The following is a 72,089-nucleotide window of genomic DNA, read 5'->3' as shown; positions in this document are numbered from 1 at the left end:
CTTCCTGACATAACCCTCCCTATTTATCCGGGCTTGGACCGGCACAAAGAAATGCACTGGCTTGTGCATCCCCAGTGGCTGCGTTACAAAAGTGCTTGTAGTAGTACCAAATAAGTGCCTCTTGTGTTCTTCTGTGTATGGTGTTCCGTGTTCCGTTACTTATAGATAAAGTCCATTTGTCTGTCTTTATTTTGTGCAAACAAATCAATAACTCTGTGGTAGAAGTTAGTTATACTCCGGGTTAACTCCTTTCCTATGGAAATCATAGCCAAAGCATTCAATCTCTCTTGCCCCATTGTAGAACGAAGAAAAGTTTTAATCCTTTTCAATGTTGAGAAACACCTTTCTGCCTCAGTAGTTGGCATTGGTGTGGTGGCTATAATTAACAACACTTTGTAAATCTGTGAAAACACACTGGTTAAGGAGTTGTCCAACAAGAATTTTAACATCTGGACTGCACTGCCAGCTGCTTTAAAGTCTTCACGTTGATACACCACTCCAAGTACTGTTCTAAGTTGCCCCCTCAACAGGAATGGATAGCTGTCCATTGTTCCTGTGAACAGATTTTCTGGAAACTCTCTTATGTATGTTGAAAACTTTCCAGGCAGAAGTAACTGAGAAGCTTGAAGATGGCCAGTTTGTTGAAATCGTGATGTTGCCTGGAACTTTATGACATCACACACTTCCTTTGCAGCAATTGGCAAGGTCTCATGCAGTGGTCAGGAAGCTGATGGCCCTCATCTATGTTTTGACAGGATGTTCTCCGTCTGTAGATACTGTTCTGCAGTACCGTTGATACCCGATCTGACACTGTCAATTGCATCCAAAAATGTATGAATATCCTTTTCAACAGCAGTTGCATCTGTGGTACGACACTGAAGTTGCATGTACAGAATGTCAACATGGGGCATTATATGATGGAAAACAGTAAGCCAAAATTTAAATTCGTCATCTTCACCTGATCGCAGTAGCCCATTTGCTTCCAGTACAGTTGCTGCAGATGATGTAGGACTCTTGTACAAATAATTAAAGCACTCTGCCAGCGACTCCAACTTCTCATACACTGCATTTACAGTACGGATGTTAAAATTCCACCATGTTCCTGACACTCTTGGCATGCGTAGTGATACTATACTATCCAGAGCAGCTTGTCTTTGAACTGAACGACTGAAAAAGGCTGGAATTGCACCAAATGTTAAAAAAATGTCCTTGCTTCAGTATTTTGTTGTGTGGCTCTTTGCATTGCCAGATTAAGTTGGTGGGCATAGCAGTGTACATAGTAGGCATATTTAAACTCTTCTCTTATGATGGCCTGGACCCCATGCTGAACACCACTCATAACAGATGCACCATCATAACTCTGAGCAATCACTTTTTCATGCTGGTCTCCCACTACTTCTTTCAACTGTTGTTTTATCACACCAGCAATATTTCCTGCTGTCTGTCCAAGTGGTGTAAAGTATCTTCAAAAACGTTCCACCACCTGTCCATTGACAACGTAATGGAACACAATAGCAATTTGCCATATCCCAGTGACATCTGTGGTTTCATCTGCAATTACTGCTACAAATTTTGCAGTACGAATCTCCTTTTTTATTTCTTCTCTGCATACTGTTAGCATGCAGTCCAGGAGTTCATTTTGAACAGTTTTTGATGTTCCTTTAAAAACAGTTGAAGTTCTCAAGTGTTCAGCCAACTTCTGATCAAACTTTTAGCTGAAGTCTACCAGTCTCCGGAACATTCCTGCACTCAATGACTCTTCAGACTCATCATGGCCTCTTAAAGCAACTTCTTGTTCAGCACACAGCTTGATGCAGTGTATTATAAGTGATAGAACGTGAAGGTTTTCTTCCACTTTCTTGTTGTGTCTTTCTACTGATAACTGGTATCCACTACTTAACTGAGACCTGATATCCACAGTTCCCAACACTGCTAGACTCATTTGGTTGTCAAAATGTTTAGCAGACTGTTCATGCTTTCTGGACTTTTCTTCCAGTCTCTTCAGGTCATCCATACCTTTTGATGTCCAGGCATCCTCTCCACCAAACAACAAACATGGGAAGCAGTACAAGCTGTTTGTTTCCTCACAACCACAGATCCAGGTGTGTTTGTCATAAACTGACCTGTTGAAGCTGCGTGTGTATGTTCTTGACCTACTTGTACCTGCAGACTCTATCTCTAGATCAGGTGTGGGTCTTCCAGTCCTCTTGATTCTTAACTTCTCATTAAGAGTCAACTCTTTAAAATTAATAGATTTCAGATAGGCCACTGTAACACTCTGCTCGCTCTGTTCACTCATTCTGGTCATCATAGTTGTTGCAACTCTGAAATGAAGATATTGCAGAAATGATTTAAGTGCCACTGTTGTATACATGTTAAAAAGTACAGCTTCAGAAACAGCACTCATTTCATTGACAGTCTGCCACAGCCATGATCTACCAACTATCTGGCTTGGCCTTGCCAGGATTAAAGACTATATTAATGCATTGTGATGCACACACTGTCACAGCTTACATTGTCTTTGCAGAACTAACAGGGGCAGTTATTCCATTGCCCCCACTATACTATTGGCTTTGATCCTTCCAGCATTAAAATATATCTGCTGCACAGAGACCGTAGTCACAGCCTGTATGCATATTGCTTACTCCCTCAGACATATTAGAGTTTTGCAAAGCCAGAATTACAATACTAAATGGTTATTTAATTCCAACATTGGCGACATGAAAGTCCCCCATCCCAACAGGCTACCAAAAGTACCTGGCTCGAACATCTGAAATCAGAAAGCAAAACAGTAATGTAACTGCAAATGGCTGCATTAATTTAGTCCATTGCACAGAAACGGTAGTTACAGGCTTGCACAACAGCAGAGTTTACCCAAACAGTTATCTTGCAAAGCCATAACTGACAGTAAACAAGGGCAGTCACCTCAATGAATTCACAAACACCCCCCCTCCCATTACCTAATGAAGTAGCTGCTTTTTACTGGTCAGGATTAAAGTACAAATACTAACAGCTGCATTGCATGCTTTCATTTTGCTGACAGACTCACTATCACAGCTTGTGTGCATCAGCCAAGTACGCATTTCATTTTAAAATTAATTTTACTTACCAGAGTTTCTACAATAGAACATGGTTTAACAAAAAATCTTTGACCCCCCCCCACACCACACACATACAAATCACACTCAGATTTCAGAGCTTCAGATTCTGGTCGATCTTACTTCAGTGAAATGTACATTACTGTTGCAAATGTAGACAGAACTGCAGCTATTCACACAAGCATTGCCCCCAGCCCAACTCCCTACCCAGAGAAACTGCTTTCAACCTACAATGTTTAAGTGAAATAAATCTCCATGGTTGCATTTCTTTCACATCACAATAGCCAAGAACTTGCACATAATCTTACTTTATTTGGTGGTGTGTCTGTCTGTGTAAACTACAGGCTATTTCATTTCAGATACCTATTTCTGACAAAATGATCTAAAATGCCCCAACAGATGTCCTAACCTCGAGAAAGAAAGACTCCTAAAAATGGCCAAAAATACCATCATACTGTAACCATAGTCATGTACAAGCATTTTCACATGCAGTCATTTCCTTATTTCTATGCACAATATATTTTAATTTTATTTTCCAGAAAAGGAGGATGCATACAGAGTACCAGTCCCAGACCAATACACATATAACAGAAATGATATTCCAGACATTCCATTTCACATGTACTGATTCTGAAGTATTCAAGTACCACAGATACTGATTTAAACACAATGCATGTGTACACTGCCTGCTTATTTATTTTTAGATTATTCTAATGCAAGCATTCTACCCTAATTAAAAATTTTAATGTTATGTTTTTCATTTTCTTATAATTATAGCTACTCTCAGACAATACTGGTAAAAATATATATATATATAAATAAATAAAATATATAGAAGTGCAGTAGTCGTGCTAATAACCCACCCCCTAAAAAATACTGTTAATTACACTCAGATGTCTTGTTCTGGGAAAATGTTAAGAGTACAACAGAATAAAATATAACACTGCAAGTTTGTTAAGAGGGAAGCACATCAGCTAACTTAGATAAATGTGTCACTGGACTGCTTGCCGTTGCTAAGTTAAGCACCGAATATGATCACAAGTACATTAAAACAAACACATGTAACATTAATCCTCAGGGCAGGGTACACACCTGGACTGCCATAAACCCATAAAAGTCTGTCTTTTCTTCCTGCTGTAACTAGCAAGCTATTCAGCTTGTGGACACACTGGGCGGGATTCATGAAGGCTTGCACGGAGTTTAAGAGACGTGTAAGACTCCGTGCAAGCCTCGCGATCCAGGAACAGCCCTAAACTCCGTGTAAGAGAGCTAAAACGTCTCTTACACGGACTGGGCATGGATATGCTAAATACCCCATTTGCAGCCGAAAGGCATGCAAATGAGGTATATGAGCAATGCACAAAGGCCAAACCAGCCCGTGTAATGGACGTGTTAGCTGCAGAAATGTACTCAGTTGACAACTGAGTATGTTTCTGCAAATAACACAATGGAGCCATGTCAGCTCCAAATAAAGCGTGCATATGACTGAGGCAGCATGCCAATGGCCAAATATGTGGCCATTGGCAAGGTACCCTGATGCAAATATGAGAGTGCGCTTCATGAAACATAAAAACGAAGGTTGTAAACCACAAATGTGGGTTTCATGCAATACATGAAGTTACAATGCAGGGACCAGGAGACCTAAAACAAGATGGCCACCGTTTAGTGGTTGCTAAGGGGGGAAGCCAAGTGTAAGACATGTAACTAAGCATTAGTAGGCAATCCTATGTAAATGAGTGTGAGGATACTGAATCACAGTGTCACATAGCAAATGAGCACATTCCGAGTAGTGTAAGACTTACAAAAGGGGGAGGAACAGAGTAAGAGATAGATGATATCACAGGGGGGAATGTCCGAAAGAAATGCAGTGTATTGGAGGACAGTGTTATGTGACAGATGTCAGACACACATCATGGAAAGGGGTGTGCCACAAGCTAAGCATGGGAAAGCCAAGAAATGGAAGGTGTACACTATTGCTAGACCCAAAGTTTCTTGCTGTGCGTGCATGCGCGCGTGTGCGCACCAGGAGGTGCGAGTAGGGCGGTGTGCGCGCGTGTAAGTGGTGGTGCGTGCGTGTAAGTCAAGTTTAAGACAGTTTGCGCTGGTGTGCGCGCGTTTTAACCCGAATAAGCAGAATTCACTCCGTGGAAGCATGTGTGCATGTATAAGCCACTGTGAGCGTGTTTTCACTGGTATGCGCGTTGCTCCACCCAGAGGAAACAGAGAGGAAAAAGGAAACAACAGAAGTAGTAGGAAGTTCATAGGGAATACTGCTGGAGCTTGCAGGTGAAAACAATTAGAAGCAGGCAATTACACAGGCAGAATCCTAGCCCAGCCCAGCACTTTAAAACTCTGCAAACAGCACTGCAGTATGTTTCTCTCAAGAGACACTGCAACACAGGAGTAAGCTATTGAAGTGAAAACTGAAAAAGCTTCACTCAGACCAAAAATGCTAGGGGCTGCCATAGCTGTCATAAGAAGACATAGGCGACTTGCTGAGGGTGGTGACAATGCAAATGCTGCCAGACAACCCACAGTGAGGAGACGGAGAAGAGTGTATAGGCCCAGGGTCACCTACCAGGGGTTACATGAGCTGGAGATAGTGGAGCGCTATAGAGTGGACAGAGACCTCCTGCAGCAAATTGTTGAGCTGTGCAGGCCACGCCTCACACACAGAACCAACAGAGGGGAACCCATCCCAGTCGAAACAAAGGTATGTGTTGGCCTAAGAATACTAGCAACAGGTACCTTCCAGAGACCAACTGGTGATATGATGGGGATCTCACAGGCATCAGCATCCAGGGTACTGCACCAGTTCCTGGATGCCATGTCAGCACATGTCAGAGATCACGTATATTTCCCCAACTCCCGTGAGGCATTGGCCAGTAATATGCGTCTCTTCCAGCAAATAGCGGAATACCCTGAGGTAGTGGGTGCAATTGACTGCACGCATATACGCATCAAGGCACCGGCTGGTGAGCAGGGTAGGGCCTACATTAACCGCAAGGGCTTCCCCTCCATCAACTGCCAGGTCATGTGTGATGCCCAGGGCATAATTACCAATGTGTGTGCTGGCTGCCCTGGAAGCTACCATGATTCCCATATCTGGCATCTGACACAGCTGTACCAGTCATTTGCCAATGGGGACATCTCACACGGTCACTTAGTGGGGGATGCTGGATACACACTGGAGCCATGGCTGATGACACCCATCAGAAATGCACACACAGCTGAACAAGAACGCCATAATGAGGCACACGCACAAACAAGAAATGTAATAGAGCATGTGTTTGGGTTGCTCAAGTCATGTTTCTGGTGTCTGGACACATCTGGTGGAGCCTTGCAGTACACACCAACTACATGTACCCAAATTGTCATGGTGTGTGCTATGCTACATAACATGATCCTGTGAAAACAGCTGCAGCAGGACCAGCAGAGGGGTGGCCCAAGCAGCCCCCCACCATTGCCAAGGCCACCACAGGCTGAGCATGACTTGGAGGAGGAACAACTTGAGCCTGCCCCAGTAGGCAGAAGGAGGCGTGCCCAGTATGCCCTGGCCTTGGCGAAGAGGCAACGCATAGCACATACACTGGCACAGTAGGAACCCTGGGAATGATACCCCTATCCATCACACTAATATAGTAACAGGGATGCCTAACATGACACAACCTGTAGTCAAACATGTACAGGGAGTGTAGTATGTGCATCCGACATAGGCAGCCTTGCAGCACCACCTGAGGCAAGATTGCCATGTGTTAAGCCACGTAACACTGTCTAGTATATGCAAACATGACATCCCTGCCAACAGCCCACCTGCACCCAGCACGATGCCACACTATGAAGACATGACCAAGTACAATAATTGGCAGAAGTAGTTTTGCAAGTCACAGGAAAACAAATGTCTGACAGCCTGGGATGACATGCTGGCCAAGACAGAATGCACCACCTGCCAGGGATGGCACACACACAGCACACCTGGCTGTGTGGATACTGGCAAAGGCTGTTGTCACCCCCACAGTGCCTTGAATAGGCAAGGCTGGAAACACAAACATTCATGCAGACCAACAAAGAAGCATGCAGACCAATCACACCCCAGCATGGAGAATGGTAATATCTGACCTGCAACAGAAACCTAGGTCAAGGCTCAGAAGATCACCTTAATACTACCATTTCTCTGTGAAAGTACTGAACTAGTACACTATACGGCAACAAAGTTTGGCCAGTCAAAAAGGATGTTGACAATCGTATGCAAACTATCCCATGGCAAACCTGCAGGCACAGCATAATGCCTGTTAGGTTCACACACAAAGTAGTTGGCCAGCAAGAACACAACCTGATGTCCAACACTGAACTGTACATGTGAAGTGTAGATGAGGTCCATACACAAACACAAATGTGGTGGACCACAGATCCCAACATATAGGTTCATAGGTTCATACTAGGCTATCTGCCCTGGTGGGATTATAAGCCTAGGCTGATTCTGTATGGCTCACGCCACCCCTTGATTTCAGTATACTGTGCCCTTTGTAAGGTCTACTTTACTGTGCCTCTGTCTAATAGTGACATGGGAGTAATCCCTGGGACAAACCTACGATCCCCCATCCATAGTTTACAGTTTCATAGTTAAGTACTAGGCTATCTGCCCTGGGGCATATGTAAGCCTAGCCATAGTGATCTGGCTTTTGCCACCCCGTGTAGTGGTACAGAATAGATTTACAATACTGTGCCTCTGTCTAGTAGTGACACAGTGAAGATCCCCTTACATAAATGAATTAGTTTACTGTGCCCCTGTCTAGTAGTGACACAGAGGTGACCCCCAGGGTAAACCTACGATCTCCCATTCACTCATCAAGGTTTTCCTTGAAGAGTGTCAGTGAGGGGCTCTGCCTAACATGAACTGGGATTCTGTTCCAGAGCATGGGAAGCCTCTGGGTTATGAATCTATCCCTCCAGCATGTTCTATTCATACCTGTGCGTAGGTTTAAGTGTTTGGCTCTTGTGGTTCTGAAGGATGTGGATCTTTTCAGGTGGAGCATGTACATCACATCCTGATTGGACATGGCTTTGTACGTCAGGCACAGATCACCTCTGAGCAGGCGGTATGCTACTGAATAGAGCTGGAGTTTCTTTAGTCTGGCAGAATAAGACATATGTTGGAGACCCTTGATCCTCTTGGTGAGGTACTTTTGTGGTCTCTCCAGCTGCTGCAGGTGCCGGGTGAGGTACATACCAAATGGGGCATTGTACTCAATCATGGGTCTGATAAGGGAGGAGTATAGGGGTACAATGACCTCCTCTGATCTGGATGTGAATCCCGTCATGATAAGGTGTTCAAGGTAGACTGTCTTTCTAACCACTTTGGCAATGTGGGTGTCAAATGAGAGGTCACTGTTGACATGAGTCCCCAGGTCTCTGATTACTATTTCCGTACTCAGTGGATTACTGTCTATGTGATAAGTTGTGGGTACCTTGTTTTTCCCAAAGGGGATGACTATACATTTATTGGCATTTAGTTTAAGGCCATGACTCTCGCACCAGTTGTCCGTTTCTGTGAGCCCAGTCTGTAGGAAGTGTGTGTCAGCTGGTATATCGACTATGGCGCCCAGTTTGCAGTCATCTGGGAACTTCGTCTGCCACAACCCTCCCATGTTTGCTTCAGCATCTGAGAAATAAATGCCAAACAAGAGGGGTCCCAGGACAGAGCCCTGTGGGACACCACTTGTGACTGGCTGTGAGTCTGACATGGCACCAGCGATTATGACGTTATGGGTTCTGTCCTTTAGCCAGTTTGCAACCCATCTAGTGACATATGGGTTTACATTTAAGCTGCTGAGCTTAGCTATGATGCCTGAGTGGGGTATTGTGTCCAAGGCCTTAGCTAAGTCCAGGTAGGCTGTATGGACTGCTTTGCCCTCATCAATGGCTCTAGTGACTGTTTCGGATAAATCAACCAGGTTCAAAAGGCAGGATCTGCCCTTTACAAAGCCAAACTGGGTGGGATCAAGTGTCTGTAGGTCCCTAATGTCTCCGTTGATGAGTTCCATAATGATTCTTCCCATAGCTTTGCAGACCAGGCTGGTTAAGCTTATGGGGCGGTATTTCCCAGGGTCTGTAGAGCTACCTCCTTTGTGGAGTGGGACCACTGTTGCTGTACGCCAGTGTTCAGGTACATATCCTGTAGTAAGGCTAAGGTGAAATAGCATTGGTATGTGCGGGTTAAGCTCCTCTTGGGGTTCACGTAGCACGCAACCCGGGATAGCGTCAGCTCCCATTGATGCTGTGTCTACAGCTGTGCTGAGGGCTGCTCTCACATGGACATCTGAGATGACAGGGAGATTACAATCAGCTGTGATAAGTATTTCAACCTGTGGGGGTGAGGGAGGTGAGAAATCTGCACTGAACCTGTCAGCCAGAATGTTGCCAATATCTGTGTGTGCAGTGTATTTTCTGTCGTTGTGAACTAACACTGAGCATATCTGAGGTTTCCCAGCCAGGTTTCTAACATAGCTGAAGAAGGCCTTGTGGTTATCGTTAGTGTCCTTAGCGAGTTTTCTCTCAAAGATGCCCTTGGATGTTGTTACGAGGGAATGTAGCTTTCTGCTAGTGTTGATCAGAGATGCCTTCCCTTTGTGGGATTCTGCTCTGACGTGCAGTAGCTTCCCTCATGTGTTATACAATCTGTTCATGGCTGAGGTCCACCAGACAGGACGCTTGCCCTTGGTGGAGAGGGTGTTGGTTTCTTTGGGATTGCATGATCCATGCATTCCTGGAGATGTCCATATAACACAATTGTGAAGGATTCAGCATTGCGGGATGTGGTTTCGACTGGCACAGTGTGCTTAAAGGATACCATCTCAGTGTTAAGAGGAGTGAAGTCGGCTTTTGAGAAGTTTGTCACTATAGTCTTTTGTGTTGGGGGTGTAGGTGGGATATGTATATCCAGGGTGATTAGTTTGTGGTCAGATCCCACTAGTGAGGGGTATACTTCTGGTGTGGAGCATTTTGTCCCCATGTTTGTGATGATCAGGTCTAGTATATCATCTCCCCTAGTGGGAGATTTGACTAGCTGTTCCAGTGCATTTGAATTTATGAAGTCCAGGAACCTCTGTGCCAGGGTGTTATGGCTAGAATAATGCACCCAATCTATGTTAGGGTAGTTGAACTCTCACAGTATGATGGTATTTGGTGATACATTGATATCCTCCAGTGTCTTCAGGAAGTCTGAATGGGGTTCCTGAGATTGGGAGGGTGTTCTGTAACATGCTACCAGTTGTATAGCAGTTTTGCCTATGGTTAGTTGCACCTGTGTGGTCTCCGATGCTTCATGTGTTGCTACCAACCTGGAGGTGTGGGTGTCCTTGATGACTATGGACACTCCCCCTCCCTTTGTGGATCGGCCCGGGTTTTGGGGTGGAAAAGCATGTTACGAGGTATAGCCTGGTAGTGCTGGTGTGCTCTCATGAGCCTCGAACCAGGTGTCCGTTACTGCACAGACGTTGATGTTCACCATACTGAGGAGTGCTTCGAGAGCCTGCATCCTGAGAATTACACATCTGGCATTGAGCAGCATTACCCTTAGTTTTCGTACATTCCTGTTTTCTAAGGAGGTGGTTTTGTCTTATGAGCCTTGCCTAAAAAAGGCACTATGGGGGTGGCAACAGCCTTAGCCAATATCTGGAAGCCCAGTGGTGACAGTTGTAAGCCATCCCTTGTGAAGCAGCGTGGCTTGCCCAACATGTCATCCCAAGCAGACAGACATTGGATCGCCTTAGAATGACACCAGTACTTGAGACAATTATCAAAGCTGATCATCGTGTCAGTGTATGGTGGCATCATTCTTGGTGAGGGCAAGATGCTGCTCAGGGTCAGGGTCATACCAGCCTGGGTTACATAATCAGGGAGCTCCCCTATGTCTCATTTCATGTATTCCAGGGAGGTACGTCTCGGGGCATTCACGCCAGCATGGACAATGACGGAGTCATATTTGTACTTGCTTCGGAGTTACCTGAGTGCGTGTGTTATGTGGCAGATCCTAGCTCCCGACAGGCAGCTCACAGTCACCCTCTCCTTGTTCAGCCTGGTAAGTGGGACATCAGTGTGTCTGACTATAGAGTCACCTATTACTAGTGTATCAGGCACGGTGTTTGGCCTTAAGGGCTGTGAATCCGTGACACACTGATTTATTGAAGTATGTGTTGCATGTGTTATGTTTTGAGGTGGTGGATGTTTGGGTGTCGAGCACCCTGTTGAGATACGTCTTGAAGAGATTCAGTGAGGTGCTCTGCCTCACATGAACTGGACATCTATTCCAGAGCGAAGGGAGCCTCTGTGTTATGAACCTGTCTCACCAGCAAGTTCAATTTATATCTGTGCTGAGGTTCAAGTCCCTCAAGTGTGTGGCTATAAGGGATTTAGATTCACTGAGGTGGAGCATGCCCATTAAGTCTGGAGTTGACATAGCTTTGTATGTCAGGCATAGATCGCCTTGTAGTAGGCGGTATGCAACTGAGTAGAGCTGGAGTCTTTGTAACCGAGCAGCATATGGCATGTGTGTGAGACCCATGATCCTCTTGGTGAGATACATTTGTGGTCCTTATAATTGCTGCAGGTGTTGGGTAAGGTACATCCCAAAAGGGGCATTGTATTCTATGATGGGCCTGATGAGGGGTGAATGAAGGGGCACGATTACCTCTCTTGAACTAGATGTGAAACCCTTTCTGATGAGGTGGGCTATGTAGAAGGTCTGTCTAACCACCCTGGCAATGTGGTTGTCAAAGGAGAGATTGCTAACAACTTGGGTCCCCAGGTCCCTAATAACTTTCTCTGTACTCAATGGGTTTCAACCTATGTGGTAATCAGTGGGCACATTGAGTTTGCAGTCATCTGCAAAGTTGGTGAGCCATAATCCTCACACATTTGCCTGTACTGCAGAAAAGTATATAGCGAACAAGAGTGGTCCCATGACAGAACCCTGGGGGATGCCACTTGTGACCGTTTGTGAGTTTGACATGGCTCCAGCAACACTCACTCTGTGTGTTCTGTCTTTGAGCCAGTTTGAGACTCATCTTGTGACATAGGGGTATATATTTAAGCTGGATAGCTTATCTATGATGGCCGAGTGGGGTATTGTGTCAAATGCCTTTGCAAGGTCCAGATAGGCTGTGTGGACTACCTTCCCTTCATCAATGGCTGTGGAGACTGTTTTGAAGAAGTCAACCAGGTTCAAAAGGCAGTATCTGCCCTTGACAAAGCTGAACTGGGTAGAATCTAGTGTCTGCAGGTCCCCAATGTCCATGTGTATGAGCTCCATGATGATCCTCTCCATAGCCTTGCAGACTAAGCTAGCCAGGCTCATGGGGCGATAGTTGCCAGGGTCCATAGAGGCTGCACCTTTGTGGAGTGGGACCACTGTTGCTGTATGCCATTCTGTGGGCACATATCCTATAGTGAGGCTGAGATTGTCCAGCTGTTTTATTTGGGGGATTAGTTCCTGTCGGAGTTCATGTAGGATGCAACCTGGGATGCCATCTGGTCCCATGGATGCAGTGTTTATTGCTTTGGAGAGGGCAGCCTTCACCTGAGCATCAGAGATGTTTGGCAGGCAGCCCTCTGCCGGGATAGATACTTGCTCATTTGGGGGGGAGGGGGTGGAGAAGTCTGCACTGAACCTGTCTGCCAGGATATTGGCGATGTCTGTGGGTTCAGTGTATTTCCTGTTGTTTAGAATCAACTCAGAACAGGTCTGGGGGTTGCATCCCAGGTTGCTAACATAACTGACAAAAGAGTTAGATTGTCTTTGGTGTCCTGTGCAAGTTGTCTTCCGAAGCTGGCCTTGGAGGGTTTTATGAGGGATCGTAATATATTGCTAGTACTGATCACAGATGCCTTCCCTATTATGGAATTTGCTCTATCATGTAGTAGCTTACTCCTTCTGCTGTACAGTGTATGTATGGCAGGGGTCCACCAGACTGGACGCCTGCCTGCGGATGATTGGGTCTTGGATTTGTTTGGGATAGCACGACCCATGCATTCCTGGAGATGTCCGTAGAATGTGTTTATATAGGAATCTGCAGTTTGGGCCGTAGTCCCCACTGGCCCTGAGGCCTTGAAGGATTCCACTTTGGTCTTGAGAAGTGAGAAGTTTGCTTTGGAGAAGTGTTTCACTGTGGTTTACTGGGCTGGGGGTGGGGTCGGGATGTGCACATCCAGTGACATTAATGTATGGTCTGATCTTACCAATGAGGGATATACGTCTGGTGTTGAGCATAGAGTCCCCATGTTGGTAATGATCAGGTCTAGTATGTTGTCCCCTCTTGTGTGAGTGGTGACTACTTCTCACATAGCAGTTCCGTTCATAATTTCCCGGAACCTGTGGGTTAAGGTGCTGGGCCTTGAGTAGTGCTCCCAGTCAATGTTTGGGTAGTTGAAGTCACACAATATAATATAATGGTATTGGGCGACATCTTCATGTTCTCCAATGTTCTCAGGAAAGCCGAGTGGGATTACTGACTGTGCGAGGGTGGTCTGTAGGATGCTGTAAATGGAATAGCAGTTGTGCCCACTGTTATTTGCACATGGATGGTCTTCGATACCTCGTGCAATGCCACTAACCTGGATGTGTGGATATCCTTGCTCAATGTGTAAACTCCCCCACCTTTTGTGTGTCTGTCCGGGTTTTGGGTCCGAAAAGCATGATATGAGGTATAGCCTGGTAGTGCTGGGGTGCTCTCCAGAGCCTTGAACCAGGGTTCTGTCACTGCATAGATATCGATGTTCCCCATACTGAGGACAGCTTGGAGTGTGTGCATCTTCAGGTTAAGACTCCTGGAAAGTACACACTGGGCATGCTCACACACTTAGATAAATGAGACGTGTCAGTCAGGAAGCCATATCAACTGTGAACTGGGCATGCTCACACACATAGGCCATCTCACAGTTCAGCAGTTGAACACACATATCTGGCATGTGTTTGTGTTAATACAGAAAATCCCACAATACAGATATCTGTCCACTGCACACAGTGAAATCACAACAGAGACACAAGTACAGGACTGGATCCCACTCACATGCATACAGCTGCCACAGTACACAAGTTGTTCATAGAGATAAGGAAAGCTATGGAAATAACGTAGCACAAACACTGTCAGAGCAACAGATACTTGCATGGTGTGTGCAATTGTATGTGTGAGAGAACTGTCCCTGTTGTGAACTACTACAACACACTGGTTCCTGCATATTCCCCCTCTAAACACAGATGATGTCAGCACCCTATAAGTACAGCAGAAGAGGGTAGATCTCCTACTAATGGGAATAGCGTGCTCTGCTACTGCGTCTTGTACTAGTGTCATAACATAGTTAGGTAGGGGTTTGAATCCTGCAAGTGTGTGTGTTTGGATGAGGGGAGTGCGTGTGTGTGCAATCCTGTATGAAGGAAATGTGCCTTTTGGAAATTAGGGGAACACACTACATGATGCACATTCCCCTTTCCAAACAATGATGATGTCAGCACCCTATAAGTACAGCCAGAGAAGGGGAACCTCCCAGTAATTCAAATAGCGTGCTCTGCTAATGCATCTCACTCAAGTGTCATAACATAGTTAGGTAGGGGTTTGAATCCTGCAAAAGGCAAATGTGTGTGTGTGCAATTACAAGGGTGGGAGAACCGTCCCTTTTGTCAAACAGTACAACACAGCAGTTGCTGTAAACTGCAATCTGTAAACAGAGATGATGTCAGCATCCTTGAAGTACAGCAGGAGAGGGCAGATTTGCCAGTAATGCAAATAGCGCGCTCAGCTAATGCGTCACTGTCAAGAGACATAACGTAGTTAGGTAGTGGTTTGAACCCAGCAAGTGTCAACTGTGTGTGTTTGAATGAGAGGTGTTTGTGTATGTGCATATCTGTATGAAAGTAAAGTGCATTTTGTCACTTATGGGAACACACTACATCATGCACATTCCCCTTTCCAAACAGTGATGATGTCAGCACCTTATAAGTACAGCCTAAGAAACTAAACTTCCCAGTAATTCAAATAGCACGCTCAGCTAATGCGTCACTGTCAAGAGTCATAACATAGTTAGGTAGGGGTTTGAATCCAGCAGATGGCAAGTGTGTGTGTGTGTTTGAATGAGGGGTGTTTGTGTATGCAAATATCTGTATGAAAGTAAAGTGCATTTTGTCACTTAGGAGAACAAACTACATCATGCACATTCCCCTTTCCAAACAGTGATGATGTCAGCACACTACAAGTACAGTGTAAGAAACTAAAGGTCACAGTAATTTGGATAGTGTGCTCAGCTAATGCGTCACTGTCAAGAGTCATAACATAGTTAGGTAGGGGTTTGAATCCAGCAGATGGCAAGTGTGTGTGTTTGAATGAGGGGTGTTTGTGTATGTGCATATCTGTATGAAAGTAAAGTGCATTTTGTCACTTAGGAGAACAAACTACATGATGCACATTCCCCTTTCCAAACAGTGATGATGTCAGCACACTACAAGTACAGTGTAAGAAACTAAAAGTCACAGTTATTCAAATAGCACTCTCAGCTAATGTGTCACTGTCAAGAGTCATAACATAGTTAGGTAGGGGTTGGAATCCAACCGATGGCAAGTGTGTGTGTGTTTGAATGAGGGGGGTTTGTGTATGCGCAAATCTGTATGACAGTAAAGTGCAGTTTTGTCACTCATGGGAACAAACTACATCATGCACATTCCCCTTTACAAACACCGATGATGCCAGCACCCTACAAGTAAAGGCTAAGAAAGACAACTTCCCAGTAGTACGAATAGCGTGCTCTGCTAATGCGTCTCTCTTGTGTGTCATGATCTACTCAGGTAGGGGTTTGAATCCTGCAAGTGTGTGTGTCTCTGTGGGGGTAGTAGGGTGTGTGTAATTGCAAGTGTGGGGGATCATTTCATTTTGGCAACTACGACAATACACCACATGATGCATATTCCCCCAGGAGACACAGGTGATGCCACCACACCATATGTACAGCCAAACAGGGCAAATTGCACAGTAATGCATACAGTGCGCTCTGCTACTGTGTCCCATACAACTGTCAGAGCACAGTTTGTTATGTATTTGTAACACACACATCCCACGTGTGTGTGTGTCCCACAGAATGCACATGTGTGGGTTGTTGTACATAACAATGCATGACATTGCTCAAACCAGTAATGGAAATGCACACATCATGTATGTGTGTGCCACATACACATATATAACTGTGACCTGAAATAGTACCCATGTGTGACACATGGCTCAAGTGAATAAATGTTATTTGCACTGCATAACATTATGACTGTGTCATACTGTGCAGGGGCTGCATGTGGTATGTGTATATACAGTGTGAGTTGTACATGGTAACATCCTAACAGTGGGGGTTACACATCAGCTCTGTGGCCTATACTCCACAAGTAGTCGATGAGCAGGTGCTGCATGTCCCCAGCTGTTGTGGGAGTGTTAGGATGTAGTTCCACTGCAATTCAGTGACTGCATGCTAGGAACCTGTCAGGTACTGTGTTGTAGCTACAGTAATGCTCACACACAATGTTCTGATGGATGCAGCACAGCCATATGATGACATATGTGGAGGCCGTCATATTCCCAGTGTTGTCGGGGAAGACAGGTGTGTTCCCTGTGTATGGGAGTGTTGTGTGTGCCAGGCTATGCACCAGAAGGCAGTTCAACACACTGTTAGCTGCACATGGGTAGGCCCTGATGCTTTGTGCTGTGCCAACAACCTGGAGGTTTGTGTCCATGTGGTGCCATGGGATACCTCACCCATGGTATGAGGTATAACCTGGCAGTAATGGGGTGCACCTGTGAGGCCTGCATCAGGACTCTGTCACTGCACATATATTGCAGTTCACCGTGCTGAGGACAGTGTCCAGTGCATACATCTTGCGGTGTACTCTGCTGGTGCTGTGCAGCATTACTGTATGAGTCCAATCCCGTGTGATACCCGCAGAGGTGGCTATGTAATGTGGACCCTGCATCAAAGGGCATTATGTGTGTATCAAGAGCCATTGCCAATATATAATGGACCATGGGTGACACGTGCAAGCTGGCACCAAAAATCATTGTGTCTTCCCTAGCATCTCAGCACACGCTGACAGGCATGGGATACCCAATGTCTGGCATTGGAGATTGATCATAATGTACACATAGAACACCCTTCCGACATATTGTGGTTGCATACCTGGTGAGGGCATGATGGCAACCGAGGTCAGGCTCATACCAGCCCATGCCACATGCTGCGAGAGCCCTTCTATGTTCCCCATCATGTGGTACAGGGAGGTACGTCACAGGTCAGCCATTGTGGCATGAGCAATGACCGAGTCATATGTGTCCATGCCTTTGACTGACCTCTATGCATGTGTTATGTGGTGCACCATAGTGGCCCACGTGCATATCACTGTGACAGTCACCTTCTACAGCCTGTGGAGTGGGACACCACTGCATCAGCCAGGAGAGGTACCTGACACATCTGTAGCAGATGTGTCATGTATCCCTGCAGCCTGTGAGTGTTTGGCACACAGGATGTATGTGCCATGTGTGGCATGTGCTCTGTTCGACTTATCATATGGCTGTGTGCCATCTGTGGATGTGTGTGATGCTGAGGCAGTATGCAATTTGTGGCCTCCAAGTATGCCCCACTGTGTTCATGTGTGTGGATTGCTGCCAGTGCAGGTGTATGTCAGACTGTTATTGTAGTCACTGTAGTATGTCATACCACTTGACAGGGTATGGCAGCACTGGGCTCAGACTGCTCAGTCCCCAGGTTAGCTATGTGTTAGCATCCCACACATGTGTGTTACGTCCATGGCCAGGGGAGAGTGTTGATTGCATACATGTGGCAGCTGTGTCATCGCCACATGACTGACATATCCCACAACTGCACCATAGAGGTGATTCCCCAGTTACCTTTGCACATGCTACCAAGGTAGTGTGAATGCCGTGGGGATTACCTACACACAGGGCCAATGGGGATCAACATACTGAAGGTGGGTATGTGTGTGTGTCGTCCTCCCAATGTTCTAGCGCTGGCATCTATGTCTGCACATGTGGGCACATGCCAGGTACGTCATATGCAATGTGTCACAGGCAACGTATATGCGAACAGGACAGACATGGGTGTTCAGCCAAGTGGGACAGCGACATACAGATAGTGAGCTATGCAGATGTCAGTATGAATCCACAGAAGGTCTGTACACCTACTTGGCAGGTGGTAGCAGTGTTCCAGGGAATGTCAAGCAAACATGCATGCAAACAAAGCTACAGTATGTATGGCTGGAGGTGGACCATTGCACAACATTGAAGGTGTACCACTCCCAGTAGGTAACAGTGGAAATATGCAGGTACTGTGAACATGTACCCAGGAATGCACAGCGCAGATGTCCATGTTAACACAGACAGTAAGTCGTATTCAATGTAATAGCAATGAAATTGGTACTGCACAGTTATCAACATGCGCAAACATCTACACAGCATAGGCGTCGTGTCCAACATGCCACCAACAGTGTACATGTCCATCATTGCATATCAGGACTCACGTTACCTTCCCCCCTGTGCTACCTATGTATGTGGCTATCACTTGACAACCTCCCCACCAGTATGCAAAGATGTGCAGCTGTTACACTATGGTACCTACTATGGGTGTATGTAATGATTCAGGACAGTCATACAGTTACTGCATCAGGCATGCTGGGATATACACACAATCATATCAGCACACTCTACTGTAATACACATGTTACTATTATTACAATCCTATGTAGTCACCCTGTGCATCAGCAACATGTTAACCTGTTCCTGCACTGATGTTAGAGATTGCAGGTGGCGGCACAGTTTCATCATATGCACAGGGTGTGAAGTAGGCATGCCTGAGCCAGCCACTGATACCACCAATTGACATGTATGTGTATGCGTGTATGTGAGGGACAGAAGTACAGGGTGGGTCAGTGTTGATGCAGTGTGTGCGCGTGTGCGGTAGCCCTAGTTGTGTTAAAGTTGCATGTGTGTATGCATGCACACAGTACCACCTCATGGCTGCCATATACCAGTTGTTGTGGACAGCCACAGACTGCACCTGCCAGGTCATACAGATCAGTGTCTGTGGCCACGGACATGGTACCTGTGCCTGGCAGGGGTGCTACGGACTGTATCCGGTACTAAGCCTGACTGGGTACTGTCATCGGAAGCAGGGGTATGGTGACTGGACACAGGTCCCTGTTGGGACTGTCCAGAGCCACGTGCACGTGGTCTCCTGGGGCGGTCTGATGACAGCACAGACCCAGCATTGCTGGGGCTGCTGCTGGCACTATGTGTGCAGCCGCGGGCCTGTTGTCGTCTGCGCTGACTGCCAGCTGCTGTTGTTGCTGGCATGTGGCCACATCGACGCCGCAACCGTCCACCATTGCCCTGGCTCATGGACGTGTAGTTGTGGAACTGCTGTAATATGTCCCCACAACGTCGGTCTATGACGTCGGTGAAATTACGGATAGCATCCGCAATGTCACGCATACTGTCTGTCATGGCGGTGCGACATGCTCTCAGCTCCCTCAGACCCTGCCTGGTGTACCTTTCCATATGAGACTGTGCCTGCATGACAGCCCGGAACATAACCGAGGTTGACATTCCTCTTTGGGCATGCCTGCCTGGGGCGGTATGACCACGGATGCTCCCCCGAGAACCCATGGGCAACTGTCTGTGTGGTAGCACCTCGGGACCATGCCCATGGCTGCTGTGTGGGGAAGCATGTGCCACAGCTACCACATTACCCTGGTCACTGCCCGCTATAACCTGTCCATCTCCTAGGGACATTGGTGACAGGGGATGTATTGGCAGGACGACTGTGCGCATCGATGGTGTGGACAGCTGTGTACTGTCAATTGGCTGACCAATGACAGACCCTGACACACCTTCCTGTGCCATTACACAGATATCATCAGCATCCATACCAGGGGCACCAGATTCAGGTTCTCTGCTGCAGGACACCAGAGCAGCAACAGAACCTGTGGGAGGAAGACAGGAACCACAGTTTACAATGTGTACACGATGTTACCGGTGATGCACACATGCACACGCCGAGACATGCACACATGCACACATGCACACGCCAAGACGTGCACACATGGACACATGGACACATGCACACATGCACACATGCACACTCCGAGACATGCACACATGGACACATGCCGCACATGCACACATGCACATGCACACACATGTGCACATGCACACATGCAGACATGCACACATGCACACATGTACACACCATGACATGCACACATGCACACATGCACACATGCACACGCCAAGACGTGCACACATGCACACATGCATACCGACGTGCACACATGCACATGCATGCACATGCACACATGCACACACATGCACACATGCACACATGCACAAAGAGTGCACACATGCACACATGCACACACCAAGACGTGCACACATGCACACATGCACACATGCACACGCTGAGATGTGCACACATGCACACATGCACACATGCACATGCCAAGACATGCACACATGCACACACCAAGACATGCACACATGCACACATGCACACACCGAGATGTGCACACATGCACACATGCACATGCCAAGACGTGCACACATGCACACATGCACACACCAAGACATGCACACATGCACACATGCACACATGCACACATGCACACGCTGAGACGTGCACACATGCACACATACACACATGCACACATGCACACGCCAAGACGTGCACACATGCACACATGCACACATGTACACATTCACACATGCACACGCCAAGACGTGCACACATGCACACATGCACACTCTGCCCCTTCAGTATATAAATAGATCTGCATTACAGGGGTTTATACACATCAACCCATCCCTTTTTTGAAAACCCCAAAAGCCCGGATGGGCCTGTGCCTTGAAACCAACCCCAGAAAAAAAAAGCCCTTTTATGGGGACCTGTTTTCCATTGCCCATAAAATACAGTTCATAACAACAACCCCTTTTTAAAGGGAGCTGGTGAAAAAGCTAACAATGGATTTACCTGAGCTTAACGGGGGGTTTCTCCAGCCTCCAGATGGTGGGCTTAAAATGTTCCGGGTAAAAACATAGGTAATTCCCAGTCCTTGGTGTGTGTGGCCCCCCCCACTGTGGGCTGGTTTCCCGTGGGTTTTGGGCTGGGGCCACAAACACTGAGGAGAACCCCTTTTCCCTTTGGTGAATTTTTTCCACCCCACTTTCACCCCCTTTTCCCGTGGGTTCTGGTGGGCAGCGGTGGAACCCCTTTTGACCCAAAACCTGCAGGATAACGTTCTGTCATATTTCCTAAAGGCCCCAAAATTTATACAGACAATCTGGCCCCAAGCAGGGCCCTCCCGTTATTTCTGGGGCCGGGGGGGAACAGGTGTTGTAATCCCCACCACTTTTAAAAATTTCACTTCTCAGCAATAAAACAGGGCCTGGAAAACCCCCTTTTTGGGTTTCAAAAGATATCAGAAAGGAAAAACGCACCCCTTGGCACACATACCCCCATAATGATACCAAGAAAAAGGTTTTTTACACACCCCTATGTTTAAACCTTTTGGGGGGTTCCTTCCCCTTTTGGGGAACAAAATGCAGTTTCACTGCCAAAAGGATGGACTTTCAACCTAAACCCCCCACAATTTACCCTCCCCCAAAAAACCAAACCAACAAAATCAGACACTGAAAACAAAACCCTTTGGGAGGAACCATCACTTTTTGTGGTTTTCCCGGAAAAATCAAGTAAAAGGAACCCTAAAATAAACCCCGGGGATCTGACACCCCAAAAACCCTGGTTTGTTTTCCCCCCAACAACCCGGCCCCACAGGCTATTTGGGGCAGGGATGGCAATACTTTAAACCGTTTAACTGGGGGGGTAACCCCCCCAAACCTTTTGGCAGGACACAAACCCACTGGTTTACCCTTTCCCCGAAAGTTCCACAAGAAATGGCATCCCCATGCCCCCAACAACCCCCACCCTAACCCCAATTAACCCCCTGGCTGCAAAAGGGGGAACCCTTTCCAAAATGTGCAACAACATACAGACACTTTTCCCCCAAAACGGCTTTCCTGTAGGGTGGCTCCTTTTTAACATTGGTTTCCCCAAACAGTTTTACTAAAAAGCCAAGGGCCCAATCAGAATACAAATGGCCAAGGGCCCTTTAAACAAAAACCCAAACCCGGCCTTTTTTAAAAATTTTTGTTAAACCTGGAAAACACCAAAAGATATTTCTTCCCTGTTAATGCAACAAATGGATTCATTGACGGGGCCCGTTTGGGTTTTCATTTTGGAAAAGGGGGGGAAGGGTTCAAGTGCAAAACATTTTCCCCCCCAAAGCCCACACCAAACAAAAATGGGACCCGCTTGGAATTTTAACCTGTATTAAATTTTGGGTATCCCCTTTAGATGGCCCCCCGAAGAAAAAACAGAGAATGGGGACCAACATTTTTTCCCCAAATTTCAAAATGAAAAATGGTAATACACACCTTTCCACCCCTTTCCCGGGGAAATCCCAAAAAAACCTTTAACCAGCCTTCTGGCCCAAAGCTTTGGATGGGATCCCCTTATGGCCCCCCTCATACCCAACATTGGGGCATACGACACCTTTAACAAGGGCTCTTTCTTAACCCCGCCTTTGAAATGGTTGACTTATCCAATCAAATCACTAAAACCATTTGTGGACAATTGGAGGGAATACCCGCCTTGGGCCCGCCTGCCTAAGGGCCCTTTCAAACACCCCAATTCCCCACTCAGGCTCTTTTTTTCCCCTGTTAATGTTAAAACATATTACATTTGAAAATGGGTTTAAAACATCCTACATTATATTCAAAGTCCCTTCAATTATACGTGGGGGGTACCCAAGGGGCCTTGGGGCAGGGTATTTGGCAAATTTACATTGTGTTTAAGGGCTATTGGAAAGGGTTTTACCAAACTGAATTTCATGTGGGTATTCAATAAAATAAAATTAAAAATTAAATTTAAAATATCCTAAACTTACTGTGTGTATGCCCTACCCTTTTTTAAAAAATTTGCATTTTTAAAATAATAAAAATTAAAAAAAAAAATATATTAAATTTATTGTCCTCTTAAATTTACATACATACAACCTATTATAAAACATTTTTACAACATGCAGGTGTAATCCAAGCAAGGGGGCATTCTAACCTGAAACCCCCCATTCATGGCCAATTGGTACAAATGGCCCCTTTGGGTTTTACCTTTACCCCCCCAATTGCTGGAAGGCCCCTCCTACCAAGGGGCATATTCCCAAAAATTAAAATTAAAACATAAGGGGCTTTAAGGGTTATGGTAGACCCCCCTTTTTTTAAAATTACCTGGTTTTTGCTTTTTCTTATGGGTTTTGGCCTGCAGGGGTGGGGCATAAAACTTGTGGTTGGGACTGGGGTTAGGCTTTGGTTGGGGTTTTCTGTAGGGCATTTTTGTTACTGCTGCCTTTCCCCCCTGTTGTCTCTGTCCTTCCTCCTCTTTCCCCTCTCTCCCCGTCTTATGTATATAAACAAATCTTTTTAGGGATTATATGTCCTGTACCTCTACCAAAATTTTTACCAAGCATTTCTTTAAAATTGCTGAAGTTTTGACAGCAAAAGGATTTGGGCATGTTGGGAAAGGGGAGTGGGTTTTTTTAGTATTTGCGGGGCCCCTTTTTGTGTTGGGCACTGTTTTGTGGGGTTTTAAATTGTATCTCCTTATATTTATTGTGTTTTGATTACCTTTATATTTTTTAATAAATAATTTTATATATAATTTTAAATAATTCTTTTCTGTTAAATTTTTGTAAAACCCTGCAGTTACAAATTTTGAATTTTTATTAAATTTATATTTTTTATATTTATATTAATATATATTTGTTTTCACAAAATTTTTTTACATCATCTTTTTAATATGAACTATTTTAATCCAGCATGGGTTTTTTTTTTTTTGGAAATGATACCCCCTTTTCATTCGGTAAACATTTTCATTTTAATGGTTTTTAACCCCCCATTGGGACTTGGGATTTTGCCCCAAGGCACAGGACCTGCCCCACTTTCAATGTAACCCGGCCCTTACTATGGACACCCCGCCCAAATTTTTTTAAAGAAAGAAAATTAACAAAAATGGGAAACCAAAAGTTGTAACTTTTTAAGGTTCTAAAATTTCCCCCCCTAAAAGGGGGGGGGACAACTTGGTTTGGGCCGCCAATTTTTTGTTCCCTGCCCGCGCTGCTTTTCAAAAACCCGCTTGTTGGGGAATTTTTTTTAAAAATTTCCCCTTTTTTTTTTTGGGGGGTTGGGTTTTCTCTGTTTTCCCCCTTTTTTTTTTAAAAGCAAGACAAACAAGACCTCAGGGGCTTTATGGAACTGTAATTCCATTTGATGGGGACCAATTTGGTTTTCCAGAGCCCCGAGCCCAAAGGGAACCCGTTGAATACCCCTTGGGGAGTTCCACTGTGAATTCCCCGGACAGGGGGCTGGGGGGGTGGAGAGGCATTTCCCTTTTGGAATTCCCGGGGGAACCAATGCCCGGTTCCCCTTTACACAGTGGAAAGGGGGGAGGGGGTTTTCCCCCAATTTCAGGGGGGAGAAACCCCGCGTTATGGGTGGCCGGGGAAGGGGTCCCGTGGGGGTTTTCCAGGGGACTCCCCCTAGGGGGGGTGGGGCTGGCCCCCCTTCCCCCTTTTTGTAAAATTTAATTTGCATTTTATTAAAAATACCCTGTTTTGTAACACATCCTTTTATTCCCTTTAACCCCACCCTATATTGGGCATTTAAAAAGGGTCAATGTTTTGAAACCCGTCACAGTTAAAGCATGCAGGGTTGTTTCCAAAGGCCTGGGGTTGGGATGAAAAGGGGATTTTAAAAATTTTTCTTTTATGAACCAAAAGGCCTTTTCCCTTAAGTGATTAAGGCACTTTTAAGCGTTGGTTTTTGTGGGTTTAGGGTGGGGTTTTAAAAAACTTCAAAGCAAAACCAAAAATTTTGGCATTTCTTAGCCAGGTTAGCAACACACAGGGGCGCACCCCCAATTTCAAAAAAGTGTTTATGGGACACCGCTAATTTTTAAAAATTTAAAATTTGGGGGGAGGAAAGTTGGGGAAACAACACCCGTATTTTTTTTATGGTTTAAAAAGTGGTGGGTTTTTTAAAACCCTTACCCCGAGAAGGGGGGGGAAAAACAAAATGTGGGAACCAAATTTTTAACCCGTTTTTTTCTTTTCCGCAGCTGTCTGAAAAAGGGGAGTTTTTTATTGGGGTTTTTAATTTTTGGGGGGAAAACAATCCCTTTTTTTAGGGAAATTGGATGGGCAGGTTCTAGGTTTATTGGGAAGGGGGTTTAAGGTTAAAAACAACAGACAAGACGAAACAGGGGGTTTATTACACATTGGGGATAACTTTTTTTTTAAAAGGGGACCGGATGTTGGGGGTTAAACCAGGTGGGCCCACAGATTTCAAAATGGAAATTTATTTTTTTAAAAATGGGGGAATTTCCCCTGTTTTCAAATGCCCCCGGACAGGGGGTTCGGGGGCTTGTGGGGGCAAGCAAGCCCAGTTGGCCACCCCGCCCCCAGCTGAAAAGGGGAAACAATTCCCTAAAATTTGCAAATTTTTTAAAATGATTAAGGGGGCTTCCCCCAGTTGGGGGGGGACGGGCCCCATCCCCTTCAGGGCCGCTTTCCACCTGGGGGGGACGGGCCACCAAGGGGCCAACCTGGGCACTTAGTTGGGCCAAGGTCCCCCTTTGCCAGCTAAAGGTGGGAGAGGTTTGGGCCCTGGGACCCGCCTTTTCCCTGCCCCCCTTGTTTTTAAAAAATTTAATGGTTTGTATACTTTACCAAACAGTTAGTTGTAACCCCCATGGGGTTATATTCCCTTTTCCAAACACCCCTTTTGGAAATTAAAAAAACCCCAAACCTGCTTTTTCAACCCTTTTACAATTCCAAAGATGCATTTTTATTTGATGGCAAAGGCCATGGTTCTTTTTTGAAAAGGGCACCTGGGTTTAACCCCATGCCTTTTTTTTTGCCAACAGGCTTTGTCAAAGGCAAAATTTTAAAATTAATTGCCCAAGTCCCCCTTTAGCTGTTTTTTGGGAAGGGGGGGTGGAAAATTTACCATTTTAAATTTTCCTTTTTCCTTTCATTAGCTGTACTTTCAAAGCTTTTCAGAATTGCCACCAGGGCTTTTTTTAAAAACTTTCCCTTTTTGCAAACATACCAGTTGGGGTTGGGGCGTTTTGCTCACTATACATTGCATTTTTATTTTGTTACATTTCAATTGCCCTTTCATTAACATTTTACTTTTATTTTATCTTTAAAATGTGGGGTTTTTTTGGTTTTTTAAAAATTTTAAATTTTGGTCAATCTTCCCCTTGGGCCAAAATGTTCCACAGTTTTTTTTCTTGGCCCCTTTCCCCAAATTTTTTAAAGCTTTTACTGACTGCTAACTTTTTGGGTTAAAAGGCCCCGGTGGGGCGCCTTTACCAAACTTTTTTATAATTAAAAAAAATTAAAAACTCACAGGATTCTTGGGGGGTTTTCTTTTTGTGTTTTACATTTCCTTTTCCTTTTCCACGTCTCCCTGGGGTTGTTTTAGGTTTTACATTTAAACAAGGGTTTTTCACACACCGTTTTAAGCCTTTGGTTTTAAAATTACTGGGTTATTATGGGAAATTACATCCCCAAAGGGGGGACAATCTTTCCGGAAAAATTTTCCCCCCATGTTAAATTCATTTTTTTTTTTGAAATAATTTTTAAACTTAAAAAAATTTCTTTGGTTACATTTTTAAAGGGGAATCCACAATGCCCTTTGGGGAAACCCAATAAGGATTTTTCTGCTTTAAGGGGAAGAGCTTAACATTTTAAAAGAATTATTTTTTGGGAAAAATCTCATTTTCGTAATTTTTAATTTCTTTTAAAGAAAAATGTTTAAAACTCAGTATTGGGGGTTTTTCCGGGTCCTGGATTAATCAATTTTTTTTGGGGTTTATTTCCGAATTGGTTAAAACCTTTTCTTTTTTAATTTTAAATTTAATTAATTAATTAAAAATTTTAAAAAATTTTCCCCTTTTAACCCCCACAACCCCCCCAAAACCCCCAACCCTCAAACCAACCATAAAATTTAAATTCCCAAACCCCCACCCCCCAAAACAACACCCCCCAACACCCAAAATTCCCTTTCAGGTACTTTTCCCCAAAAACCAAGGGGAAGTGTGTAAAATTTACCTTTTGGGTTTTAAAATTTTCCGTTTTTTCCCCCTTTTGCTAAACCAAAAATGTTGCTTTAAAACCTGCCCTTTTTAAGCTTCCTTTGGAATTTAATTTCCTAATAGAAACTATTTCTGCCTTTTCTCAGTTTCAAATTGTCAAAAACCTTAGGTGCTTTTTTTACTTTTGGTGCCCGGGAAATTTGGGGGCAAGCCCAACAAAAGCTTTTTTTTTTCCAAAAAACCGTTAAAAAACAGGCTTTTGGAAAAAAGGCGTTAAAAACCTGTTTTAATTTTTTCCCTTGGCTCAAGGGGTCCGCCGGACACACAAAAACACCACATAGGGGTAACCAACATTATTTTTCACAATTTAAACGTCCTTTGGGTTTGGGATTGGGCCTGAACCCCATTTATTTACTTCAACCTCAACAAAAATTCCCGGGGGGGGGGGGGGGGGGGGGGGGGGGGGGGGGTGAGGGAGGGGGCGGGGGGGGGGGGGGGGGGGGGGGGGGGGGGGGGGGGGGGGGGTTTTTTTTTTTTTTTTTTTTTTTTTTTTTTTTTTTTTTTTTTTTTTTTTTTTTTTTTTTTTCTTTTTAGGAAATATATTTTATTTTATTTTTATTTTTTTTTTTTTTTTTTTTTTTTTTTTTATTTTTTTTTTTTTTTTTTTTTTTTTTTTTTTTTTTTTTTTTTTTTTTTATTTTTTTTTTTTTAAAAAGGCCCCCCCCCCCCCCCCCCCCCCCCCCCCCCCCCCCCCCCCCCCCCAAATTTAAAAAAGTAAGGGAAAAAAAAAAGGTCCCCAAAAATTTCTTTTTTTAAATGGGCCCTTGGGCCTCCTTTTACAAAACTTTTAAAAAAAAAGTTTTTTTAAGTTAAAAAAAAAAAAGGTCTTTTTTTCCCAAAAAAAAACCCCGTTTAAAAAAAGGGAAAAATTTTCCCCTTCTTTCTTACACGGACCGTGTAAGCCTTTGGTGTGAGTCAGCATGCTCTCATGAATATGCAGAGCATGTTGACATCACTCCGTTTAACTGCAGCCTCCGTGTAAGACTATAAGTCTTACACGGAGGCTTCGTGAATCCTGCCCACTGTCTCCAACTTCATTTAAGAATGTGAAATAATTTTATAACTTAAAGCCATTTACTTTGTTCTGCTATTTTTGGGGAGGGAATAGAATCCACAGCCTTCTGATCTTCCAGAATCAATAAGGATTATTCTGCTCTTAAGTTAAGAGTCTTAACACTGTATAATGTCTTATCTGTTGTGTATAAGTAATCTGCATCCTTTCTGTAAAGTTGGTGCAATCTGAAGTGGGTCTTGTCTGAAAGAGGGGGAGGGCCAAATGAATGTTTAACTACCTCAGACAGTATTGTTTTGCCAGGTGTAGCCTGAAGAGTGTATTAATCAATTATTAAATTTGTTCATCTCCAAGACATTAGCTTAAAATACTTTAAAGCATTTTATATATATGTATATGTATATATATATATATATATATATATATATATATATATATCTATATATATACACACACACACACACACACACACACACACACACACACACACACATACACACACACACACACACACACACATACATATATATATACACACACACACACACACACACACACACACACACACACACACACACACACACACACACACACACACACACATTACCTTGCATTTTGCTACTTTAGGTGCAGAAACCAAGACTGCGAAGTGTGTAAACATTTATTCTTACAGGAAAAAGTACATTTGCTAGCATTCTTTCACTATGCTCAAAACCACAAAAACTGGTACTTTAAATACACTGCTTCCCTGTGTGCCAAGCTATCACTATGAGAGTCCAATCAAAACAAAAATGAAGTGGAGAAGAAAACAATATTTCAATGCCTTGGCTACATGACAGCTTACTTAATATCTAGATGGGAAGCAAAGGCTGTGAGGCATGAAAAAAACTTTTTAAATACATTACTGGAATGCCAGTCAAAATACAGTATAAAAAAACAAGCAGCCAACAAAATGCATTTTCTGAATACACAAAATCAACAGTATAAAAATGACAGAAAACCAGAACATTCTGCAAAATAAAGGACAGATTAAAAGCCATGATTGTACTTTTCTACCTTGGATACTCAAGTGCTCCTTGCCTGGACACATCTAAAGTCACTACATGGGGGAGTGGGGGTACAACATGTATGTCACAATTTGAAACGTCTCTGGCTGATGGCATTGGCCCTGACACATTTCATATACTCTCAACCTCAGAGCAAGAAATCTAGATAAGGCCATAAATAAAAGTAGGACAAAGGTCCAAAAAATACAGACAATTTTTAAATGCTGCTCTTACAAACTTATAAAGTTCAGTAGGTCTTGCATCAGTATGAATTTTCTGTAGGGCATGAAATCTGAAACTCAAAACACCTGTCAGTGAACCTCAGAATGTTGCAGAAATGCTCATCACTGTTGCTTAGTTTTCCAGCACCGGCTTTATGCAAAGAAAAAATCTGAGCAGATAACTTTCCAGCAGATCTTTATACAATTAAAAAAATAAATAAAAGGTGTGATTACCTGCTCAGATGACTGTATCATTCTGGCCTGACATATTCTACCTGCAAAAGCATTCCATTTATTTATTTTTAATGGGTAAGTGAGATAGATCGGGTGTGCCAAACTGAAATCTCCTGCTGGAAACCAGCTATATCGGGTGGCGCAGTGGTGCAGTGGGTAATGTTGTCACTTCACAGCAAGAAATTCACTGGTTCAATTCTCGGCTGGGGTGCCTTCTGTGTGGAGTTTGCATGTTCTTCCTGTGTTCGCGTGGGTTTCCTCCGGGTACTTCAGTTTCCTCCCACATTCCAAAGACATGCATCTGGAGCATTTCTCCCTGGGCCTCTGCTGAAAACAGGCTCTGTGGAACCTAGTCAGACTTTCCCAGTCAACAAATGATAAGTAAAAATAAATTGCCAGTCTTCCATGAGTGTCTCAGTTTATTTCTGCAGCACTAACTTAAATATTTATTGTATAATTACCACTGTTTTCTTTTCTATCCATACATAGGATCAGCAATGTATCTGTATTTCTTTTTTTGCCTTTAGCTACTACATAACTAGAAAATCTCTTGGTTGAGTTGTTAAAGATGTGACTGTGATTTATCAGTTTAACACCTAAATTATCTCAGAAACTGTGAACATTCATCATGGCATTATATGACTTTTTCTTATTAGCAGTACTGCAATACATATCCAGCTGTTAAAGTTAACAACAACTGCTTTGTAATATTCCACTAGACAATAACAGAGTCTCATTTCTTCCAGCACCATATGTTGTCTTACAGAAACTACAATTGCTTTCCTATGGAAAAAAATAACTGCTTTTACTGTATTTGTGTTTCTTCCTACTTTATTTTGCTTTTGCATCATCTTAAAACTACTCAATTGTATTTATTACTGCTTCGTGTAACTCATTCTAAGCCTTTTAGTTTAAACACTAAGGCTTCAGACCAGTTGTTTTACATTAAGAAGGTTTGTGGTCTGCACTGTAGTGGCAGAACAGGTAGCTTACATCCTTCTAAGTTGGGAACTGCCGATTGAGGGCTCAGTGTCTGTTATTCTAAAAGTGCATTTATTCTGGTTTAAGCACTTGGGCTTTCAGGCCAGTTATTTTACATTAAAAGGGTTTGTGTTCTGCACTCTTGTGGGAGGAGAGGCTGGACTCTGCCCCTCTGAGCTGGGAATTTCTGGTTAAAGGCTTATAGTGCCTGCATATTTGAACTGCTTCTAACTGAAATTGGTACACCTTGTTTGCTGTAGCATAACTAGATCCAGGCCTGCTGAATCTAGCTTTGTTTGTATGCTTGTTGTTTGCTTGTTATTTCCCTGAAACACTAATTCCACCTAAAACGTGGCTTTTCAGTGCTTCTGTGGATCCCTAGTGATATCTGCATTGCTTACTGTACTTATTTCCTTGTTTCACTTGAAAGAAAGTTACTGTTTGTCGTTTTTGCATTTAAGTTACCTGTAAACACATTGCATTTAAGTTACCTGGCACTTGCTCACTAAAGCAATTATATAAGTCAGCACTAAAAAAATAAAAGCACTACACCCTCACAAACTCCCCTTGAGTACCGTGTTCCCCATTGGCCCTATTTTGCAATTATAAAGGAATTCCCAATACTATTCTAGCATGTCCAAAGGTTAGTTGTCAATCTTCTCTCCAGTCCAGCTGGTGAATCTGGGAATCTTGAGGCAATGTTACAACTGCCTCATGTACAAAGACAACCCTCTCCTCCTCCCAACAAATTCCAACACATGTGAGAGATGCAACCATATAGCCAAACTGGAGGCTAAGCTCTCTCAACTCAGTACTGGCAAAACCTGTCAGGAGGAGAAGGAAATCACACTCACTACAATTCCAGTCTCACATAGACCTACCACGACAGCAAACCAAACACATAAACACACAAAAACATACTCGGAGGCTCTAAATAAAAATCTGCCTAAGCAGCAGAGACCTCCAAAGCAGACACCCAAGCAACCGCTACCCCAAAACAAAACACGTGCAACACATAGCTCACAAAGCCAGTGTGCTGAGCAGTCACAGCCCTTAAGGCTAAACAACACACCTGATACGCTTGTAATAGGTGACTCTATCATCAGGCACACTGACGTCCCGCTCACCAGGCTGAAAAAGGAGAAGGTCACGGTGAGCTGCCTGTCAGGCACTAGGATCCGCCACATAACAAAAGCACTCAGGTCACTCCAAGGCAAGTACAAATATGACTCATTCATTGTCCATGCTGGTGTGAATGACCTGAGACGTACCTCCCTGGACTACATGAAAAGAGACATAGAGGAGCTCTCTGAGCATGTAGCCCAGGCCGGTATGACCCTGACCTTGAGTAGCATCTTACCCTCACCAAGAATGATGCCACAATATGAAGACAAGATGATCAATTTCAACAATTGGCTTAAGTATTGGTGTCATTCAAAGGGGATCCAATGCCTGTCAGCCTGGGATGACATGCTCGAAAAGCCACAATGCTTCGCTAGGGACGGCTTGCACCTGTCACCCCTGGGCTTTCAGATATTGGCAAAGGCTCTTGCTACCCCCATAGTGCCTTTTTTAGGCAAGGCTCAAAGACAAACCCACCTCCATAGTTATCACAAGGGATAAGAAACTAAGAGTAATGCTACTCAATGCCAGAAGTCTAAACCTCAAGATGCACACACTCGAAACTCTCCTTAGCATGGAGAACATCGATATCTGTGCAGTAACAGAAACCTGGTTCAAGGCTCCCGAGAGCACCTCAGCACTACCAGGTTATACCTCATACCATGCTTTTCGGCCCCAAAACTTGGACCGAACCACAAAAGGAGGGGGATTATCAATATTCTTCTAAGATACCCACACCTCCAGGTTGGTGGCACAGCACGAAGCATCAGAGACTATCCATGTGCAACTAACAGTGGGTAAAACTGCCTTCCAGTTTATAGCCTGCTACAGACCACCCTCCCAAACCCAGGAACCCCACTCAGCCTTCCTGAGAACACTGGAAAATATGAAGGTCTCTCCAAACACCATTATATTGGGTGACTACAACTATCCAAACATAGACTGGGAGCATTACTCTAGCTCCAACACCCTAGCCCAAAGGTTCCTAGAATTTATAAACTCAAATGCTATGGAATAACTTGTTACCACTCCCACAAGAGGGCAAAACATACTGGACCTGATCATCACCAAAATGGGGACTCTATGCTCCAGACCAGAAGTGTATCCCTCACTGGTAAGATCAGACCATAAACTAATCTCACTGGATATTCACATCCCGACTCCACCCCCTGCCCAGAAAACCACAGTGAAAAACTTCTCTAAAGCAAATTTCACACTCCTCAAAACTGAGGTGGAATCCTTCAAAGCCCCCAAGGCTGTGGAAAATACGGCCCAGACCGCAGAATCCTTTATAAGCGCATTCTATGAACACATTCAGGAATGCATGGATCATGCAATCCCAAATAAAACCAAGACCCAATCCTCCAAAGGCAGACGTCCTGTCTGGTGGACCCCAGCTGTAAACAAACTATACAATAGAAGGAGGAAGCTACTACATGATACAGTAAAATCCCAAATAGGGAAGGCATCTCTGATCAGCAAAAAACTACGGGCACTCATAAAATCGTCTAAGGCCAGCTTCGAGAGAAAAATTGCACAGGACACTAAGGATGATCACAAGGCGTTCTTTAGTTGTGTTAGGAACCTGGGTGGGAATTCCCAGATATGCTCAGAATTAGTCCAAAATTACAAAAAATACACCAAACCCACAGACATTGCCAACATCCTAGCTGACAGGTTCAGTGCAAACTTCTCCCCCCCAAAAGGGCAAATATCTATCCCAGCAGAGTGCTGCCCCCTGACATCTCAGATGCTCAGGTAAGAGCCGCCCTGTCCAAAGCAAAAAACACAGCATCAATGGGACCAGACGGTGTCCCAGGCTGCATCCTACATGAACTCCAAGAAGAGCTAAACCCAAACATAAAACTACTGTTCAATCTCAGCCTTACTACAGGATATCTACCCAAAGAGTGGCGTACAGCAACAGTGGTCCCTCTCCACAAAGGTGGTGCCTCAATGGATCCTGGAAACTATCTCCCCATAAGTCTGACTAGCTTGGTCTGCAAAGCTATGGAAATGATCATCATGGACCTCATAAATAAAGATATTGGGGACCTACAGACACTGGATCCTACCCAGTTCGGCTTTGTTTAGGGCAGATCCTGCCTCTTAAACCTGGTCAATTTCTTTGAAACAGTCACCGAGGCCATTGACGAGGTGAAGGTGGTCCACACAGCCTACCTGGACATCGCAAAAGCCTTCGATACAATACTCCACTCAGGCATTATAGATTAGCTCACCAGCTTAAATATAAACCCCTATGTCACTAGATGGGTTGCAAACTGGCTCAAGGACAGAACCCACATGTTTAGAATTGCTGGAGCCATGTCAGACTCCAAACCAGTTACAAGTGGCATCCCACAAGGCTCAGTCCTGGGACCTCTCTTGTTCAGTATATATTTCTCGGAGGTACAGGCCAAGACAGAAGGAATGTGGCTGACCAAGTTCGCAGATGACTGCAAACTGGGCGCCATAATCGACTCTCCAGCCGACACAAGCATCCTCCAAAAGGGCCACATAGAAACAGACAACTGGTGCCAGAGCCATGGCCTCAAGCTAAATGCCAAAAAGTGTATAGTCATCGCCTTTGGCAAAAACAAAGTGCCCACAAATTACCACATAGGTGGTAATCCATTAAGTATCGAAGAAGTAATTAGGGACCTGGGGACCCAAGTTGATAGCAATCTCTTTTGACAACCACGTGGCCAAAGTGGTTAGAAAAACATTTTATATAGCCCACCTAATCATGAAGGGATTCACATCTAGATCAGGGGAGGTCATCGTGCCTCTTTACTCATCCCTCATCAGGCCCATTATTTCCTTGTTTCACATGAGTACAATGCCCTTTTTGGGATGTACCTTACTAGACACCTGCAGCAACTGGAAAGACCCCAAAAGTACCTCACCAAGAGGATCAAAGGGCTCAAACAGATGCGATATGCTGCCTGGTTAAAGTAACTCCAGCTCTACTCAGTGGCATACTGCCTGCTCAGAGGCAATCTGTGCCTGACGTATAAAGCCATGTCCAACTCGGAATTAATGGACATGCTGCACCTCAGAAAATCCAAATCCCATCAAGCTACGTGCTCGAGAGACTTGAACCTCAGCACTGAAATAAATAGGACATGCTGGAGGAACAGATTCATAACCCAGAGGCTCCCTTCACTCTGTAATAAAATCCCAGTCCAGGTTAGGCAGAGTCCCTCATTGACTCTTCAAGAGGAATCTTGATGAGTGGATGGGAGATCGTAGGTTTACCCCGGGTATCACTTCTATGTCACTGTTAGACAGAGGCACAGCATACTAACCTCAAAAAAGGGCATAGCAAAATTAATTTAAAATGGGTGGCAAAAGCCAAACACACTCTGGCTAGGCTTATAAATGCCCTAGGGCAGATAGCCTAATATGAACCTATGAACCTATGAACCTAAGCTAGTAAGTAAAAGCCTAAGTAAAATTGGTCCACAATTCTGACAAAAGTGACACATTGTCATTTATTTTTATTTTACTTTTTTAAAAATTCTTTAAAAATCTTAAGTGATTTAGACTAAGTGCTTGTGTGTCTGTCTTGGAATGGCATTTTTCTCTACGGGAAGAAACTTTTATGGACAGTGTTTTTTGACTATTCTCTGCTTCCCTGAAGAACTTGGTTCCAGCTAACCTCCCACTCTTATATATACCCAAATATATATATATATATATATATATATATATATATATATATATATATATATGTCTATATATATATATATATATATATATATATATATATATATATAGATATATATATATATAGCTATATTATAGCTATCATTTTATATATATATATATATATATATATATATGTGTGTGTGTGTGTGTGTGTGTGTGTGTGTGTGTGTGTGTGTGTATGCTTACTACTAGACTGGGGCTTAATGAGATACTTTTTCTAATTGAAACACCTTGTAGCAGTAAAGCACACGACTGTTCTGCCAAATGCTAATAATATGGAGGGTATTTACAGATTGGTGCAGTAAGGGTTTCCATGTAGCTATGAGCTAAATGTTATAGCTTGGTCCTAAACAATGCCATTGGAATATGTGTGGCAAAGTTTGAGCAACCGAATATCTAAAGTGATGATCATGGTATGATATATTAGGTTGAGGGCAAAAAACAACTAATATTGTGGTCAAAGTTTAAAACTCATGACTTGCATCTGTGGTGTGCATTATGTCCTGCCACAGCATGGGACACATCTCAGAGCAATCAGCCAAATAGAACAAAATGTAATGCAAAGCACAGCAATGTAAGAACTTATAATAAAAAAGAAAGCTAATAGGCAGTCAGAAGGCTGCTTATTCCTATGTCTGACATGAGTAAACACAAAGAACCTCACTGATGCTTCCTTCTCTCACAGGTGAACTACTTTTAAAGTGTTCCAAATGATCAAGGAAACAAACTTGGCACTGTAAGCAATATCCAAATAAGGAAATTCAACATTACAAATGCTCATATATTAATATGGTAAACAACAAAGAATATTCCTTAATCTTGAGGAGTAGTAAGAATTAAAATCTGATGTTAGGTTAGCCCCCCCCCCAACAAAAAAACAAACAAAACAAAACAGCACACAAATCAGAAGCTTAACATGTGGCAATATGTGTCATCATATGAGGACATATTTCAAAAATTCTTTAATAATCTTTTAGTGCTAATGAGGAGCAAATTTAAAGGAAGCAAAACTGTTTCTGAGCAAGATTGCTAATAACTTATGCTGAATTTAATACAAGACTGTGCAACTACTACCAATATCTTCAAATAACTGATATGGATATAGTATTTTGATTAAATGAAATTACTGATACTGAAGTAAATTAAGCTGGTACTTTTTATGGTATGAGATGATTGTATCATTTAATGAAAAAACATATGCATGATATAATATATCACTGTGGCACACATTTGTTTTCCCAGAAGAGCACACGTTGTGTGCTACTTTTAATAGTTGTCCTGATTATGTGATCACGTGATCACTCTTTGCCACTCCTGCCCAATGTAGACATCTCAATTACATACAAAACACTGCCTATGCAGAGGATAGCAAATGACATAAGAAAGCTGGGTGGTGCAGTGGTTAGCACTGTTGCCTGGTTCGATTCTCAGCTGGGCTGCCTTCTTTATGGAGTTGGCATATCCTCCCTGTGTTTGTATGGGTTTTCTCCATATGTTCAGGTTTCCTCCCTTTTCTAAAGACATGTCTGGAGTGTTTCTCCCTGGGCCTCTGTTAAAAATGGGCTCTGTCCCAGTTGGATTTTCCTAGCACCCTAATGGAGGGAGGGTGGCCTAATGGTTAAGGTGTTTGCCTTACAAACACTAAATGCAAGGTTTGAGTCTCACAAGGAATAACTGGCTAATCTTAAAATGGCTCGCAAGGGCAGTTAGTTTAGAACTAACCTATGAACCTAGTAAATAAATGAAAAGTTATAAGATGCAAGGGCATATTACAGTGTTTCTGTCTTGGATGTGCTAAACAGTTAAATATAAGTTCTCTGATTGTTGTAACACTAAGAACAAGACCTTTAGTGTCAGATACCACTTGTATTTCAGCTGAGTTGCTGCTTTCAAGAGTTCCAACTTTCCTAATGTGTACTGTCCTTGCAATTGTAGTACTTAAGGACACACCCCTCTGAGTGAAAGGGGAGAAGGTTACTTTATCAAAAAATTATGTTTTGTTTTGTTTTGTTTTCCTTTTTTTTTTGTAAGCTCCTACATGTTTAAATTACAGGTGACAGGGAAAGTTTGTTAAGTAACAGTCTTATATATTTCTCTTGAGCAGAGTTGTGGGTAGCAGCATAAATTCTATGTGGTGCCTACTAGGGAAGGAGCTGTGCATATCAATCAATTTAAATAACAACAGTGGCACACAGTATACTGGGGAGGAGTTGTGTATGTCAACCACTTTAAATGACAACAGTGGCACACAGTATACTGGGGAGAAGTTGTGTATATCAACCACTTTAAAAGACAACAGTGGCACACAGTATACTGGGGAGGAGTTGTGTATATCAACCACTTTAAAAGACAACAGTGGCACACAGTATACTGGGGAGGAGTTGTGTATGTCAACCACTTTAAATGACAACAGTGGCACACAGAATCTTCTAGACAGGAGAAGATGGATCACAGAGTGTGTCTAGTGTCAGGGCTACTGATAGTGTAAAAACTGGCTCTAGGTAATTTGGTTACAATGACTAATATCACCAAATATGAGCATAGGTATTTGCAGGTGCCAAGTAGGCTGATGATCCGACCTACTACAAATTACATAACTGACCCATGTTAATGGTTTTAGGCATCTATAAGCCCCTACAGGTTAGTGTATGCCCACCAGCTGCCATGGGACAATGACCATTGTTGCACAGTTTCCAGTTGACCATCATGGTTTACCTTGAGTTGCTCAGCTGAGAGACAGCTGGACATAAAAACTATCAACCTGCAAAATGGAATTAAGGATTAGAATACCTAATATAGTTTCACTGACAATATGCAGCTTTGACATTCTGTGGCTCCAGGTGACAAGGTGAAAGGACAGTGCAGCAAAGTCACTTGGTTTGGGACCCAGAGCATGCTACTCAGGATGAGAACAGGCTAGATGTGCTGTGGGAATTGTGGTGATGGAGAGGCTTCAGAAGGAAGTGAGGGATGTAATCAGAATTATTGACAGACTCATGGCAATTAGACTCCAGTCTAATGACAGGGCAGGATTCATAATCTCAGACTATGCCCCACAGCAGGGTTGTGATAGTGAGGAAAAGTGTGCATTCAGACAGCAGTTGCAGAACCTACCAGATAAAACAGTACAACATGAGTTGGTATAGGTAATGAAAGACCCAAATGCACATACTGGAACAGACAGAACAGGATATAAGGACTGCCTGGGTCCACATGAGTGAGACAGCAGGAATAAAGAAGGGTAGGCCATTCTAGACTTCTCTTTGACAAATGGCTCAATGGTGGCCAACATATGGTTCAGCAAGAGAAAGAGTCACAGGATGATATACAAGAATGCTCAACATTCACCTAAGGTAGACATCCTCTTAGGAAAGGTTAGGGTAGAATAAGAGATTGCAAAATCATCCCCAGTGAAGCTGTCAACCTTCAGCATAAACCACTGCTGGACATAATCAGCTAAAAGCAGTGGTCAATAAAGCTGTAAGGTCAATGTAGACTAGACTAAAGACCTGGAAGTTGACTGGAGTGCAAGTCTAGGAGTTCAGGGAAGTAAACAGGGCTGTACCAACGCAGGAAAAAGCACAAATAGGTGGAATCAAAGAAGAATGTCAATGTCTGAAAATATCACGTGTGAAGACTGTAGTACAGATACGCAAAATATTTATATGTGGAAATAAGGTACATAAGGAAAACTGGTGGTAGAATGTAGGATTTCAGTAAGTTATCAAAGGAAAGGAGTGTAGAAAGCAGTGGGCGATAAAGTCGATGGACCAGTCTAAGAAGAAATACTGGCTGACTAACAAAGAGGATAAGATAGCAGTTGCAATGGCAAAGACCAAGGCATCAGAGGAACTCTTCTAGCTTCTGGAACGTGACTTAGCAGATGGCACAAATAAACTACATCAGGTTGCAATTCAAATACAGAAAGATAAAGATGGCAGTCATCAGCATACCTCTCAACCTCTTAGTGCAAGAAATATGGGCAAAGCCATACATAATGGGAGGAGAGAGACCCCAAAATAGGAACACTTTTAAATATTGCTCTTACAAACTTAGAAAGTTTATAGAATGACAGGATTTACATTAGGGTGAATTTGCTGAAGGATATGAAGTCTGAAACTGAAATGTCTGCCATTATTTTTTTTATTTCCGCCCTCAATAATTTGCTAGTGATTTTGCAGAGAACTATAATTTTATGAGAAGCACACCAAAAACATAAGGCAAAAATCTGGGCATTCTGAGAAAATCTGGACAGCTGAGTGGTATCAGACACCATTCATAAAAGATACCAATAATATTCTGGTCACTAGTCCAGAGTCCAGAGGCCATCAGAAGTGGATGGAATGAATATTTCCAACAGTTTTTGAATGAGGAAAAACCCACAGAAGATGTATTTGTCTATCCTCAGCGTACAGTAAGGGATGAAGAAGAAGCCACTCTAGAAGCAGTAAGCACATGACTAAGGAAAATGATATCAGGGGAAGCAGCAGGCTCAGATAAAGCTACAGAAGATATGATCAAGATGCTGGGTGAGATATTAGAGAAAATGGCTCCTCTGGGTAGTTCTAGCAGCATGAGGAGAAAGGTGTATCCCAGTGTATCCCATATGACTGGATAATAAGCAGTCTAGTTCCAGTGTATAAGAACAAAGGAGTCCTTCACAACTGTGGGTGGTGAGGTATCAAACTCCTGTCACATTGCATGAATGCATTGCAGAGGCTGATAGACAATCTAATAAGCAGACAAGTAAAAAGTAATATGAGATATGATCAGTTCTCAATTAGGTTAGGATGCAACACAACCAATTCCTTGTTTGCAGTGGGACAGATAAAGGAGAAAAAAGTTGGAAATGAGGGAAGAGTTCAACTGGGCATTATTGTACATGGGGAAAGCATTTAATAAGGTGACAAGAAAGGTGATGTGGGTCATCCTGCAATGGCTCAAAGTCTGGGAAACATTGGTAGAATTAGTGCAGATGATATATAAGAACACAATAATACAAGTATGAACAGTACTTGGACTCAATAAAAGAATTCCAGTGGGAGGTGGTGTCCATTAAGGTTCAGCACTGTAACACTGCTGTTCATACTGGTGACAGATTACATTATCAGACAGCTGAGAGATTTCAGACCAATTAAGTTGCTTTATGAAGCCAATGCCATTCTACAAGCAAACTTACCAGGAACTTCAGCAAATGACAAGAGATTGGAATGCACACCTGAAGGCACATGGGATGCAACTGAGTACAGACAAGACAATTGTCATGGCAACAAATGAGTAAAATCAGAAGAAGCTACAAACTGGGATAAAAGTAAAAGCAGAGAAAAAGATAAACAGTTTCAAGTATGTAGGAAAGATGGTTGAGGAGAAGGGAAGTCTGAATGAGGATGTCAAAGCAAGAAGGAGGGATGTTGCAGTTAATTAGCAAAGAGCGTCAGGGGTACTATGCCAAATAAACTGAAAAGTAAGGTGTACAAGGCAGTAGTGAGAACAGTACTACTGTATGGTGCAGAAACATAGGCTCTAAAGGTAGAGTTTTACTGGAAAGCTCACCCAGACTCCACTACAGTTTGCTGTGAGGGAAAGGTTAGTTTGCTTTTTATTTGCTGTATTCTGTATTACTTTATTGCCTTTTTTCATTTTGTATACCGTGATTTGTTTTCTTTACATGTGTTATACTTGTATTCTGCTTTTAAATGCATATTAAAACTTGAAAAGAGACCACAACTCTGTCTGTTGTGAGTCAGACAGAAATTAGAACAAGTCAATTAAGGAGTCACACATAAGTTAGAACAGGTCAGTTAAGGTTAATTATCAGTGAACTGAGGAGGTGGAGCTAGGAACTAAGACTTCTATTTAAGGGGTAAAATAAAACATTTCAGAGCTTTAATGAAAGTGTTAAAACTTGAAAAGAGACCACAACTCTGTCTCTTTTGAGCCAGATAGAAATTTTCCCACCCTTCCACCTGGTTACTGTTGTGTTCTTAAACACCACTGTATTTCTAGTTTCCTGCCCCTTATGTTAATTTCACCATATATCTTGTTTCCTCTTTGCTTTCACTGGCTAGTGTGAGTAAGCTCAAAATTATCATTTTCTGAAATCACTCACCTTCAACTATTTAAAATTTTTGGCCATCCTACTGTATTCCATAGTACCAGAATACAAAAGTGACCACCCCCTTTCAATCTATCTTGCTGTTTTAAAAATAGTGACTCTCCACTGAACCTTAACTTTTTAGACAGTTAAAATTAAGTTACCTGCTTTCACATCTAACACTTCTAGTGCACACTGCAGAGTTTAGGATAAACCATTTTTTTTTCATCTTACCTTTAAGCATCTATTGCAAGACCACCATTTATTGGAGAGCCCACATTCTGCCTCTCAGTAGTCATCTTGGGATTAGTGCTTCTGTTTTCTCCTGGTGAGAGAAGGAGTGCAGTTGTATTATTTCCTGGAGACTGCTGATCACCAGTAAGCTTAATAACTGCTTTACAGGTAGCTTGGAATCTGTGCATATATTATGATCCTGGTGAGAGTAGGAGCAGAGTGCATTGATTCTTAACTCTTTCTGGTTGGAGAGTGAGTGTCTGTGCTTAATGCACCTGTTTGGTCTGGTTGCTATTTGAGGCATCTACCATAAAAAGGCTACAAGCCTGCAGACCCATTCATCATCTGGGACAAGACTGTGGATCACCAAAGAGGCAGTGGCCTGCTTCTCTTCTTGGGATTGGTGGTAACATTTTGTTTCTGGTGATAGAAGAAGCAAAGGAGTATTGTATCGCAACACAGTGAAGCTGTGCTGAGAGAAGCATTAGTATTAGCCAGGCAGTAGCCATTCATGCGACTCTCCTCTTTTCATCATTCTCGACAAGCTAATTCTTTATTTTTCAGTATGTACTGCTTGATTTCTTTCCAACTTCAGAATATCTGCCTAAATACTTCATCCTTAAATTTTCAGGTTCTATGTATTAGTTTCCCCTCAAGTGTTTGGCAGTGCTCTGTACAGACTCAGACACCATGAGTGAGATTTTTCCTGTAAAATAAATATATAATGAAACAGCTCCAGTACTTAGTAATAATGACTATCCCTCCTGGCATGTCTAAAGGGGAGTTCCCTGTGCTTTCTCTTATTAACTTGGTGAACTTGGGCATCCTGAGGCAGTGTAGCAACTGCTTCATGTACACAGACAACCCTTTCCTCTTACCTCCCAACACTCAGACTTGTGAGAGATGCACTTATATATCCAAGTTGGAAACCACGCACTCTCAAGCCAAGACCAGAATAGCTGGTCAAGAGGAGAAGATCAACACCTGAACCACACCACACCACATGGAAAACATAGCCCTCCAAAACGTCCACCATCACAGCTCTCACATAAAAACACAAACCACACACCCACCTTCATGGAGGCTCTAAATAGAAATATACCCAAAGGCAGAAATGCACTTGACCACCACAATACAGCACAAACCACAAGACACATAACTCACCTACACAGTGTGCCCCTCATCCTAAGCCTCTAAGGCAAAACAGCTTGCCCAAATACACTATTCCTAGATGACTCAATAGTGAGGCACATTAATGTCCCACTCACTAGGTTGAATCAGGAAAAGGTAACAGTCAGCTATCTGTCAGGTGCCAGAATCTGACACATAACACATGCACTCAGGTCACTCCATAACAAGTACAAGTATGACTCTGTCACTGTCCATGTGGGTGTGAATGTCCTGAGACACACCTCCCTGGACTATATGCAAAAAGACATGGAGGAGATCTCAGATTATGTTGCCCAGGCAAGTGTGACCCTAGCCCTGTGCAGCATCCTACTTTCACCCAGAATTATACTGCAATACAAGCAGAAAATAATTGACTTCAACAATTGCCTAAGTTTCTGGTGTCGTTCTATGGGGATCCATTATCTGTCTGTTTGGGATGACATGATTGACAGGCCTTGATGCTTTGCCAGAGATGGCCTGCATCTGTCATCCCTGGTTTTCCGGCTACTGGCTAAAGCTCTTGCCACCCCTATAGTGCCTTTTTTAGGTGAAGTTCCAAAGACCAAAATTATCCCCATAACAGCTATAAATACATGCAATCTGAGAGTCATGCTGCTCAACACTAGAAGTCTAAATCTCAACATGCACTTGCTCGAAGCAGTCCTCAAAATGGAGAACATCGACATTTGTGCTGTAATGGAGACTTAGTTAAAAGCAGCAGAAAGCACCCCTGCACTACCAGCCTATAACTCATTCCACACCCTCCAGTCCCAGAACATGGACCGAAGCTCCAAAGGTGGTGGTGTCTCCATATTCATAAAGGATATGCAGACCTCCAGACTAGTAGCTCAGCATAATGCATCGGACATACTTCAGGTAAAACTAACGTTGGGTAAGACTGCAGTTCAGGTTGTAGCCTGCTATAGGCCCCCAACCATGTCCAAAGACTCTCACTTCATGTTTCTAAGCACCCTGGAAACTATTAGGGTCCAACCCAACACTCTCATACTAGGTCACTTCAACTACCCCTCCATCAACTAGGAAAACTACTCAATCACCAATACCCTGGCCCAATGGTTCCTGGAATTCATCAATTTCAATGCCCAGGACCATCTCTTTCTTACCCCACTACAGGAAGCAACATCCTTGACCTAGTTATTACTAACATGGGCAACCATTGCTCTACACCAATAGTTAACTCCTCCCTGGTTAGATCTGACCACAAACTAATCACCATGGAAATCCTCATCTCACATACACACACCCCGCAAAGGTTACCACCATGAAAAACTTCTCCAAAGCTGACTTTGGGCTCCTAAAACAGAGGTGGCTAATTTCATAGCAACCATATCAATGTAAAATAGATGCATGACTGCCAAATCATACGCCAATGCACTGTATGAACATGCACATAAATGCATAGAACTAGACATACCCAACAGAACGAAGACACTCTCCACCAAAAAAGGAAGCCAATCTGGTGGTCCCCTGCCATTAATAAACTCTACAACAGAAGGAAGAAACTGTTGCAGAAAAAGGTGTAGTCCCAAGACTGGAAAAACTCCCTTATTAGCCTCAACAAAAAGTTGAGATCCCTCATCAAAACTTCTAAAACCAGCTATGAAGGCAGAATTTCAGCAGACACTAAAAACAACCACAAAGCCATCTATAGTTATATCAAGAATCTCCATGGCAATACCCAGGTTTGCTCTGAGTTACTGCACAATGGTACCTCCTATAGTGAGCCAAAATATATTGCCAACATACTGGCCGACAGATTCAGTGCCAACTTTACCCCTCTCTCTCCCCCTAAAGGACCAATCACAATACCAAAGGAATGCAAGGCACCCAGCATTATTGCACCACAGTCAAAGCTGCATTGTCCAAGGCCAAGAATACAAGTTCCCCCGGGACCCAACAATATCCCTGGGTGTGTTCTAGAAAGTGAACTGGCACCACATCTGTGTGCAATGTTCAATCACAGCCTCACCTCAGGCTTTGTCCCTACTGAATGGAGCACTGCTACAGTCAACCCTCTCCATAAAACGGGCATGACTACAGACCATGGGAATTATAACCCCATTAGTCTGATGAGTCTGATATGTAAGGCTATGGAGTGCATAATCATGGATCTAATTAACAAGGATATAGGGCATCTCCAAACTCTAGATTCCATGCAATTTATTTTTGTGAAAAGTAGATCATGCCTGCTCAACCTGTTTGACTTCCTTGAGTCAGTCACCAGAGCTGTAGATGAAGGCAAGACAGTTCATACATCCTACCTCGATCTGACCAAGGTCTTTGATACCATCCCCCACTCAGGAATTATTGATAAACTCACCAAACTAGACATCAACACCTATATCACTAGGTGGGTTGCAAATTGTTTCACAGATAGAACCCATAGTGCGAAAGTAGCAGACTCCAAGTCAGACTGCCAACTAGTGATGAGTGGAGTCCCACAGAGATCAGTCCTGGGTCCTCTCCTATTTGGCATCTATTTCTCAGAAGTCCAAGCCAACACGGAAGGATGCTGGCTGATGAAGTTCCCAGATGACTGCAAGCTGGGAGCCATTATTAACTCCCCTAGTGATGTAGACATACTACAGAAAGACCTCACTGAGACCAATGACTGATGTCGAAACCATGGCCTTTGGGAAAAACTCAGTTCCCACTAATTACCACATCGATGGGAGTCCACTGAACACTGAAGGCATTATAAGAGATCTGGGGACACAGTTTGACAGCAACCTCTCCTTGGACCACCACATTGCCACTGTGGTCAGAAATTCCTTCTTTTTGGCACATCTCATTACCAAGGGTTTTGCATCCAGGAAGAAAGAACTCATTGTCTCTCTCTCTCTACTCTTCCCCTCATTAGGCCAGTCATTGAGTACAATGCCCCATTTGGCATGTACCTCACTAGACACATGCAACAGCTGGAAAGGCCACAAAAGTATCTCACAAAGAGAATCCTAGGCCTTAAACACATGTCCTAAATGGGCAGACTCAAAAAAACTTCAGCTATTCCTGTGTCATATCGTCTACTAAGAGGTGATCTTTGTTTGACTTACAAAGCCATGTCTGACCCAGCTCTGTTAGAAATGCTACATCTAAAAAATCCCAATCCCTCCATACCACACACTCCACAGACCTCAACCTCATTACCACAATCAACAGAACATGCTGGAGTAAGAGTTTCTTAACACAGAGACTGCCCATGCTCTGCAATAGACTTCCCATACATGTTAAGCAGTGTACCTCTAGTGGCCCTCTTCAAGATAAATCTAGATGAGTGGATGGGAAATAGAAAGTTCACCCCAGGGATCACTCCAGTGTCTTTACTTGATAGAGGCACTGTGGACTAATGTTGGGCGCCACAATGCCAGGACACTTCTATGGGCTAGGCTTGTAAAGGCTCCAGGGCCATTAGCCAAGTGCACACCTATGAACCTATGAAGATGCGGAAACAAAAGGTGATGCAGATGAAGTGCCTGTGATGGGTGGTAGAATGTACACTGTGGGACAGATGAAGAAATGAAGACATCATGGCAGAAGCTAAAAGTAACCCCAAATGTGGAGAAGTTAAGAAGATTACACTGGCTTCGTCCCCTGTGCAGGAAAGCAGAAGGCAGTTTGGTGAAGATGATATAAGACAGACAAGAAGAAGGCAAAAAAAAAAAAAAAAACAAGGATTCAATAAAGAGACAGGTGCTTTGCATGCAAGAAGACCTGAGATAGTCAGATGTGACATTTGAAGAATGAAAGATAGAGGCACTAAATGAAGACGGGGCAACAGTTGACAGTCTGATCAATCAAAGTATGGAAAACGGAGGCTTTTGATAATTATCTTTCTCTTTGCTTTATGCTCAGGAAGGAGTTCCCTCCCTATATGGTGACATGAATGATTTGACATCTACTGCTTTTATATACAAGGGCATTTCACCCACTTCCCCACTAGTGGTTAGTGTTTTATGATTTAACTGCAATGAGTAACTAAATGTTTATATCAAGCTCCAGAATTCCAGATGTCTCCTTCACCTACCCATACATGAATCTCACCATAAGAGGGTTGCTGATGTTTAGCTCATACTGAATCTCATGATATCAATGTGAGATTAAAAAGTACATATTTGAAGTTCTTGTCTGACATTGTACTGTGTGGCTTGATATCAAAGTCTAGCAACAAACTAGCTTTTTTATATAAAATGTATAAAAAGCCACAGATATACATGGTACCCTCAGCAAACACAAACAATGACAGTAAAGTGACAATCGAATGCAGCAGCATGCACTATGCATTGAGAGAGTGTTGGTTCTACAAAAATGGTAAATATGAGGCTGTTTACTCAAATGCCAACACTGATCTATGGGTTCAGTACATCATTAACAGTGTTACAGCAAAGGATGAAGGGTCTTATACCTGCGAGTGCAACAATTAACTGGACCTGTCTACAGAAAAAAGCAGCACTGTTACCTTAACCATAAAGCGTAAGTACCACACTGATGAAGTTACACATACTTCTTTTTTAAGAAGCATGCATCCTTTATGGCAAGTGCTCCAGGCAACTATTTAACCTAAAAAATAAACCATCCTAAAACTAGAGCTGAATTGATTGGCAGCCGTAGCTAGTTACAGGTTCCAGCAATATACCAAGGATGTAATATAGAGTTCACCAGTGATTATTTTATGAGAATGTTATTGGACTACTCAGGAGCTATTGTTTGCTGACTATACCTTTACCCCAACAGTCTGGGCATTTATAATATCCTGTCAGGTAAGTTACTTAATCAGTCTGTTCGTTTCTTTATTTCATCCACCTCTGAAACCAGGCTATTAGCCAGTTCCACAGCTATAGAGAAAAAAGACCTGACAGTCACCCAGGTAACCTCAGAGTTTGACCAACAATTTGGGTGTTTGTTGAAGCTAGCAGGGAGATGGGAGAAGTCACATGACCTACTTGGGTTGTCAGTTTTCAGAAGAAGGGTGTGGGGTGCCTGTCCAGGATGCTAAGTCTCCTGGTAGAGTCCTGTTGGAAAATGTTGGCCATAAGAGTCTTTCAAGGGGCAGGTTAGTCTTGATGGATTACATTGTTCATAAAAGTGAACAACATACCCAGGTAAATATTCAGTGCATGTTGATGCTAAGCTGTTGTTATAGACTGAAACAGGAAACTTCCACCCATACAGATAATGGTATCACTCTCTCTCTGATTCAGCTTTTGTACTGAATAGTGAATGTGAAATACAGCTGTTGTCTCTTGGCAAATGAGCAGGTCTAACAGTGAAACAGAGAAAGAAAAATTAGTGGCTATGGGGAGGAGATGAAAGAAGCACAAAACAATAGGAGTTGTTGCCAAGTGTGTTTTAAGTAGTTAAAGTCAATAAACAAATTACATAGCTAAAAATGAAGGTGACATTCACCATACAATAATAAAAGTGAAATACATTTTCCCAAGAATTATAAGTATAACACATCACTAAATGTGACTCAAATCACACAAGGGCTGCAGTGGATAGCTGATACATCATACTTAACAATACATAAACACGCATCCAAGAATCAAACTTCGTCAGGAGAAGAAATGTGGTGTACTGTGCAGTATGACTGTCATCTGCTCCTGCACCACATTTTTTCTCTCAACAGAAGTTTGATACATGGATATTGGTTTATGTATTGTTAAGTACAATGTACCAGTTATAGAGAAATATATTTTCCAGCCCCCTTAGTATTAAAGTAAATTTATTTTTCCTTAATGATTTTGATTATAGTATTATTCCCTATTACTCCCCCCCCCCACGTTGCATTTCAAAAAAGCTTGTTTGGTGGTTTCCTCTTCACCACGATATAAACATATTCTCTCCCTTTTTTTTTAAATACAGCATATTACCTTTAACTGGTATTTTTTTTTATTCCCAATCTTCATAAAAATCTTGACATTCTAATTTATTACTTCACCATTTATTTCATTCTTTTAATGCTTTAATCTTTTTCTCTGCTACATTTTCTCATGGATTAACACTAATATTGTATCATTATAATTTTAAACCATTTTCCAATCTTCTTCTATTTTATTGGTGTTTACTTGTCACAGTTTTACATTTTGTTGGTAATTATACAATATATTCCTTCATTAAAACATTATTTTATTTTTTTATTTCTTGTTATTTTTTTCCTAAAATTATTCATACCTGTACTTAAATAATCTTGTTACTAAACTCTTATTTCTTTAATTTATCCATTTCAACAATTTATACAAATTTAATGATGATGCATACACTACTAGATTTAAAATGCCTAGTCCTCCTTCTTCTTTGTTTACATATAATACTCCCTTTTTAACTTGCTTTAATCTAGAACTCCATATAAATAAAAAAAAAATACATCTAGCAATAGTTTCTCACATATTTTCAGAACTATAAACACAACTGATTAATATGCTTGCTTATCTATTAATGCTGAATTTGTCAAATTCACTTTCTTAGTATAGGCTAGTCTGCATGTTTTCTATAAAATGCAAATTTATTTCAGTTCCTTTAATAATGTTTTCCATTTTGTTCTATTCCCTTCTGTATCAAAATTTATCCTAATACAAAAATGTCATTCATAGTAAAAATATCAGGTATATAATTTACAGTCTCCCATTCCTTACTTTTATCTTTATTTAATGATGCAACTACTTCTTTCAAACAATCAATTACACAAAACTTAGCTACATTCATCCATACCCTGTTTTTTAGTTGTTACAATAATATAATTTTCATCTGCCATTAACAGTAGAATTTCTGCATCTATTTGCATTATACGTTTTGCATTCTTCATTTTATAATTAAGCTCACTAACTACCATATTTATAACTAAAGCAAGTAAAATACTATGCATAGGACATCCATGCCTTATACCGCTAGTCATCTCTATTTCTTTTCTTAGCTATCCATTCACTAAAATTTCTACTTTGTTATTACCATTTGCTTTCATACACACTTGCTTAATGGTGTTACTAAAATTATACATCTCCATTAGTTCCCATTGTGTCTTATGTTCTGTTGAGTCAAAAGCTGTATTAATATCACCTACCATGCGTTGTGCATCCTCCCTTCCGCTTAGGATATCAGCCATGATTTTTCTCACTATCATTAATAATTCTTGATACCCTTTCCATTTCATACAGTATAGGCCTTCTTCCATTATATATTCCGTCTTATTGTTCAAATCTGTTCTGTATTATTTTCATAAGTACCTTATAATCTATATTATTTAACACTGTTGCTCTCCAGTTCTTTATATCTCCTTTTTCTCCATTTTTTATATGAATTTTAATATTCCACTGCATAATTCCTTGTGATTCAAACCTTCATTTGGCCACTCATTAAAAACAAGTAAAAAATATTTTTACCATTCTCCTAAATATTTATACATTTGAGTCAATTCCATCTGAACCTACTGACAAATCTGTTTAACTGTTTAGACACTTTATTCAATTCATTTAAAGTAAACTCTTTTCCAACTACCTTATTAACTTGTTCTGATTCTTTTACTTTCCAGATTTTATTACATTCGTTCTTCTTTCTTTTACATATTTCTTCTATATAACTTACTACAATTTTCATGATTTAAGATTGACTTTTTTTTATATTTTTCATTTCTGTCATTACTCTTATTCTCCTTCACTATTTACTTAAATATGCTGAAGCTTCTTCCTTTTTCCCTTGTAAATCCCATTGATTATATAATAATTCCTTATGTTTTCATTGTATTTTAATGAACTTCTTTCTCTTTATTGCACTATTGTTACTCGTTGTCTTTTTTTAATTCTCAAACAAATCTTTATATGTTTTAGCATACCATTATAGGTTCATAGGTTCATACTAGGCTATCTGTCCTAGGGCATTTATAAGCCTAGCCAGAATGTGTTTGGCTTTTGCCACCCATTTTAAATTTATTTTGCTATGCCCTTTTTTGAGGTTAGTATACTGTGCCTCTGTCTAACAGTGACACAGAAGTGATACCCGAGGTAAACCTACAATCTCCCATCCACTCATCAAGATTCCTCTTGAAGAGAGTCAATGAGGGACTCTGCCTAACCCGGACTGGGATTTTATTCCAGAGTGAAGGGAGCCTCTGGGTTATGAATCTGTTCCTCCAGCATGTCCTATTTATTTCAGTGCTGAGGTTCAAGTCTCTCGAGCGTGTGGCTCGATGGGATTTGGATTTTCTGAGGTGCAGTATGTCCATTAATTTGATGTCTTTCTTATTTTACCCTTGTATTGTAAAATACTCCTTTTATATTTACATTCTGACCAACTTGCGTAGCATGCCCTCCTAATAACATGATCTCTACATAATTGTACAGTTAATTCCTCTCCTTTTCCATTCTATTCTTTTTCATTTATTCTTTTTATCTTTTCCTATTCTACTGTATTTGTATAATCATTTATTTCAATCCATATTCCTAAATGGTCTGAAAATTCTATTACATCAGCTTTTCCTTTTGTTATAATTATTGCTTCAGATATTATAAAATAATCAGTCTCAGATTTTAGTGTACCTCTTCTATATGTTCATAATTTTCTATTCCATATTACCAATTTGCGACATACAGTTTTTCTTATGTTTATTCTTTTCTTTTTTATTACTCCTTCAAGTGCAATTGAAATCTCCTTTTGTTATAATATTCATATTTACTACTACATACTCTAACATACTGAAATAAATTGCCCCTTTCTTTATACATAACAAAAACATATAGAGCCATAATTCTATAAACCTTTCCTTGCCATCTTAATTCTACAATGGTTAGTATTTCCTTTCTTACTAATGCAGCATCTAGAATCTTTACTATTCTTCTGCATAGTACTGCTATTCCTTAACACTGCTTGTTTCCCAAATTCCATACTGTGTCTCCATTTCATGTTCTTTCTGTCTGTAATTGTTCTTTATTTTTTAGAAATTGTATATATTCTAAAATAATTATATTTACATCACATTTATTACACTATTGAAAAATCTCAATCCTTGTCATGTTTTTCATATTGTTTACATTTACTGAAACAATTCTTAAATTCTTAGTTCCTCTATTCCATAATTTAAAGGAAACCATTTTCTTCTACTTATACTACTTATTTATTATTTTAAAATATAACACTTACCATCCATTTCCTTCCTTTTTTATGTTTATGTCTTTAAATTTCCTCTTTCGGTCTTTAACTCTTTTAAAAATAGAATTATTTTGCCATTTATTGCTTTCTAACTTACTTCTACTTCACTACTAACTTCAAAATCTATTCCTATTTCCTCTTCTTCTTCTATTACCATCCTTTTTGTTTTTCTAATATTTCCTCTATTATTTCTAATTCATTTCACGTGTTCTTTATTACCCCCTCATTTCACTATTTCATTGTTTCATTATCTTTTTCTTTGCAGTCCATCCATAAATGTCCATCTTTTACATCTATAACATTCAAGTTCACATTTTTTCCTCATACACTATTTCTCCACATATATAAGAAACTGTTGCAAAAGTGAGTAAAATCCCATGAGTGGAGGAGCACCCTGGTCAACCTCAGTAAGAAGCTGAGATCCCTTATAAGATCCTCCAAAGCTAGCTATGAAAACAAAATTGCCACTTATTCTAAGGGCAACCACAAAGCATTCTATAGCTATGTCAAGAATCTCAATGGCAACACCCAGATCTGCTCTAAGTTACAGCACATCACGAAAATTACAGAACCAACAGATACTGCCAAGGTACTGGCAGATAGGTTCAGTCCTAACATTACACCCTCTTACCCTCTAAAGGGCCCATGTTTGTACAGGAAGAATGCAGAGTCCCTGTAATCACATCTATGCAGGTTAAAGCTGCACTCTCTAAAAACCAAATACACAGCATCTATGGGACCAGATGATATCCCAGACTGTGTTTTACACAAACTTCAGAATGAACTGGCTTCCCACCTAAGCACCATGTTGAATCATAGTCTCACGTCAGGCTTTGTGCCCACTGAATGGCGCACAGCAACAGTTATCCCACTTCACAAAGGGGGAGCCACCACTGATCCTGGGAACTATCGCCCTATTAGCCTGATGAGCCTGGTGTACAAGACCATGGAGCGTATCATCATGGAACTCATAAACAAAGACATTGGTAACCTCCAAACTCTGGACTCCACCCAGTTCAGGCTTGTGAAAAGCAGATCATGCCTTCTGAACCTGATTTGACTTCTTTGAGGCAATCACCAAAGCCATAGATGAGGGTAAGGTGGATCACACAGCCTATCTTGCCAAGGCTTTTGACACCATCCTCCATTCTGGAATCATGGTTAAACTCACTAAACTAGGTATAAATCCCTACCTCACAAGATGGGTTGGTGACTGGCTCACTGTCAGAACCTACACTGTAAAATTTGCAGACTCCAAATCTGACATCAAACCAGTGACAAGTGGAGTACCACAGGGTTCAGTCCTGGGACTTCTCTTGTTTAGTATCTACTTCTTTGAAGTACAGGCTAACACAGAAGGCCTCTGGTTAATGACGTTTGCAGATGACTGCAAACTAGGAGCCATAGTCGAGTCCCCAAATGATGTGAACATCCTACAAAAAGGCCTCACTGAGACAGATGCCTGATATCAGAGGCATGGCCTCAAGTTCAATGCCAAAAAGTACACTGTCATCCCCTTTGATAAAAACTCTGTACCCATGAACTACCACATAAATGGCAGTCTACTTAATGTCAAATGCGTGATAAGAGACCTTGGGACCCAGGTGGACAGTAGTCTCTCCTTTGATAATCACATCACCACAGTAGTCAGGAAGTCCTTCAGTGTGGCACACCTCATCACATAAGGGTTTTCATCCAGGAAAAAAGAGGTCATTGTTCTCCTCTACTCAGCACTCGTTATCCCCATCATAGAGTACAATGCCCCTTTTGGAATGTACCTCACAAGACATCTGCAGCAGCTGGAAAGGCCACAGAAGTACGTTACAAAGAGGATCACTGGCCTCAAACAGATGCCCTACACTGACCATCTCCAAAAACTGCAGCTTTACTCTGTAGCATATCACCTTCTCTTAGGAGATCTCTGCCTAACATATAAAGCTATGTTAAACCCAGAGCTCTTGGACATGCTACACCTAAAGAAATCCCAATCCATCTGAGCTACGTGCTCTAGGGAGCTAAACCTTGTCACCACAATAAACAGGACATGCTGGAGGGATAGATTCCTGTCCCAGAGACTTCCTATATTCTGGAACAAGCTACACATCTATGTCCAGCAAAGTTCCTCATTAGCACTCTTCAAGAAAAATCTTGATGAGTGGATGGGAAATAGGAAATACACCCTGGGGATCACTTCTGTGGCTTTGCTCAACAGGGGCACAGGAAATTAACTTTCTTGGGTGAAGTAAGCCAGGGAACCTTGTTGACTAGGCTTACTTAGGGCCTTGGGCCAATAGCCTAGTACCTACCTATGAACCTATGAACCTATAAATGTCCTTCTCTCAAAAAAAAAAAAAAAAAAAACAATTTGGTGGCTGCCCCAATATTTTACAACACCCTTACTTTGCTCAGTGTTTATAATACTTGGAAACTTGGAATAGGCATGATTTTATCCATTCCCATTTTTCAAACACCAATAAATCCCATCTTCTAGTCCATAAACTCCTATTATCATAATCATTTGAAATGTCCTTTTAATGTCTCTCTTTCTACCTCTATTTGAAACTGTACATGTGTTTTGTCTTTTGTCTAAATGAAAAATGATGGTGAAGTGGTGCAGTGGTTAACATTGTCATCTCACAGCAAGAAGTTCTTCAGTTTGATTCTTGGCTAGGGTACTTTCTGTGCAAAGTCTGCATGTCCTCCCTGCATTTGTGTGAGTTTCCTCTGGGTGCTCTGGTCTTCTCCTACATCACAAAGACATTCACCTGGAACATTTCTCCCTAGGCCACCTCTGAAAATTGGCTCATTCCAAGTCAGACTTTCCTGGTAAACAAATAATAAATAAATAAAATGCTTTTACTACATAATTATTCCATGGATTGTCATTCTGTCTCTTTTCATATTCACACAAAAACTTTTCTATACCATGTGTAGTTTTAAAAAAGTCACAAAATGTCTCTTTTTTATTAGAAAAAAGACTCATACCTCTTGAGTTGTTATTCTTAAAGGCAGTATTACAGTGTCCCAGACTTCATATCTATTCATCTCCTTATTTCCTTTACTTTTTACTCTCACCACATTTTTTTATAGTATCCTTTTTATCTATTCTTTTTTTCTCTCCCCCCTGACTAGTTGCAACTGTCCTGGCATATGTTCATGCTTTTTTGAATGCACTCCTCTTTCAAAATAGCCTCCAATTCCTCTCCCTGTATTTTTTCATTATTTATTGCCAAGACACTTAATTTTCTGGTTCACAGTAGTTAGTTATGTACCATTTAGTACAAAATCCTGCAAACCTCCTGATTGGAGGGTTGTAACAAGACACTCCTCTCTTGCTGACTCCTCTGACTTCAGAAACAATGCTTTTTGAAAAGGTATTTTAGAATCATCCATAACACCATACATATCTGTTGTCGAGCTGTGGCATTCACCTCTGCTCCCTGTGTAGGTTTCTCCATCTCGTGCACTGTCCTTCCAGCTACCACTATGCCAGGAATGAGACATGCCCACATACTCGCATTAAATGAAAAGTGAATAGGGGTTCTTTATTATTATTATATTCACAAAAATATACACCTTATATGCAACTATTCCTAACACATTTATATTATTTACAATATTTGCAATATTTTTAACATAATTTTTACATATATTTGTATTAAACTTTCAATTTGTTAGTCCCCCACTCTTTTTTCCATAACCAATGTCTTACTTTTTTCAAAAATATCTGGCAATGATCACTTCCCATTATATTTTACTTCATTAACTCTTTCATTCCATATTATCCTTATTATACAAAACAATTTTTCATCCAGTTTGTTTATATAATTTTGTTTTACATTTTCCTAATGCCCATACTCAATCATGTCCATGTAAATATATTCAATATTTCTCAATTGTTTTAAATATATTTTATCATATATCTCTTTCCACAATTTATGTATCCTTTTACACTTTATAAAAATGTGTTCAGTTGTCTCTAATTCTCCACAATGTATACAAATTCTATCTTTTATTGTTTTATATGCATGTTTGCCTTAACCGGTAGTTTGCTTATTGATAACCTCCATAAAATCTGTGCATTTTACATGTGTCTTATATTTATTAGTTCTCATTTTTACTGCTTTGATTTTCTGTTCACTTATTTGTTTCCAGGCGTAAACATAATACAATTTTTCCACAACATTCGCATACCATATCCTTCTATTTTTTTCTAGCTTCCTTATATCAATTTTCCATATCAATATTTTTTCTTGATATAATTACATGCCCATACAATACATATTCTACTTCTTTACAGACATTCTAGTTTTTCCCAAATTGATTTATGTTTTTCTTCTATAATTCTTTTAGTAACTGTTCCTTATCTTTCATACATACTAAAGGTTTATCCAAGTTTAGTTAGAAAACATATACAATTGGGTGTATCAAACCCAAACCTCCTGCTTTGCTACTTATATAAATTGTACCTCTTTTCACTTTGTTTAGTCTTGACCTCAAATGAATGTAAAAATTATATTCATTAAGTCTTTTTCTAGTGTTAATGGAATTGTACACACATTAGCTGAATATGTGATCTTGCCAACTATTATATAGTTACTTAAATATGGCTTTTTCCTGTACACAAGTCTAAATGGTCTCCAAAATATGTAAAGACATCATATTCTAACTATCATAATTATTCATTTCTGAACTTTATTCCTAAGATTTCTATCTGTACTTCATTAAATTTAATGCCTTGTATTTCTCCTGAAAAACTTAATCCTTTACTTTTCTCTTTATTAATAGTTAAGTCTAGCATTTTAAATTATTTATTAAACATTTCTATAGCTATTTGGGGCTAAGGCATCATTCTTAATTATTTTCCTATTTCTGCCTTATGAAAATATATGTCCCACTTCTTTCTATCCCATACTATTGTAATTTTATCTGTCCTAAGAATACTCCATGACAACATTCCTTCATTAAGTTTCTCCTCTTTCACTTTGTGGTTGTCTTGTTTTTTTTCCATAAATGTATAAATTTTAAACTTTTTTCACTCTTTAATTTAAAATCTAAGTATAATTGCCTTACTATCAATTTGTATTGTACAATATTGCATCATGATATTCTCTTGATTTCTGTTGTATAACTGCATTTGAACATTCTATTATTTTTATTGTAAAACTGTTTTTGGAGCTTTTCTCCATGGGCCTCCATTGAAAATGGGCTCATTGTTTGGCCCAATGGACTTTCCCAGTAAGCAGACTGCAAATTAATAAATATTTTCATCCATTCTTTATTCTTGACTGCTAATACTAAGTCATCTGCATATGAAAACATAACTGGAATCATAATACCTTCTGGTGTTAGGTGTGATGCCCGTGCCCTGGTCCAGCAATCAAGGAGCCTCAATCCCCACCACTAACACCAGAGAGGGTATCTCATATAAGAGGAAAGGATAACAAATGCATACAGTAAAGTGCAAGTTCCCTTAAGAGCACACAGAGATCACAGTCAGTCTGGGGTTGGTCACTCCCTTACTCTCCAAATCCCCAATAAGACTCCCCACTGGCACAACTATAGGGTCCAGATCTCAGCCTAGCTGGGCAAGCTAAAATCTCCAGCACCCTCTCTGTCCAACCAGTCATTCATGTCCCCGCCCAAGTAGCTGAAACACACACACTTTGAGATAAGAGTTTATACAACCACACAGGCACTTCTGGGGAAGGGTGGCACAGGTTATCTAGCTGTGCCCCTTTTACCCAGACTATACGGTAGTACCCTACCCCCACCCAGCTAATAATTATCAGCTACTCAAAGACCCTTAAAAGGGTATCCAATTATTAATGTGCAATATTATTATCCAATTGGTAAGTGTGACTAATCAGTCAAGGCTTATTAGTGTGGCTTTGTACAGTTTTACCAAAGGCATACAAGTACTCTAAAGAGTTTAAACTATCTCTACACAAACCAGCCACAGTTAAAAGGTTTTAATATATTTAATAATAAATAATTAAAACCACAAGACAGTACTTTCTACTACACAGTCAGTGCTAGTCAAGAGTTCAGAGATCTCACAGAAATACTTAAATAAATCAGTAGTACAGTTCTGACATCACAGAAAAACACTTAGTCTAACGTTTCTAATGTTTTAGCTATTTCTACAAGGAAACACACTTCTAAGATAACTTATATAAGACATCAGGTAGAGTGCTGAGTTGGATGATCCAGACAAAAATGCTTAATGCCTTCTGGTTCTCTCTGATTAAATTGAAACTGCAGTTCTGATAAAACATTACATCATTTCACACTTCCCTGGTGTTCCCAGGCTGACAGAAACTGCATTTACATTATTTTACACTTAGAACAATAAAGGACATTCCACATATAAATTCTGGTCATTAACTTTAGCCTTAAAACAATAGGCAGGAAGCCTTCATGTAGCCTGGCCAGATCCAAAGTGTAAACTTCAAAGGCAGTCATGAATTAATTTTAATTTCAAAGGACCAACAAGAAATGCTTGACTTAGCTTTCTTTACAGCAGAGGACAATGTTGCCACATTGTTTTAAGTTCAACATGTAACAGTATTTCTTTACATTTAAGAAAAAGCTTGCATTTCAACATTCATATTTACAAATGATAGAATATTTATAAAATTCTATCTGGCTAGGCTGGCAGCCTTCACCCATCTCTACCAGTCTTCACATTAGGTATTCAGCTTTCTGTAATATTGACTTAATCTCGGTGACCACTGCATTTGTAATTAATGCAAATAAAATGCTGCTGATTGGACATGCTTGTTTAATACCACTTTTTAATCTTATAGTTTTTCTTAACCATTGATTTGCTAACAATCTTACTTTGTTTTCCCTGTACTTTCACTTCAGAATGATTATTATTTTATTACTTACATTATGCCCTTCTAAAATGTTCCATAATGGTTTATGCTGTATTTTGTCAAAAGCTTTATTTACATGCCCTATTAATATTTTAAATTTAATTTTTCTATGTATTGTGTCATCTACCAATGATCTTATTAACATTAGCAGTTCTTGCTAATTAATAACAGTTTAACTTTACTTGCTAATCTTTTCTCTATTATTTTCATAAAAATATTATAATCAATATTATTTAGTACTAATGGTCTCCAATTTTTATATCCATTTTTTCTTCCTTATCCATGTGAATTTCATTACACCTAAGCATATTATTTCATCAGTTATATCATTTCCAAACCATTTGTTCACTACTTTTAGAAAATATTCTTTTTGACATTCTTCCATGTTTCTGTACATTAAATATTCAAGTCCATCTATACGTGTAGCTGATTCTATATTTACTATCTTAAGTGCATTTTCACATTATAGTATTGTAATCTTTTCTTCCATCCTTGTATTGCCTACTTCAGTTAACTTACTTCATTTCTATATGTAACATTACATATTGAAAATGTCTCTACTATATATTCTTCAATTGTTTTCATAATTCCTTCTTGTGTGTTTACTATAATACCTTATCCATTTTTTAATTAGCTTATTATTCTTGTGTTTTCTTTAAACATTTCCGTAGGTATGGTACTATTTCTTCTTCCTTTCCTTGCAAATAAATATGTTTGTTAAAACCATCGTTTTCTATTTTTTCTTGATTCATTTCACATAATTTTCTTTCTCTTTCTATAAAGTCGTCTCTATGATTTGTTAAATTTTTAAATATTTGGTTATTGGTTTCATTATATACATCAGCATTCATGTAATCTCTCCAGTTTTTGCCATTTTAATACTTCTTTTCCATATTTTCCTTTTAGATTGATCCACCAACTTGTGTCTTTATAAAATTCTCTCATGTTTATGCAATCTTGCCATAATTGTAATATATCCTTTGCATGTTCATGCCATTCTGATATATTAATCCTTTTTATTCCTTTGGGACCAATATCACTTAATCAAAATATATATTCATTGAATACATAAGCACTGAACACTAAACAGCAAAAATCATTTCAGCAAACCTCAACTTTTTTCCAGGGTTAGGAATCACTCACCCACTAACACTCCAGAATATACACTGCACTAAATCAAACCTACCCAAAATAAGGTGCTCCACACTTACATCCCCCAATGTGAGGGTCTGCCCCACCCACGCCCCTCAATTATATATACCAACTCCAAGAACTATGAAACTATGAAACTATAAGATCACACTACAGTGGGAAAAGGGCAAAGTTGTGGTGATAGCCACGTGGTCCCTAACTCTGGGAAAAAGTCCAAGGTTCGCTGAAATGATCTTTGCTGTTTAGTTTTCTATGAATACATATTTGATGAATATGTATTTCAATTAAATGATACAGATCCATTCCTTTGCTTATCTTTATGTAATTCATTTTTTCTTGTATTTCTATCCACATGGCTAAATGTTCTGAAAATGTTGTAATTTTATGACCCTGATGTATACTCAAGCTGTCTGAAACTATAAAATAATCAATTTTCTGTTCTTAAATTACTTCTTTTATTTGTCCATCTGGGGTCTATATTATATTGTCAAAATGGGATTACAGTGAATGCTATACCAGAGCATTTTCATTACCCAAATTCCAAATAACTTTACCTTTCCATAAACCATTTATTTGTTCTCTTTCTTCATTTGTTATTATTCTGATATATGTAAGTGTCATAATGTCCATATCTAATGTTTCACACCATTTGAAAAATCTTACTTAGACATAAGGCTTGGGCCACTTGGAGAGCCAGTAAAGCCCCCGTAGATAAAATTAAATTAAATACAGACAGCTGAGGAATGATACAAAAAATATGTTATGACTAAAAAAAACTATTACTGCCACCTACAACAAAAACACAATAACAAACCTCAGATGTTTTGGGCAGGCATAAATAAACTTCTCCAACCAGGGTGATCCATCACCCCCTAGCCCCTCAAGTACCAAAACCTCCAGCAGAAGTAGCCAATACCTTCAACAGTTTCTTCAGAGAAACTTTTCAGCAACTAGTCAGTCAGCTATCCCCAGTTGCTCAAGTCCAATTACCACACTGCACAGTTCTCATCTCACCTTCAACTTTCAGTCTCTACATTGATTAAGAAAGTAAAACCAACTACCCTGTCTGCTGATCTCCTCCCAGCAGAGTATTTACAAAAAGTAGTCGATGCTATAGCCTACCCAATTTGCATACTGATCAATAGAATTATATCTGAAGCTACTGTCCCCTCAATCTGGAAGATGTCCCATGTAATCCCACTACATAAAGGGGGCAGCTCTACTGAACTCTCAAATTACAGACACATAGCTATTTTGTCACCACTAGACAAAATTATGGAGAAAAGTATCAATAAACAACTCCTGAACTATCTCATCAAATTCAAGCTCCTAACCCACTCTCAACATGGTTTTAGACCCCACCACAGTACAACCATGGCCCTCCTCTCCTTTTCTAATGTAATAAATCAAAATCATAACAATAGCCACCTTTCCACTATCCTCTTTCTTGATCTCTCCAAAGCCTTCAACATGGTTAGCCACCAACTACTAATACAAACACTGGAAACTATTTCCCTAGACAACCAGGCAACCCAGTGGTTTCAGTCTTATCTGAATGGTAGACAATAGTCTGTCCTATAGAAGAACAACCTATCTACCCTCCTACCTATTACCCTTGTAGTCCCCCAGGATTCTATTTTAGGACCTCTCCTATTTTTGATCTTTAGTAATGATCTGTACAAGGTCATCCGAAGTGTAACTTGTATCCAATTCACTGATGACTCATCTCTGATGTTCTTGGCCACTTCCCCAACAGAGCTGCAGTCTTTATCCCAAACTGTTTTTAATACAGTTGAAAAGTGGCTCCTTAATCGTCATCTTCTATTAAATCCTAATAAAAGTAAGATGCTGCTGTTTTCCCCTACTTGTAGGCTTACCATACCAAGCTTCACCATAAAATCGAACAATGGCACCATAATTTCCCTAGATCTCTCTACCACACTGCTAGGTGGAATAGTAGACAATAACTTTAAGTCTGACTTGCACATTAACCATACTATTAAAGCAGTAAATAAAAAACTTGGCTTGCTATACAAGATTAAATCCTTCCTAACTCCTCTAGCTAGGGCTGTCATTGTTCATACTCATCTACTCTCCACTCTCCTTTATGCCTCCCCCTTATTCACAAACTTGAGTAAGACTGACCTGAACAAACACTCAAGCTACTATAATCACTTTGCCAGATTTGCCACTGTGTCAGCCTACAGAAAACACCACTGTCTTAACCTCAAACAACTAGCGTGGCTGGAATTACCCAATCTACTACACATCAACCAACTAGTAGTCATCTTTAAAACCCTCTACCAGCCTGAAAATACACCAGTACTTAGAAACCTTATCACTCCTACCAGAACCTCAAAAGCCTTTGATCATCCAACAAAATGTTAGTCTATACTTTCAAAACTAACATCTCAGCCAGAGTTTCTCTGTTTGCTAACTCTGTTGGTAAAATATGCAACTCACTTCCCACCCACCTAACCTCTAATCTCTCTCTAGCTCAATTTAAGAAAAGCCTTATACAATACTTCAAAACACGAGGGCAATGCCCCTGCTCTACTCCCAACTAACTCCTTCCCCCTCAACTGTGCCCATTGAGGACATTTTCTTATAATATCCTACTAGTGCGGTATTAATATACATGACTGAGTGATGTGTTTTATCTTTTGAATGTAATTCTGTACAGTGTCTGTAAAATACTGACATATATGTGTTGACTGAGTGAGGTGTTTTATCCCTTATTGAATGTAAAACTGTAAGGAATCTGTAAAATGTTGACTTATTGTAAATCTGAAATAGTCTTGTATTTATGACTGGAGCTTTTCTCCCCAGGCCTCTGCTGAAAATGGACATGTATCCAGTCAGACTCTCCCGGTCAACAAATGTAAAATAAAATAATAAATAAATAATTTTAATACTCCTAGCCTACGATGAATATTTTTCATGCTGTTGACATTAATGGCTAAGATTTTCACATCAATGATTGAATTTCATTTTTATCCTTTTCCTTTTTTTCTTTCTCTTACAGTTACATTTTTGCAGTTGCATGTTCTTTTACTCTTTTACCTAAAGTACTTGTTTTGCTTCTTACTTTTACCCATTTACTTTCTCCTTCATCACTTGTATTATTTATTTCTTCTTCCTCATGTGTTTCCTTATTTTTTACTTTATTCATACTTTCACAACCATTGTTGCTTCATTTCCATTCATTTGTTCATTTTGCACTTCCTCTGTAGTGTCGGATGTAATTTTCTCCTTCTCCTGTTCCTGTACTAATGTTGTTTCTTGTGTATGTTTCTCTTATTCTGTACAGTCCATCCAAGAATAAGCTATGTTTTCACATTTATACACGTGTGTTTACATTTCTTTGCATTGTGACCCCTTTTTCCACATATACAGCATTTTCTTTTATCACAGTTACTAATTAAATGTTCATCCTTGCCACATAAAAACACATCTTGGGTTGTCCCGAGTATCTCACCATGCCTTTGTTTCCATCAGTACTAATTATATTCGGTAAATGTGCAGTTTTTGTCATCCTGCATTTAAAGTATTACACCACATTCCCAATCCCCAGTCCATAAGTCTCTATTATCATATATTTTTGTTACATTTATAACATATCTACATATAGTCTTTAAATATTCTTTTAAATCATTTCTTTCAATTTCAGTTCTAAATTGCACAAACAGTTTCTTCTTGGCTTCTGTATTAAAAGCCTGTATTACGTATAAGTTCCAAGGATACATGTCTTTTCTTTTTTAGAATAACAGGTGTGTTGTACCTTTAAGAAGCATTTCCAAGATCTGTGTGTACGCATATAAATACTAAGCACGTGTTAGCTTCAGTGCCATTTTAAGGGTGCAGAGTGTTAACATCTATGTGCATGATAGCTAGTTTGTTTGTAAGTTAAAGTTATTTAGCCTCATTTGTGATGTGTTTGCATATAATAAAGCTGCTTGAACAAGAACCCATGATGCTCGCCTGTTTTATCCTGACCAGGGGAGTGCCACTTTTGTTATATTGGTCTAAATTTTTTTTTTCATGTATTGATTCTCTTCAAAAAAAAAATGTTACAAAATGTATCTTATTCATACAAATAAAGTCCGTTACCTCTCTGGGTTCTATCCCCAGTGGTGCTATTATGCTGTCCCATATCGCATGCCTGTCTTAATTCTTTTTTCCCCTTTGTTGCTTATCCTCACATGACATTTTCTTGTAATTTCTGCCTTTGTCATTCTCTTCTTTCCCCTTCTCTCACTGTCTGCACATACAATCTCTATTCTTCTTTCTTCTCTTGTAAATTTTCATTCTCCCGAATCATGTCCATTATCTCTCCCCATGATGCTGCTTTTTCACTCTCATAGGATCATAGTAAGTTACTAGGCTATTGGCTCCAAGGCCCTTACAAGTCTAGCGAAGAATTTAGCCCATGTTCCAACAAGTCATCACCCTATGCCACTCTCCAGCAGGGACATTGGTGGAATCCCAGGAGTGTATTTTCTATTCCCCATCCAGTTATCTGGGTTGCACTTAAAAGGCTTTAATGAGGTACTCTGCTTTATGAGGAGAGGGAGTCTATGCCACAAAAGGGGGAGTGTGTGGGACACAAATCTGTCCTGCCAACAAGTCCTATTGATGTCACAGACCAGGTTGAGGTCACGCATGCGGGTTACTTGAGTGGAGCTTGACTTGTGGATATGCAGCAGTCCCATCAAGGCGGGGTCTGAGATTACTTTGCATGCCAGACAGAGGTCACCTCTGAGGAGTCTGTATGCTACTGAGCAGAGGGACAGGGCTTTTAGCCTATCTGTGTATGGTTGATGTTTGAGTCTCTGGATTCTCTGGGTGAGGAACATCTGTGGTCACTCCAGCTGCAGCATGTGCTTTGTGAGGTACATGCTGAAAGGGGAATTGCACTTAATAATGGCTTATATAAGGGAATAATACAGGGATGTTATGACCACCTTGTCCCTGGATGAGATACCCTTACTAATGAAGTGGGCCATGTAGAAAAGTTTTCATACAGTGGAGGCAATATGGTGGTCAAAAGTCAGTTTGCTCTCAACTTGGGTGCCCAAGTCCCTCATGAGTGATGGCATCCTTAGGAGCTTATCATCAATGTGATAATTTGTGCGGACACCACTCTCCCAAATGGGTTGCTAATGCATTTTTTGGCATTCACTTTGAGGCCATGTTTCTGACACCAGTCATTTGTTTGGGTGAGACCCTCTTGGAGGATGTTCACATCACTAAGGGAATTGATAACAGCACCCAGTTTGCAGTCATCTTCAAACTTGGTCAGCCATAGCCCAATAGATTTGGCCTGCAACTCCAAGAAGTATATCCCAAACAGCAGAGGCCCCAAGACTGATCCCTGGGGTGCACCACTTGTTACAGGTCTACTACTTAAGGTGGTTTCCCCTATTTTCACTAAGTGGGTTCTACCAGTGAGCTAGTTTGCTACCCATCTGGTAACATATGGATTGATGTCTAGTTGAGAGAGTTTAACTATTATACCTGATTGTGGAATAGTATTGAAGGCTTTGTCCAGGTCAAGTTAGGTAGTCTACACTATCTTCCCCTCATCTATGGCCTTGGTGACTGTCTCAAAGAAGTCAACCAAATTTAACAGGCATGACCTCCCCTTGACAAAACCAAACTGTGTAGGATCAAGTATCTGGATGTTACCAACATCCTTGTTAATGAGGTCCACGATAATCTACTCCATGGCCTTGCAGATCAGGCTAGTTAGGCTGATGGGTCTATAATTTCCTGTATTGGTGAACACTCCACCTTTGTACAAAGGGATGACAGTAGCTGTCCTCCACTCAGCTGGGATGAAGCCAGTACTCTTTGGTTAAATAGGGTGCATAATGGTGCTGCAAGTTCCTGTCTGAGTTCATGTAGGATGCAGCTTGGGATGTTATCAGGTCCCATGGAGGCTGTATTCTTTGCCTTTGATAGGGCAGTGATGACTTGCTCCCTAGAGATAAAGCAATGGGGGCAGGTACAGGGATGTCCTGTTTTACTGATGGGGGGGGGCAGAGGAGTGAAGTTTTCACTGAACCTGTCTGCCAGCAGGTTGGCTATATTTACAGCGCTTGTGTGTGTGGTATCCTTGACCACCAGATATGAGCAGATCTGAGTGCTTTCCTTGAGATTGTAGACATACGTGAAGAAGGCCTTATGATTATTTTTAGTAGATGTGGCCAGTCTGGACTCGAATTTTGCTTTGGAGGATTTCACTAGTGCTCTTATTTGCTTGTTCAGGCTAAGGAAATATTGTTTCCAATTAGGCACTTGGACAGCATTTTTTTCCTTTTACTATACAGTTTATTTATTGTAGATGTCCACCAGACAGGTTTACTTTACCTTCAGGAGGATGATTTTTATTTATTTTATTTATTTATTTATTTTACATTTGTTAACCGGGAGAGTCCAACTGGATATATGTCCATTTTCAGTGGAGGCCTAGGGAGAAAAGCTCCAGAGCAGTAAAATCATTAACAACAGAAAGACATGTTAACCAAAAGTTTCATTACACAATATATAGAGTACACAATCTTTATACTTCTTATAGAAGTATAGTACATATAAGATAGTGAGTTAACCAAAGAGTGTATTTACCAACATTCACAGACTACATTAATATATACTTGTCATAGAGGTGTTTAACAGCACGTATAGCAGGAAGATAGAGTAGATAACTTAATAACTCATTTCTACACATGAGAGACATACTCTGTCCTTTAGGTTTCTTTACAGTGTTCAGTGGTACTATTACCCCATGCATACATTATAAAAACAGAAGATAAGCTGTTACTCTAGTTGCTGGAAATAGAGACATATGAGTTACTATCCAGGGGTGGTACAGGTACATAATCTGTGATTCAGGATGTGTGTTTTGAGTAGTTTTTTGAATTGGATGGTGGAGTTGTTATTTATTATGTGGGCTGGAAGGGAGTTCCAGATTTTAGAGATGAAGTGGCTATAAATGTATCTACCTGCCTCATTTTTAAAGTTTGTTACCTTAAGGAGGTGTTGGGTACTTGATCTCTGGGATCTGGCAGAGGTTTAAGGCCGGAGTAGTTGCTGCAGGGCTGGTGTGTTGCTTGGATGATGTGGTACTTTTTGAGCAAGTGCAAGTTGGTTGACTTGAGGGGTCAGGGGGAGTTCTAGCCAGTTGTGTTTTTTGAGGCTTTCACAATGGTGGGTTCTAGAAGGTGATCCTGTGGCGAATCCGTCTATTTTATTGTAGCAGCTATCTAGTTTGTTGAGCTCAGTTTTTCGGAGATTGGTAAGCGATGGGGAAGTGTAAAGTAGGATCGATAGGAGGTGTGCCCTGGCTGTGGTAACCTTAGAGTGACTGGTGAGAAACTGTTTGTTGCGATAGAGTAGGCCCATTTTTCTGTGGACTCTTTTAATGGTGTAGGAGACATGAATGTAAAATTTAAGGCTATTGTCAATTTTGAGGCCTAGTAGTTTGGCACGACTGCTGGGTGTGATGGTGATGTTGCAATGAGAGGAGATTGAAAAGTTAGATGAGGAGGTTGGAGATCTGTGAGGGCTGAATTGGAGGAATTTAGTTTTGGCTGGGTTTAGAATGAGGTTTTGGTTAGTGATCCATGTTTCTGCTAGGGAAAAGCATTCTTGTGTTAGGGAGAAGAGGTGGTCAAGGGAATTGGCTGCACAGATAATGGTGGTATCATCTGCATATTGGACTATTGACGCTTTTGGTATGGTGATGGTAGTTGATTAGTAAATAGGATGAAGAGTAGAGGACCCAAGATGGAGCCTTGGGTACCCCTAGGGAGACAGGCAGTATGGAGGAGAGCTGATTTTGCCATTTTACAGCTTGTTGCCTACCATCTATGTAGCTCTTAAACTAAGAAATAGTAGAGAAGCTGAGATCTAGGTTGCTTAGTGCATGAAGCAGTTTTTCATGGTTGATCATGTCAAAGGCTTTAGATAAGTCTAAGAGAGTTGCAGATACTAGCAGTCCATTGTTTCTTTAGGTATTGATGGTATTAGTGAATGCAAGTGCAGTGGTGGTGCTATGAAAGGGTCTGAAACTATGTTGCTGAGTGGATAGTAATTTGTTTTCTAATAGATACTTCATCAGTTGCATGTGGACAACCTTCTCTGGAAGTTTTGATCGGGGGGATAGTATAGCTATGGGTAAATAGTTACTAAGTTCTACAGAGGTACCCCCTTTGTGCAGTGGTGTAATATGTGATATTTTCCAAAGATGGGGTACTTTGTACTCTGACATAGATCTATTTATTAATATGGAGACAGGGTAGGCTATTGCTTCAGTTGATAGTTGCAGATATTTGGAAGGTATAGTATCTGTGGCTGTAGAGGCTGGCTTACGTTTTAGGAGTAATTTTTGCATGAGTTTGGTTGGCACTGGGATGAAGGTGAAGATGGGGTAACTGAGATTTGTTTTGGGTGAAGAGGGTGTTTTAGTTGGGGATGGGTTGTTGGGGCTTAGTTGGTTATTGGCTAGGTTTTGGATAGTTTCTGTGAAGAATTTGTTGAGCAGAGTGGGGATGTTGTCATGGTTGTTCCGTAGTCTGTGGGTGGGGTGGCTATTTTCCCTGGTTGCTGTACAGTGTTGATAGCAGCCCAGAACTTTTTTGGGTTGTTACTATATTTATTCTGCATATTTTGGTAGTAGGAGATTTTGTCTATTTTAATAAGTTGTTTGACTTTGTTACGTAACTGACGGTATGTTTGTTTGTCTATTTGGGATTTTCTTTTATGATAGTTTGTCCATGCTTTGTGCCTATCTCAGAGTAATGTTTTAGTATTTAAAGTTAGCCAAGGTGCATGTTTAGTTCTGATTCTTGTAGTTCTAGGAGGGGCATGGTGGTTAAGTATGTTAATGAAGGTAGTATTGAAGTATAGTACTGCTTCATCAAGTTCCAAAGTTTTATGGGGGTCCATTTACATAGTTTTAAGTCATTATTAAATTTGAGTTGGTTGAAGATTTTTCTATTGCTACATTCCCTGAAAGTTTCTTGGGCCAGTTGGGGAGTTTTGCTTCTTATTAGTTAATGTAGATAGGTGGTCGCTGTGGGTGTCTGGCAGGCAGTCAGCGTGAGATATATGGGAAGGATGAGATACAAGTATCCAGTCTAGTATAGATTGATGTTTGGTTATTTTGTCTGTTCTGGTGGTGGAAGTTATTAGTTGGGTTAGTCCATGTAGGTTGGTATGGAAGATAGGGTTTAGACTGGAGCAGTTATCCCAGTCAATATTAAGGGCTGTTTTCTTGGGGAAGGGTGTTGGTTATCCATTCTAGTAGTTTTTCTGTGATGGTAATATTGTTCCCTGGGGGGGATGTAGCATCCTATAATGTTGATGTGTTTATATAGGTTAAGTTTGTTTAGTGAGGATGAGTTCAGTGTTATCTAAGTCTGGGGTTGTTATGTCTAGTTTTTTAAAGATAAGGTGAGTTTTATATAGTATTACTCCTCCTTCACCCCTTTTTCCTACTCTGTCATTTCTGATTATATTGTAGCCTGATGCTGTGATTTCATTATCTTGAATTAGGGGCTTAAGCAAGGTCTCTGTCAGAATAACAATATCTGGATAGTAAAAGGAAATTAAGGCATAGAGGTCATGAACCTTATTTAAGATGCTTCTAATATTTAGATTTATGATGAGGAGTGAGTTTGTGGGCCTTTGGTGTAGTGTTGTATTAAGATCTGGGATTGCTCTATCTGGACTGAGTAGGCCTGGGTTGGGGTGTATGTCACTGCAGCATACTAGTGCTGTTTTCAAGTGTACATAAAGTTTGACTAGTTTGCTGATGAGTTTTGTGTAATTAAGAGTGGTGTGGGATTTGCTATTTGATGGGAATAGCTTGTGTCTGAGGTGGTGGATTATGGTGATGTGATAGCTGTATGGGGTTAGTTGTAAATATGGTATGGGGTTTGGAGTATTGGGGGATGTTCCACTGTAAGGAATGAATAGTGTGTAGGTAAGTGGTGTTTGGTAACTGGTAATGGTGGTTAACAGAGTGAGGGAAGTGATGCAAATGATATGTAATATGAGTTGAGTGTGTGAGGGTTGAGATGGTGATATCATGGTGTAGGGGTGAAGTACCTAGTGTCAACCAATAACCCCAAAAACCCACAGCTATTATTCAATAATATGATCCCACCAAAAATATGATAAATAAAAGTAAACTAGGATAACACCCAAGACTGGTCATTGTAGTTATAAATGATCAAATGTTAAAAAGCAACCAGCAATTAAGATTATTATATCAATGTAAGTAAAAATACACTTCACATAAAAAAATCAGGCACATTCAAAACAAAAAGTCAGAAGACGATAGTTGACCCATTCATTAAAATAGTGAGCAGATGTTATAAACTGTAGTATGTGCCAAATGTGGATGTTCAAAAAGTTTAAAGCAACCTGTAAGACTTATATGAATCTTAGATATTTGTCCCAAGTGACAGAAGTCTCAAAACCACAAAGACTTGTTTGCAGTTATTGCATATGGTGACCCTAAACAAGAGCCTTCGACCAACAAATCAGATGATATACAATGCAAAAATTATAATGCAAACCCCTATCAAATTTGTTACACTCACCAAAATGAAATGCAGATACAATAAATATGCCAAGTGTTTGTTTTACATCCCAAGTCCATATAGGGCTTCTAGCAAAAATGAATGTCACTCCACCACTAAGAGAAAAAAAGTGTTCTAAAGCCAAAACTCCCAAGAGTTATTATATCAAATAATCCAAAACCAAAATGCCAGAGCTGATTCAAGGTAATATATCTCCCAGTAAGTCCGCCCCAGTTAAAAAAATGGTGCCAACCAACCTATGTGGCTGAACAAACATTAAATCCAGCCAAATACAATATTTGTCATTTATAACTGCTGAAACCCTTCATTCAAGTTAGAAGGCACCATTCACCTATATGAGCTTTAAAAATAGCCCAAGTTCACTGTTGTTGATTTACAGCTGGGGAACCCTTTTAACTGAAAGGAACTATCACCACCAACCTTGTAAAGGCATCCACAGTCAAAAAATGCCAAATTCCTGAAAAATGATCCAAAACTGAAATGCCAAAGCTGAATCAAGGCAATATATCTCACAGCAAGTCTGTCCCGGTTGAAAGAATGGCACCCACCAGCCTAAGTGGCTAACTAAACACTAAATTCAGCCAAATATATTGGAAGGCACCATTTACCTATATAAGCTTTGAAAAACAACCCAAGTTCCCTGTTGTTAGTTTACAGCTGGGAAACCCTCTTGACTGAAGGACAATATCACCACCAACCTTGTAAAGGGGTCCACAGTCAAAAGACGCCAAAAGAACTCATCCTTTATTTTATAAAGAACAAACCAGCACTTAGTCCATGGAGGAGATCCCACAAACGATACCGGTGCACCAATGATGCTAACCGCACAGAGCACCAACAGCAGGTCTCTACCCAAATTTCCAAGAAAACGGCCAAATCTGGGACAGATAAAAGCAGTGAGTTCCAAAAGGAAATACCATCCAATTAATTAATTTTGATAAAGGAAATATCTAAGAGTGTTGAACAGAGTAATGATTTCACTGAGGAAGGCACTTTTAAATGCTCAATTGTTCTATGTAGCAGCTACATATCTATCTGGTATTCCTGATTCCTTGCAGCTATAT

The sequence above is a fragment of the Protopterus annectens genome, chromosome 10.part0 (assembly GCF_019279795.1).
Source record: "Protopterus annectens isolate FY-2018-M chromosome 10.part0, PAN1.0, whole genome shotgun sequence".
Lineage (NCBI taxonomy): Eukaryota > Metazoa > Chordata > Ceratodontiformes > Protopteridae > Protopterus > Protopterus annectens.
This window is presented reverse-complemented; position numbering follows the sequence as displayed.